General features: G+C 41.2%; 1 long non-coding RNA gene across 2 annotated transcripts; it reads right to left on the reverse strand.

Annotated features, from left to right (window-relative positions):
* Positions 1-7,540: 7,540 nt before the first annotated feature.
* Positions 7,541-60,501, reverse strand: LOC308428430. Of its 2 annotated transcripts, none has more exons than XR_013975285.1 (3): positions 60,426-60,501; positions 51,693-51,840; positions 7,541-7,704 (listed from the first exon to the last, which is right to left on the reverse strand). It is a non-coding gene; the product is annotated as an uncharacterized lncRNA (long non-coding RNA). The 2 variants fall into 2 exon arrangements; XR_013975286.1 differs by lacking the exon at positions 7,541-7,704 and adding an exon at positions 13,437-13,568.
* Positions 60,502-65,153: the final 4,652 nt, after the last annotated feature.

The raw sequence follows: 65,153 nt of genomic DNA on the forward strand, positions 1-65,153 counted from the left end.
AAATTTCACTTCTAACATAATCTGCATCATTGATAACACCATCAACTCATCCCTGCTCTACAACATGGGGCTGGTGCCCAGTAGCATCAAATGTGGTGGCCATTGTCTTCTTATCAGCTTGCAAGAAGAGAGGTGCTCACATTATTTGGCGTTACCACTTCTTCCTAACCAGTATCTCTTATGACCTCCTGCTCTGTGCAGAGTGACATACAGACAGCCTGACCTGACACATAAGTGGATCAGTCCCAGTATTCGACCCTTTATTTGAAAACAGTTTTTAAAGATAACCATTAACAATTCCTCTGCCATGTAAACACAACTACAGTACTTAGAAAAGAATCAGAATCTAAAACAAAGAAGCATCAGGAGGGTCCACTAGAGATAACATTTAATGTTGAAAGATGTGATACAAGAAGAACCGAGTGGCCTCCTCAGCTTCATCACTGGTGAGGTAATTCGGATGTGTGTACACATTGGCCTCACCTGAGCCTTTGCAATTAGGCACTCCTAAAGAGAAAGACTTCTTCTACCTTCTGAGTCCAAACACTGATACTCCATTTTTTACCTTAACTTGGCATAGGAGGTCTTTAGAAAGTATGGTTTAATTTCTACACTTCCAGGTGTGAAGTGCTGGGGGAAAAAAACTGAATCCTGGTGAAAAGGCCCTGCCACTCACAACTTATTTTGACCAGAAATTTTGAAGAGAGATCAGGTATTTGCGAGGGCCTGCTGGAGGAACTCCCTGCAGTCCCAACCCCAGCTCAGCTCAGACATGCCAGGCAAGGCTTCTTCTGTTCCTTCAGTCAGTGTCCTGAAGTGACCATGCCTTAGTGCTCTCAGGGTTACCTGGAAAACCGAAGACTCCTTGGCTACCCAGGAGGCCCACTTCAGCCCCAACAAAGTAGGCTGGCACTAACCGAGCAGATGTTTCCAAGCTCCTCTGCCTCCCAAGGACTTGTCTATTTCTTGGATCCAAGTATCTGTGCTGGGGATGACTGGGAGGGCTCTTCCTGCTTCTGGGGAAGTTTGGGATCATGCAGAAACTATGTGTACATGAACTGGTGTGGCTCTGGGCAATAGGAGAAGGAAGTGTCTTCTCATGTGTGTTGACACACACGGAGAATTATAGCCAAATGGAGAATTGCCCACACTAATGTTCTCCTAATGAAAATATGCTGCCACCAAACCAAGTTCAGAGACAAATAGAACAAAGAGAGCTGGATGTCCCCCAACCCTCAATTTCTGACTAGACAACCAGTCTAACTCCCATACCCAATTATAGATTTAAATAAGTGACCCTCACTTTCAGCTGGGCCTGACTGCCTGCTCCAAACTCATGAGTACCTTCCAGTACTGGATGAGCATCAGTTCTCTGCCTCATCTTTTGCCGACATGGTGAGAACAACAAATATGTGCATAATCCTCACTCCCCAACATTCTCTCTCTCTCTCTCTCTCTCTCTCTCTCTCTCTCACACACACACACACACACACACACACACACACACACACACACACACACACACACACACCAGGCATCACATATCATGTCAATTGGAGGCAGGGTATCAGGGGAGAGCAGTGAAAAGCTCAGGTGGTCCTTTTTCCAATTCATGAACTCCACCTCCATCAAAGCAAGTGGAGAAGCAACAGCCTCATTATATACGGCAGTGGGCCTCCCATTTCAGCAGCTTCGGAGTCACCTAGAAAGGAAATCTGAAGACAGCTCATCAACCTCTCCTAAGAGCTTTCAGAGGAATTGGTGGCTGATGCTGCTGAAAGCATGCTTGCTGAAGGACTGGCGAGGGCTTCAAGAACATGGTTCTGCAAGGTGATGTTTGGTGTCACCAGCAGCCAGTAGTAAGTGCTGAGTGATGTCACTGAGATAGAACATTAGTCCCATAGGTTCACGGTGAGGTCATGGGTCTATGGGCAATAGCCACCAAACTATGGGTCACCTAGCCAGTCAAAACATCATGTTGCATTCAATACCCCTATACCTTGCCTCATTTCTCTATTGTATTGTTCATTTATATCCAGTACGATATATCCCTGTTATGTCACAATTTAAAGACTATAATTAGTAAATGTCATATTCTAGGTAATTTTCATCATCATTCTCTTTTATTACCATAGCAATGCTGTGAAGCAACAGTGATATCTGACATCAAAATATGGCCTCTTCTGAGAAGGGGACTGCTCAGTACACTGTAGACAATAGGGATTCTCAGCCTTCAACATGGGACCCTTTAATATAGTCCCTCGTGTTGTGGTGGTCCCCAACCACAAAGTTATTTTCACTGCTATTTCATAACTGTAATGTTTCTAATGTTATGAATTGTGATGTAAATATTTGATATGCAGGATATCTTATATGCAACCCTTGTGAATGGGTTAGATACCCCCCCAAAAACAGGTTGTGACTCAGACTGAAAACCACTGCTATAAATGAATGATCAGAAACATACACCAAGGACCAAATCCTGCCTGCGACTGTCACCGACAGCTGCAAGGAGTCTCAGCTGAGGAACTGCCTCCATCAGACTGGCTGCTGGGCATGTCTGTGATGAATTTACTGACTACTAATTAATATAGGAGGGTCTAGCTCACTATGTGCAGTGACACTGAGTACTGTCATGCTTTCATATTCTTACTGGCCATGAGTATGGTTCAGAGAAAATCTACTTTTGAAATTAGAGTGCTGGAATTTGGGCTTTGTTTCTGCAATTTTTTTTAATTGCATTCTAGAGTTTGTTTCATTTTGTCTATTTTGGACAACATAACCTATTATCATATATATGATTTGAAGATAGTTTTTCCTCCCATTCCGTGGCTACATTTTTTCTCTCTTACTAGTGATCTTTGCTATGCAGAAGTTTTTTATTTAATAAAATATGCTTTCTTCCTTTTTTACTCCTGTTGCTTCTAGTTTGGAGGTCATATCCAAGAGGTCATTGCCAAATATGAAGTAATGAGGCTTCTCTTCTGTCTTCTTATCGTGTCCTTATCTTTTACACTTGGACTCTGATACATCTTTTTATACAAGAAAAGATACAGCCCCAGCTTTTATTTATTTCATATGGACATCCAGGTTGCCCAACTATATATTCTTCCTGGGAAATGCACATCATTTAAGTATAGCCAAACTGACATGGGCCTGTCTTCATGAACCTGTCTCCATGTTCTTCTGCTATCCCTTTGGTCTCTTACCTACCAGTCTTTGTGTCTGTTCCATCACTCCAAACTGTGTTGCCTTGAGATAGACAATGGAGCCAGGAATTTCCGGTGACACTTCTTTCTCTGGACCCTACCCCCACAGTAGTAGAATGACAGAGGTGCATGTGGTCAAATCCAGTTTGTATACAGGAGCTCATGACTTGAACTCATGCTTGCATAGCAAGTGACCTTATTTGCTGAACATCTTCCCATCCCCAAATAAAAAGATAAAAAATAAAGAGCAAATGTACTAGTATATGCAAATGACCATGGAATTCGACCTTAGCGTGACCCCTGAAAGTACACTGGAACTGGGATAATCCATGTGTTGATTTTCCCAGGTAGCCGAACATGACATATGTGGACTACATGTGTTTTGTAATGACTCCAGCCAATACTCCCTCAAAGAGTCTAGAATTCTAAGTTGAAATTTAAGGACAGAAAAGGAAGGTGACACCTAAGCCAATCTCCCCGGCATTCTCCCAGCATAGGCTTTACAGCTTCCCCACTAAACATTCATGCAGAACTAAACAGTCAATGAGGGATTTCTCACTTTGTGCTTTTCAGAAACAGCTCCAAATTCTGAGAATCACCCAGGCTTCCAGCCTTTCAAGCCAAATGAAATGACACCAACTGGCTTCATTTGAAACCATGGGACTCTTAAGCTGGCCAAGAGGTGGTCACTATACCTTGCAATGGAATGCCGTGGACTCACCCTGCGGTCCTGGGCAGAGATCCCAAAAGGTAATGAACTTGAATTAAACAAGCCTCCTCATTGGCTGATGCTGTTGATGTTGTAAAAGACTCTGCCCAATGGCTTTGGGCCTGAGTAAACGTTGGCTTGGCTGACCTGGTCCACTGAGATGAATTGAGCATGAGTAAGGTGTAAGGATGCCAGCCCTTCCATTAACTGGGAAGGCATGCAGGGGCAGCAGAGAGAGGCTGCATACCAAAGCCACAAACAAAGACTCCTATAAGCAGGCCAGTTTGGGGGAACAGCTGGGGAGAAATGGGAGAAGACAGACCTTGAGGACTGTGGGGTAACAGGCTTCTTCTGAACTACAGCCCAAAGAAGTATGTGATAGCTCACAGCAGATGAGAACCCAGCTTCCCTGCCTGTGAAGTGAGCTTAACATTCACTTGTGTTTCCTGGTAACAGAGAAATCACCGTAAGGACCAAGGAACAGGGCATGGGAGAAGAACTAAAAACACATCCTTAGCAGGGACACAGCAACATCACACAGCACTGGGTAGGGGGGTAGGGTGGTAAAGGGAGGGGGACACATCAAAGGGCTTCCATTTTGAGGACAATATTTTAGGGTGGAAGATCCCTTCATGATTCCTGTCCTGTACATTTCAATGACCCCTGTGTGTGTGGTAGATAGATAAATCAACACATTCACAGAGAATTGCAGCTCTGCTAGATGCCAATGCATGTCCCTCTTCCCTCCTTTTCCCATTTAATCCACTTGTAGGAGTCAGGTACTTTATTCCTTGGAAATTCCCATAGTCCTGGGTGTTTTCAGTTCTGAAAAATAGGTGACATTCTTTTGTTACAGTTCTTAGAAGGTATGACATTTTGGTCACGCATGTGCAGTGCCATACTATAGTCAAAATAGCACTTAATCCTTCCACTGTCCTGGGCTCAAAAGGCCTCCCACTAGGACCTACAATGTAGATATATAACATACTAATTCACCCTTGTTTGCTGCTTTGCTTCTATCTTCCTTCTGACAGTGGTGGGATTTCTGACTCCTGGGGCCTTGGCATGAAAAATCAGAAATCTGGACTAATATAATGGGACACTGGAGGGTTTATAGTCATGGAAGATACTTACAGCCATCTCCTTTTCTTGGTGCAAACCTGGGGTTCTAGTTGACTTGACAATTCTTCCTTCACCCCCAACAGTGGGTGGGTGAGGGAGTCCTGTACCATAGTCCTTTTGTAGGCAAGCATGTCCTTCCCCCCTTTATCCCGTGATTTTTCCCTTGCTCTCTGGCAGAGGTTAACCCATGCAGGGTCTTGCTGTTGGCCACCCAGTATCCCTAAAGTTGTGGATGCTCCTCATATGGCACTCTCTGATCAGAAAGCAGTCAGCTCACTAGAAAGTATCTCAGAGCACATATCTCCCAAACAGGCCCTGCCCTCTCCCTACTTCCAGGCTTTTGGGGTACAAGCTTGGAGCTCCATCCATTTACTGGGGATTAATGGGAAGCACCCCACAAATGGGACAGACAAGGGGGAAGGTGAGGACCACAGCATCCCCTACTTCAACCACTCAGCACCTTCAATTTTTAATTGTCTTCTATCCTCCAGTGAGGGCTAATGCTTACAAGCCCATTCTACCTATTGCTAATGCAGCACTGAAGGTCCAGCAGATGCTTCCAAATGTTACACAATATTAAAAAGCAATCTTCCTGCCTCTTATCTATTGTGCTTTCCCCCTTTTAAAAAAATCTGGTTTAAAATATGATCAGAGCTTTTTTTATATACAAAAAGGGCATTTGATATATCAGTTATTAATTATAAGCGATGGAACTATGAAAGATTCTTATATGTCTCTAGTTTTAAAAAAAATTAACTTATAAAGAAAATTGAAACATACCTTATTTTAAAAACTGTCTTTTCACAAAGTCAGATTCTAGTTTTGTTTTTTACTTTATTAATTTAAAACCCGTGGAAAAAAACATAAAAAGCATCATAATCAAAATTGAACAGACCTAAAACTATAAAATGTGGTGAATTTAATACTGTTGGAATTTGCATTTGAAATTGAAGTTGTGTCTTTCATTAAATTTATACATTTATCTACCCCTCAAAAAATCAATGACAGAATTAGAACTAGAAAAACATATATATACACACATGTATAACTCACATTCACACACTCACTACCTGCATTCAGTCTTACTGACATTTCCCTTTTTTCATGTCATATACATCAGACATTTACATTTGTTTAAATGTATACACATATTAATGGCAGGATCCCTCAAATGAGAGAGAACATGTGATTTATTTCTGAGATTCTGTGACCTCACTTAATATCATACATTCTGCAGGTATCCATTTTCCTGCACATTTTTATTTTGAGTTTTATAGAGCTGAGTAGTATTTTCACAGATCCACAAGTGTAGTCATTCTATTTCTGATAAAGGGCAAAAATATCCTATAAAGTAGAGAGAAAGAAAAAAAAAAAAAAAAAAAAACAGACCAAAGAGAAGAGAGATGGAACGAAAGAGAGCAGGAATGGAGAATAACAGTGAGAAAGGGTAACCCTCCACTCCTCTGGGATAAAAGCATGGCATAAAGGTGGTATAACCACAGCTCACAATTTCCTTTCTAAAGCAGGCTAAGTGTCCATCTTTGTAAGCCAGACTCGAGCAGCCCTGAGAAAGCAGGTTTGCAATACCCACCTTGTGAGGGGTAAGAAGGTAGCCAGAACACACTACCTTCAGCCACATTTGAAGAGAAATGAACCAGTTCATCTCTGCATGGAGCCCAGCCACAAGCCAAGCTCTCATGGGACAGGTGTGATGTGCAGTGTGCAACCAGCAGTGTGGACAAGACTTGGGGAAGCTAATGAAAACTAGCTACACAAACAAGGCTGCAGAGACCACCTACAAGCTCTTTAAATAACATTAGCTTAACAGCATCCATTTGAACTACGTGCTAATCTCAGAAAATCTTCTCATAAAAGCAACTTTTGGCAGCATCTCCTTGACGATCAGCATCTTACTGAAGCTGGGAGAAGTAAGAAAGCCATAGCTTTTTCTTGAATGCAAACACATTGACTTATCTCTCATTCTCTGAGACAGAGAGTGGGCATCAAGGGCAAACACCATGGGCTGGAGCTACAGTTCAGTGGCAGAGTGATTACTTAGCATGCCCGTGATCCTAGGTTCAATCCCTAGTACTGAGACAGACAGGCAGAAAAAAAAAAGACAAGAAAGAGACATTGAGGGTCAGAGATCTGAGGCAGAGTTGTGTGCAGAGTATGTTCTGGATGTGGCTCAGATCCCTCTCTATGCTTCGCCAGCATTCTCTGAATCCCAGAAGGCTAGACTATACAGAGGTCATCTCTTAGATTCTCTTGCTCTCTATATTTGAGTGGGGTTTAGTCCATGGAAAGTTCCAGAAGGACATGGTATCAAGAGAGAAAGAGTGTGCAAGGTGCTTATTCATGATTCATTCATTCATTCATGCCCTGTAGGGTTCCTGGCAGATAGTCCAGTCCTATAACCACAGCTCTGGTCAGGGTTGGTCTGGTAACCACATGCCTGGCTTTCACTTTCAGATCATACTGGCTGCAGTAGAGATGTCCAAGAAGACTAAGAAGAGATGTAGCAACCTTCACTGAAGGCTCTTGTGTGTCTGAGACGGTAATGAGATGGTAATGGGTTCTTCCAGATGTTTGCAGTGGCGATGTTGAGCAGTACACTAATTCCAGAAGCATTCCAGATATAAAATCGACACAGCATGCCACAGCCTGGAAATGAGAAGGAAGAGCAAGATTCATAAGCTTGAAGTCCAGGAACTATGGTGATAGATTGATAATAAAAAGTTTGCAGCAGGGGGCTGGTAAAATGCAGCAGCAGGTAAAAGGCCCTCTTATCAAGCTTGACAACTTGAGGTCAATCCTCTGAACCCACACGGTGGAAAGAGAAACAAACTCTCCAAAGTTGTCCTCCAACCTTCATAGGTGCGCCATGTCACATGTGCTTGTGAGAGTACACACACACACACACACACACACACACACACACACACACACACACGAGGTTTATAGCACAGAAAACTCCAGAATGAGATGGATTTGAGGCTGTATCTTACCAAACCTTCTAAAAAGCTACTCTCAGTTCTTCTCATGCTCCCCACAGAACTAAAATTCATTCTTCCAGGGAAGCAATACACCATTACTAAGATCAGACAGGAACACATCAATCACTGACCAGTAACTTCAATGAGCACACTTGTAAAAATCCTCAACAAAACAAAAGTTCACGTTCAACCCAGGATGAAAACATCATTGACCACATGAAGCTGCTTCCTTTCCAGGAACACTGGGACAGTTTAACCTCCATAGATCAATAAATGCCGCACAGTAAAGGAACAGAATGCAGGGTAAAACCCTGTGCTCATTTTAATAGACAAAGAAAATGCAACTTTGTTCCTGACAAAAGAAGATCCTATGTTAACAAATCAAATCTGTATATAACAAGTCAATGGTCAATATTGTATTAGATGGGGAAAGGTAAATGCATTCCCACTTAGGTCAACAATAAGACAAAGGTGTCTTTTCTCTCTGTCCTCATTCAATATAATACTGAAAGTTTTAATCTAAGAAACAAATAAAAACAATACAAACAAATTTTTTAAAATTAGCATAAAAACCTTCAAAGCCCCATCAGGACTATTAGAACAGATAAAGAATCCAGTAATGTGCAGGAAAAAGAATCACTAAATGACTTTAAATAAATTAACTGAAAAGCACTCATGAGAGTGATCCTACTCACAACAACTACAAAAATTAAGTAAATTTAAGCAAGGCATTGAAAAAGAACAAATATCCAAAACAGAGAGGAAACTCAAGAAATTAAAACAAACAACTAGTTCAATAAAAATGGGTGTTTCAAACACACACCTCTCCATAAAGGAGATACAAATGAGCAACAAGTATGTAAAAACACTCAATATAATTAGCAATCAATAAATGTAAATCAAACCTACAAGTCCACCTCAAGCCATTTAGAGTTGTTTATAAATTTATTAGTTAATAAATGCTAGTAAGGATGTAGAAGAACAGTCATATACTGTTGGTAGGAATATAAATTATGATATAGGAGAACAGTGTGGAGGTTCTTCAGAAAAATGTAAAAATAGAACTACCACAAGATGCACTTACACACTCCAAAGCATACAGCCAAAGAAATCTGCATACAAGCAAGTTACCCTGGACACCATTCAAGATAGTGATCTCAGCTTAGGGAAGATGGACATGGATTTGTGAACAAAGCAAATGTCCATATAAACCCAGTGGGCTATCAAGCAACCAAGAAAAATGACATCATGGCATTTGCAGCCAAATGGATAGAGATGGAAGGTACTGTGTTAAGCGCAATAAACCAGGCACAGAGAGGCAAGTAGTATAAGTTTTCCCCCACATAGGGAAACAAAGCAAAGATGGTCTGAAAGCAATTGGTGAATCCTAGGGATTTGGAGAGATGTGGAAGGAAAGATAGAAAGGGGACAGCTGGATAAGATCTTTGAATGGTGCATACAGATATGCTGAGATCACACTAAATCTCATAAAAAGTAAAGTAACTTGCATTCACACTCAAAAAGAACTATGGGTGATGAGCCTACAAAGCTAAAATGCTCAGACCCAATAATTACTAGTGGAAACTCCCTTAGTAAGTTGCTGTGTTGGAGTAAAGAGAAAATAGAGCCCAGGACCTAGAATAGAGAATAACCCATTATGAGGGAAATGTTTGCAGCAGAGACAACCCCTCTCTTCCCCTCTCCTCCCTCCTCCCTTCCCCTCCCCTCCTTTTCCTCCAAAGCAAGGTCATTTTCTAACTGCTCAATTTGCATCTGCACCAAAGCCTCATGCTGTTTTTCTTACAACACCTAATAAAGACAGATCTGTTGGACCAAGTAACTTAAGAGCATTCCCAAGCACCAAAGGAGGGAGAAGAATGAACGCTGGATTTATAATTACTGTACATTTTGAGAGAAAAAGAAAAACTCATACTCAAAGAACATTTTCATAAATCATGCCTATGATTTTAAAAATGTGGCTTGGAGAGACGTAGCCTTCACGCCGCATCTGCTTCACATACACAAATGTGTCAGGTTTACATAAACCACACTGATAGAGATGAAAAATAAGGGAAGAAGAAGATAAAAATAGTTCTTATGGTATCAGCAACACCTCTTTTATTATTATTATATATGACGATGGTGCAATCAGTCACACTCATAGATTGCATTGGCTAATGACCTCAAACACTATGGAGAGAATGAGCCAACATCCACAATCGATTCTTTCCACTTACATAAAAAAAACAATCAGTATTGTATGCATGACTATTTCAGAGGTAGTAAAATAAAGTCATCTCATCCCCCAAATGCATCCATGCCTTGCCCTTTGGCCTGATACTACCCCTGGGATACAGAGGCAAAAATACATCCTACAACCACCTTTCCTTTGCAAATGCCACCTTGTGTAGCTCAACTGTAAAGGTAACTATCCACTCATCCAGTAGCTTCCCAGTCCTGAGGAGTAACTGACGATTGGTCCCCTAATCAACTCTAGACAACATCTTTGTCTGTGGCACTTTATTTTTCTCTTCAACTAAGACAGTGGTTCTCACCCTGTGGGTGAGTCGAGACCCCTTTGGGAGTTGCCTATCAGACATTCTGCATATCAGGTATTCACATGATGATTCATAACAGTAGCAAACTTTCAGTTATCAAGTAGCAATGAAACAATTTTAGATTGGGGGTCAGCACAACATGAACTGTCTTAAGAGGTCACGCAGCATTAGGAAGGTTGAGAACCAGTGGCCCAGGGAAGCATTGAAGCTTTTTTACTCAGCAGTTGTAAAGACCACTGGTGTCCCCAGAGCTAAGTCTTTCTGAAATGCATGTGAGCCTGACCCCTAAGTAAGGCCCATTCACTGATTCACTGACAGAAGCATTCTTTTATCTCACCCACCTGTGTTATTTACAGGTCTCCTAATTCTTCAGCTTTATCTTTGGGGCTGTCACCAGCTTGGATCTTGAAGTCCATTGAGCCATTAGCACACACTTTCTTCTCCTGCCAGGGGCAAACCAGTCTGGTGATGAAGAATTACTTCATGATGCAAACATCTACCCCCAGATAGAACATCTTATTGATATTAATTTCCAAACTCCTTTCATCTTGATAGATTGTTTCTGAAGCCTTCGGAATTTTTGTGGGTTTTGTTCCTTAAGAGTGAGTTCCTATAAATCTGTTTAGATAGGTTCATTTTGCAGTAGTTCTGTTTAAAGTCCTGCATTTAATGTTTGAGTGTCTGTGTGTGTGTGTGTGTGTGTGTGTGTGTGTGTGTGTGTGTGTGTGTGTCCACTGTATTTTCATCACAGTCCCCTTTAGCTCCCCAGGTTATCTTCCCTCATTGCTGGTCCCATTTTCTCCAATGACATCATGCCTGTGACATGGTCCATTAAGATCTAGAACCATCCCAGTGGAAAGTGAAAAAAAGTCAGCTCCCTTAGTTACCCCACAGCCTCAGAAACCATGGCTTCTCCCCCACCTAAGAATGACTCAAAAGACAAACTCTCCCAGACTCAGCTACCCTGGCTCCTATCAGAGCATAAGCACCCTTCCTTCCTCGAATTTGTAAATCATGAATACTCTGCACAGGCCCGAGGACATGACATGTTCCTGGAGGCTGAGTAGCAATGTGCTTGTCTCCTTGAAGACTCCTCCCTCGTGATTGAATAAACACAGCTTCCTTCCTTTATCACCACCTAGCCATGGAAAACAGTGATAAACATGAAAGGGTTTTAAAGCCCCACTGTGTCTCCCATCACCCGGTGGCTGGCACCATGCAGATTCCCCTCCCAGGACAGTGGCTGGCACCATGTAGGTTTCCCTGCCCTCTTTCTTTTGTGCTCAAGCTGCTTCTACTAGGCTCTCTGACCACATCTAAAATTATGGCCCTATGTACTTTTGGGATTATCCATTCTCCTTTCTGGAATTTTCATACAATAAACTAGCACATGATGTCTTTCTTTGGTACCAGGTAGTACTTTGGCGCATTTAATTTGCAGGTACCTAATTTGAGTTCAGGTCCTCACGATGTGGTTCCAAAAGACCAATGTGAAGTCTCAGTCTGGGAGTCAAAGGCCACAGTAGCTTTGGTCTTTCTCCTTCCTTCATCTCTATCACTGATTTTATGTCCCCCCCCCCCCCCGGAAGAAGGAAGAAGTCTTTGTCTCAGATTAGAACCAAGTGCCGTTGATGTTCAAGCTTCCAGAATCTTATGCATTCTGTCCCCCAAGCCCCACAGAACCTGGATATTTCCTATTCAGTCTCTAGGCCTCAAGTGAACTTTTACTCCCTCTAAGGGAAGATGGGTCCTATTGCCATGTTTCTTCTTAATAGGCAGTGAACTTCCCATTAGTGTCCCATGTACTAACCATAACTACATATTCTTTGCCAGCTCAGGACCTCCACTTTCTATGTTTTTCTCCTGTCTACCATAGGGTGTCCCGCATGATGCATGTACATGATCAGCATTTAATAGAATTCCTGAGAGAATTAATGTGTTAATCCACAAGATAAAACAGGAGAAGGGAATTGAAATATTTCCAAAACCTTGCTTTTTCAAGACAGTGATAATCAGCGTGCACAGGGTAATGCTCCCTGACTTAAATGTCCCCTACTAGTCCTTCTCCCCTTCCCTCCAAACAGAACTTCAACCTTCCCATTTTAAAACCATTTTCCCCTACTCATGGGCCATGTGGATTAAGTAGCCTGGCTTCATACCTTACTTTGTGGGTCACTGGCTGAGAATAAGCCTTGACTATTTTACTGGATCTTTCGGGAAGGAAGAATCTTGCTTTCTGTAACTGAGCTGCTAGAATAAGGCTCGGGTTTTTGCTTGTTTGTTTGTTTGTTGGAGGAATCAGAGATATGAGTGTATGATGACATCATTAAGCACACAGCTCTGTAATCATCTGTAGTAATCACAGCTGTAAACTTTTCAAATACTTTGATCCCTTTTAACTGTACGACTTGGATTTGTTTCAGTTTGACCTTCTATCGAAATAGATTCTCACCATCTTTATTTTGCTCCTTGGACTATAGACAGAGACAAGATCAACCAAATAACTCTCTTGTCCCTCTCTAGGCACTGCCCCTCCCCTGTGAGACCAGATGAGAATGGATCACTTGGTGACTAGATCCATTAATACTCCATTTCCTGGGGGGGGGGGGACAAGCCACCTCAAGTGACTTTTCAGCTCACGACACAGATGGCACAGAAGCAGGAAAAAGCCTGGGCCTCTGCAAGAGAAACATTTATAAGCAAATCATAAAATCTACCTTGCCAAACATTTCTGTTGAGAGACAAATCCAGATAATCTCTTCCCTATGGGGCTTCTGAGACAGTCTTTGAGTTCAGAAATACAACACTTACAAAATGTTAGCTGCATTCCCGATCTTTTAAAGCCCTGCAAGGCAGCAGACTGGGCTCACTTCTCAGGCCAGGCCAGCATTAGCCACTGGGAAGAGCTGGGCTACCTCCAGGTGAACTCGCTGCCTCCATTAGAAATGTGGATGTTGTACTTGGATGAGAAGCCCTGGGAAGAGACATAAAACTCTGCTGAGAAACAACCACACCCTAATACCATGGACCCACAACGATCCACTTGGCAGAGGAGACACCTACATGAGGAATTAGAGAAGGGAAGTTTTCCAACAGTCTGCTAAACCTTAGGAAACCTAGAACTGTCCAAGAAAGTCTCATAAATACAGTGATACACTTTTGTACAGACACCGCACATGCGTGTTCGAGCACACAGATATTCAAGAGAATAGCAGAAAATAACAAAATGAAATGTTATGGTATATGTTTAAAAAAGATTGCTATAAAAGAATAAAGTTAAATCTCATTTAAATGCACCCAGAGTTACTTTTACTAAAATAGGAGAAGTTTATGTAAAATTTGGACTATGGAAAAAGTTCAGAAAAATGCAAAGATGATCATTACCTGTGGGTATTGTATCCAAAATGACAAAGATTGAGGACATAAAAACAGAAGTAGGGTTTGGGCTTTCACACACACACACACATATAGACACACACACACACACACAGACACACACACACACACACAATCTTCTTGTAATTCATTAATATTATATACTAGCTTTTGGCAGAGTTATTTACAAATGTAATGCTCTGCCCCTAGAGACCCCAATGTGTATAATGGTCTCATTTAGTAACATTTGAGATAACTCTGATCTTTGAAGTAGTAAAGAACAAAAAATACAAAGGCCTTAATGATGATACCCATAAGTCTCCACCTGCTATGACACCCACTGAGGTCTATGTACAATCAAACTGCTTTATCCACAAGATCTCACGGCACAGAAATGTTCCTCATAGACTATGAAGTTAATTCCAAGTCTGAGGCAGCATCACTGTGAATCTCACAGATGCCACCTGCTGCCCTATGACATTTGGGAAGTGGTGTAATTGCACTGGTCCTTGGCTTCACTGTTATCAAGGTACAGGCATGGTTGATAACAGTACTTGATTATGGGTGTTGTGATAGAATCACAGCTCGAGTCTAGACAGACCACACCAAGCCAATGAAGCTCCACTTGAGAGAGGTTTATTGTGGGGGAAGGGGACAAAAGGGGTAACGGAGACATATGGGGGGAGAGAGAGAGAAGGGGCAAAGGTCAGGAAGGGTCTGCCTTTTATTTAGGCTGTGCCGCAAGTAAAGATGAGAGGTAAACCAAATGGATACTGGGAACGTATGGCTACTGCCAGGGCAACAGATAAACGGGTCCCTGCCACCTATGGGTGATGTCACCATCATCGCTTGGTTCTGAAGCTATCTGCCACCGTAAAACCAGTTCCTGATACCAACAATGGGAGTAACTGACAATATCAAGTGAGACAAGTACTTGAATCATCAGAACTACCATTCATCTTCCAAATGTTGTCTTTGCTGCGGAGCACTTTCTAGGCACTAAAGCCTTTTGTGGCCACAGAAGGAACGAGGTTTGCCTCAATCTCCTGATATTTCCCTGGTTTAGGGGTGTTGTTGTTTCCAGGCAGATGAACTCGAGATATTTTCACTGAGCTGAAATGGAATAGCCCTGAACATTTAGTCTCTGAAAATTATAATCATGGGGTAAAAAGGGACACCAGAAGCTGCAAGCCAGTAGAGTTATTGTTAATGAGCTGTGAGCTCCACAAGACTAGGACCAGACCACTTTAGTTCACCACCATTCTTGTGGCTTTCAGCAAAAGGCCTGTCACAAATAGGACCCTGATCATCAATGTGCTTAAAACAACCAAACAAGCACACAAAACATAACAAAACAAACCAGCCAAGTTGTGACTGGCCAGGTGAATGCCAGTTGGCAAATCGCAGTCAAGGCAACATTACTAACATTCTTGGCAATGGGGCTACTGAGCATGGGCAAGATAAATGTCACTTCATTTCAGCATTGCTGCTTCACAATGATAGCAGATAAATGGCCTTTTTAAAAAATTCATGGAGCCTATTCTTAGAGCTCACCAAGTATGGGGCATTAAAGCGGCAAGGATGTTGGTAAAGTAACTCACTACCTGTCTCAAAGCTGACCTTGGCCAAGCACTGTGGTAACTCTGTGCCTTCACTAGTCACATCTCCATTGGCTAGTCCAAAAGTAAAGGAAAACCAGTTCCTGGCAGTCTTCTGCTCTCTAGCCCATGGTAGACATTCTGACCCGTTATTATGCCATGTCTTTCATTGGCTCAGTATGAGGCTGATTCTCCACACAATATTCCAGAGAGCTGCTGCCAATAACCGGATGTGGCCTCTGTGCTGTGGCTATTTTGTCATTTCTGGTCTAGCTCCTTTGTTGTTTTGTCCTGTTCTTACACCATTCTAAGAGGTATTTGCTATTTCCTCTCTATCATCTTCCCTTTCTTTGTGTGACATCCTGATTTTCATTGGAGAGCTCATTTCTCCTACTTCCCAGTGACCAGGATCTGGGAGTACAGTGTACAACATGCCCTGGGTAACGAGTTGGCCCAGGTGTGTTCTACAGCAAGCTGATCCTCTAGATCATGATTACCGGACTTCCGTCAGAGTGCCAGAAAGGCCTCACTTGGTCTAGACTTGTTACAGGCATAGAACTGAGGGGATCTGGAGGAGGACTGGATGGGAACAGTTAGATCGGAATATGCAGGAAAGAAGAGATTGAGTCTGTGAGGTCACTAAAGTTCTTTCCGCTAGTCAGACTCAAGCTAGGACTCAATGGTTACAATGGTCTTTTTATTTTCCTTTAGCTGGCCTGAGCTGGAGGTAATACTGCTTGAAACCAAGAGAGTAAGGCTTAATACAACGCCGATTCTAGTGCATTCTCTGGTTCTCTAAAGTCAGATATCCCAAGAAATGACTCTGGAGGCCCACCACTCGGCCAGTTTAGCCTTGGTGAAGAAAACATTGAGGGCCACCATCTCTTTTCAGTAGGAGAATAGCATCTGGTACAACAACACAAGTGTCTCAGAGGCTAAGCCACACCAACAGGGTCCCAAAGGGCCTAGAGACCCGCTGAATGACTGGTTCATGGAATTCCTTCCCATACTATTTGCAACCTGGATTTCTGTAGCACAGAAATACTCACCACCTTTCACAAATATTCCTCCGAATTCTGACAGCTCTGACCCTTCAAATCCTTTGGTAAATAGGATCCTTGGTGGGGAGGGCTAAGTCTGAAGTCCACAGTCTGAACCACTCTCATTAGCAATGAGAGCTCACCTATTAACTCTGTGCCCACCCATTCTTCCTGCATCAGGCATGTGACTTCAAATAGGTAGGTGTTTAAGACATGTAAGTAAAGGAAATGAATCCCCAAAAAGCTTCTATTATAGAGATAGAAGTATAGCAATAATTAAATTATGTGAAGCACTAGGAAGTGGCAAAGGCCAGCAGGACCATATAGATCAGGCTGAGAGCTCTTGAAGGCAGTTCAACCATTTTAAACTAGACCTTGACTGTGATCATTGATATTGAACTTCCACTTAAATGAAGACATAACCTTTTGTAAAATCAGGACATTCATGCAAAAAGTAAACACTTTATTAAGATCTTTTTTTTTTTAAATTATCAAACTTCCAAACATGGCTTCAACAGGGTGGCATTTGTTAATTATTCAGGACCATAGCCTTACACAAACGAGTCCAAGTGAGTTACTTTGTATCTTTCTTCTTTACATGTTTAGGGAGGGGATAGAAGAGAACTGTTTGGCCATGAGCAGCCAGGAGTACTGCTTATGGGAAGTGTGCCGACCTCACAGTTTGCTTGGGCCTCATCCTGCCAGGGCATCAATTCCATAAACATCTGGAAAATGAAGTTAGTACCGGAGGATTCTGATAAGCAAGCAGACGGCCACCCCTGACTGGGTCAGTTCAACTATTTTGCTTTTTGCTTTTCCAACAGCAGCTGAGGATGCTGCTTCCCAGGGCTGCTCTTTGAGTCCCAGGCTAAGGAGTGGCTGCTGGGAAGGGGTTCCTTGGACTGGGATATCCAAAGAGGTGGGAGTGGGATGGTGCATTGGGCGCATTTCTCATGTGTGCTGGGGCACATTTGTTCTTAATCTGTCCTCCCTCTGGCTTAACTGCTTGACAGAGATTTATATGCCAGCGTCATGATCACCCTGGATCCTTTGAGGAAAACATAAAACAAATCCCCAAGATTGGGGCAGGAGGGGGCAGCCATCAGTTACCCAGAGGGAGGAAAGGCAGGCAGCTGTACAGGACTCCTGTGGCTTAAGGTGCATCTTGGGGCTTCGGGCCAAATTCCAGGTGCTGCCAGAACCCCAGCCAGAGGAGGCTCTGAGCTCTTCCCACAGAGTCTAACCAAGGGACCACAACCTCCCCACCCTGATAAGACCCTCCTGCCTGCCCAGTCAGGGTCCCAGGAGTGGGCAGCAGAAGCAAGGACTTTTCAGCTCTTCAGATTTTCTCAGACCTCAAAGAATCAGAGTTGAGAATGTCACTGCCTCTTCTATGCTTTCTCCCGAGAAATGGGCAAACATATGGAAGCTTGCCTGCTGTATTAGTCAGGGTTCTCCGGAGTTATAGAACCTATGAACTGTCTGTATTAAGGGAAATTATTGAGTGGCTTACTGTCTGCAGTGCAACTAAGGGAAGTCTAAGAATCTAGAAGTTGCTCAATAACCTGAGGCTAGATATTTCAGCTGGTCTGCTGTCTAAGCTGGAATCCTGAAGAAGTAGGCTCCAACGGACATGCTAGCAAATAAATCTAAACAGATGAAGGATGACCCCTTCCTTTTTCCATTGTTCTTATATGGTAGGAATACAGCAGATGGTGTGGCCCAGGTTAAAGGTGTGTGCCACCACACCTGGATTTGGAACTTGATCTATCCCAGGCTGGCCTTGAACTCAGAGATCTGCTTGCCTCAGTCTCCTGGGATTGAAGGTGTGTACTACTTTGCTTATGCTTTTCATGACCAATATGCCTCAAGATCTGATTCACATATGTACCCTCCATTTCTGGATTAGAGCTCATTCCAGATGTAGTCAAGTTGACAACCAGGAATAGCGATCACACCTGGTAACAGAGAGGGCTAAACTGTCGATGAGATCCTTGGCACGTGCTAAGTCCTCACAACACTGGTCTCCAGCATTGAGACTAGAGACTTGGGTTTTTCCTATTCTTTGCTCTTAAATTCTCTTTGCTATTTTGAAATCACTGTAGACTTTCTTACTTTGTTAATGTAACAATAGGTACAGACATGCTTACTCAGGGTGCATGCTTTGCCTGGGATGTGGACTCTCATTAGCTCTAAAAATGGCTCCCAACAACAGTCTTGAGCCTATGAGATGAATTAGTGGGGCTACTTTTGTGAAGGCCAATGACCTTGGGTTCAATCCCCGGGACACACATGGTAGAAGGAAGAAACTGGCTGGACTCATGCAAGTTACCCTCTGACCTCCATGCATTCTCCCTGACCCAAGTGCTCCCACACCCATACATGCATACAAACAAATAAAAAAAAAATAAAACAAAAAAAGTATTTATTTCAAAGGACTAGTCCCCTAGGAATCTGAAAACAAAAAACTTCAGTTTTATTACTTTATTGTTATTCTACAACCGCAGTGGGGTGATGTGCCTTGCACATTCAGGGCTGTCTACACCAGGGTAGTTAACCTGTCTCTTTGTGGGGAGTGTAAACCATATACACTGGCACAAGCCCAAAGCCTGGGAGAAATCAGTCTGTGCAAACAAAGTCTTTAATGGAAATCATCCTTTTGTCCCTGCAGTCATGACCTGGTCATTTCAGCACTAAAGACACATAAAATTTGGAACGAAGTCCCACGAGAATGATTGGTCTGCACCAAGACATAAATCCTACAGGACCTTGTTCCATATCATGGGATACAACACACTGGTCCATGTGTCTACAGAAATTCAGCATCCGCCAAGTACAGTGCCAGATAGTGATGTTGTCTTAGTGAAAGCCATGTCCAAAATATGTTCTACCCAAAAGGAGGGCAGAAAAAGTACTAGCGAAGAACAAAAAGAAAGCAAAGTCACTTCAGACCTGGGAGAGGGGTCATGGTTTCCTAGAGACTTTGGCTTCGGAGTAAGCTAGACAAAATAGAAGGAGATATCCCATTGCATTAAGGAGTCGTGGCTCTATTTAGAGACATAGAGGACACATAAGACACCCTCACATTGAGTGAGTGGATACCATTGGAAGTGTGGGACAGCTCATCGGGAGGACTCGAGCCACACAGAACAGAACATGCACCTCCCTCCCTTAACAAGGGGTGACCCTGGAAGGACCTATTCTCTCTCTGAGCTTCAGCTTCTCCTTTGTAAAATGACAATACAGTCACACACCTCATTTGGGTATGTCGAAAACTAGATGACTTAGTTTGGTTTAAACATTTAGAACAAGTCACAGCATGTGGGCCATGCAAAAATCAGCTACAATGTCCCAATATGCTCTATGCTCCACTTCTGAGGTAGAGCCCTTCACTGAAGCATCTGGTACCTGGTCTAGAGGAGCGATGGTACTTTCTGCCCAGGGACTGCTGGCTGGCTTGACACTGGGGTTTCCTATTCCTTTTCATTAAATTCCCTTTGTTATTTTGAAATCACTGTAGACTTTACTCACATTTTTAAGACATGATAGTGGGTGTATCTCCCCCTCCCAGGGAATTGGGGGGGGGGGAAGGCAAGTGTGCTACAAAATTGTCCTAGAGTCACACGTTACCCAGCTGTCTGACACAGACAGTGACAACATCCATTGGGATGGAATCTCATTCAGACTTCCAGGTGTCCCTTGAGCACCTCCTCTGTGTGTTTCAGGGCTCTTTTCAGGCTGTTTATCAGACATGTTGCATTGGGAGTGAGTCCACGGTTACAGTCAAGAAAAGAGAACAGAAACCCTGATGCTGTGTTCACAGCCGTTTCCCTCACCTCTGCCCAGTTCCAACGTCCTGGAAGTGACAAATCAGTTCACTGTGACTGATACAAGTCAGTTCTTTTTAAAAGTTTGTTTGATGAATAATACAGGGGGTATGTTTAGGGGTATTGTGTATGTCACAGAGCATGTGGCAGGGGGGTGTCAGAGAACAACTTTGTAAAGTTGGTTCTCTCCCATGTTTTTAATTCTATGGATTAAACTCCAGTCACTGGGCTTGGGAGGCAGGATCCTTACCTGCTGAGTCAATTGCATTGAGTCTCATGCCCGCCTGCCTGCAGGGGCACACACACAAACACACACACATACACACAAACACACACACAAACACACATATACACATAATCATACACACATACACACCCCCCACACACATACGTATACACACACAATCACAAGCACACATACACACACAATCACACATACATACACATACACACCCACACACACAATCACACATGAACAATCACAAGCACATGTACACACACATACATACAATTACACACATACATACACAATCACAGATACAATCACACACACACATACACACATAATCACAAACACACACATACACACAATCACACACATACACACACAATCACACACATACACACACACAATCACACACATACACACACACACACACACACACACACACACACACTTGCCATACACAACCTGTGGCTATTTGATCATAGTGTGTTTTATAAGGAAGGGCCAAGCTGTTTTTCCAGACTGGCTCAGGACAACTCTGCATTCCAACCAGCAAAAGATACTTTTGTCAGCAGCCTCTCAGTCCTAGGTGGAGAAACTGACTTCTCCCATGTTACCCGTCCTGACAGACATACACATTTGATTTCCTGAATGGTCAGTGATGTTGGACCTATGTCCCATGCTTATAGGCCACATGTTGAGTAAAATGTCTGCCCATTTCAGTGGAACACCTTTGTGCCTGTATTCTCGGTGCATTGTTTGGATCTTTTAATGTTGAGACTTTGGGGTTGTTATATATTCTCAACCATACTCATATTAAACGTATGCTTCGAAAACATTTTCCCTCCATTGGCAGCTTGCCTTTCTCCCCTTTGAGCAAGGTCTTTCAGAGAGCACACATATTTAATTTTAATGTGGTCCCATTTATCATTTAGCCGTTTATGGGTTATCTTAGCTCAACCATAATAAAAAACCATAGATGTAGTATCTTAGGCAACAGGTATCCACAGAGTCAGTGTATAGCAAAAGCTGTCTCCTCAGGTTGCAGACCACTGACCCTTTGAATAGATTTTCTTAAGTTGAAGTGGGTGGAGGCGGGGGAGAACTCTTTGCTGTTCTTCCTGGGACGTGAAGCCCTTTATGAGGGCCTCATAGCATGACATTATCTAAATCTCACTAGCTCCCCAAGAGGCATAGCTTCAATATCATGGACGGGTCAGGGCTTCGAAGTGAAAACCCTGGTGGAGAGACACAGTTCAGCCCTCAGCATGTCTTACACTCCGGCATCAGCTTTAACTCTGCCTAGCCCTGTGTCCTTCCTGGACATTCCCTCCAAAGTTTTATGGTTTTATCTGTTACATTTAAATTCCTGTGCCACTCTGAGCTTTGTAGAATGAGGTCATTTCTTGCCTTGGTGTCCAGTTTTCCCATTGTTGAGGTGATTATCTTCCCACACTGAACTTCCTCTGAAAGTTTGACAGACAGCACTGGATGTATCTATGTGCATCTGGGTTGCCATCCTGATCTCCTAATCTTCTATAGGATCTAAGCTCCACATCACCCCCATGCATGCAAACACACTGAGAATCATAACCCTGCGGAGAACTTCTCTCACTTTATTCTTCCTTTGAAAGATTGTTTTGGCTATTCTTAGGTCTTTCCATATAAATACTGGAATAAGCCCATTTATGCCTACATAAAATCTTGGTGGAATTTTTTTTTTTTTTTTTTTTTTTTTTTTTTTAGAAACTAAATTAAAAGTATAGGTCATTTTGTGAAGAAATGACATCTTGGCATGGCATCATTCCTAGTTGGTTTTCTGTTCTTGTGATGGAACGCCCTAATCAAAAGCAATCTGGGGATGAAAGCTGCTTATATCAGTTTCTATTTCCAGGTCACACTCTATCCCTGAGGGATGTCAGTGAAGAAGGCAGGAAGTGGGGAGGGATGCTCTTTGCTGGCTTTCTCTCTGGCTTGCTCGGGCTTGTACTCATCTTCCTCACACCGTACAGGCCCACGTTTGAGGAAAGGTTAACCTCCATGGTGAGCTGGGCCCTTCCGTGTCAGTGAACAATCAAGACGATCCATCACAGACATGCTCATAGGCCCACATGATAAACACAATTACTCATCCAAGACATTTTTCCCCCGATGGTTCCAGGCTTCATCAAGTGGACAGTTAAAGTAAGAAGAGCCCTCTACCCCTTGTCAGCTTGACACAAGACCACATTACTCTGAACCATAACCTTTCATTTCCTTGTCCCTAAGAACTCATGTTACTGTTACGACATAAAGCATGGTGCAGCTTTTAAAGTCTTATGGTCTTTAAATTTTTGAACACTTTAAAATTCAAAGTTTTCTTTTAATATACAGAAATTCTTAACTTTGGGTTCCTATAAAATCAAAATTAAGTTCCATATATTCTTATTCCAAAATGGAAGAATCGGATTTTTTTTTAAAGTCAAACAGGCAAAAACCAAAACCCAGTAGCATAAATCCAAATCCTGTTGCTAAAAATACTGACATCTGAAACTCACTCATCTTTTTGCTTCAAAAGACATGGGCAGTTACACCTTTCCAGGGCTGGCATTCATCACACACACAGCTTGTTGCATAGGATCATGCTGGTTCTAGTTGACACCATGATGGTCCCACACTCCTTCAACCATCTCCAATACCCTGGGATCTCTACTGCAGCAAGGCTTTACCTCACCAATGGCTTCTCTTCAGGGAATCCAGCCCTGCATATGGTGCCAAATCTTAGCCTCACAGCATGACTTCCCCAGTCCTGTAGCTTTCATGCCTTCAAAACCATTATCCTATGGGTGACTCTTAACACACTGCCAGGCTCTACTGCCAGCTTGAGATGCAGTCATTGATCCCTTGGACCAGAGCTTCTGAGTACTGACCATGGGAAAACACATTTCTGTTTCCCTAGGGAAGCATAAAATATATCACTTCATTAGTGACATACTCAGGTATAACTACCATGTCATATGACAACCCTCAATTGAAGAATTGCCTAGATCAGATTGACTTGTGGGCATGTGTGTAGAGACCTATCATTATTGTTAACTTGATATAGGAAAGCCAAATCCACTATGGGTAGCACCATTCCCTGGGAATGTAGTTCTGTGCTGTAAAAGAAAGTTAGCTAAGCATGAGCCTGAACATGAGCCAGAAATCAGAATACCTCTATTGTTTTTGTTTCCAGTTCCTATTTAAGTGGCCTGACTTCTCTCAATGACATAGTGTGAGCTAGAAGTGTAAGATGAAAGAAACTCTCCCCTCCTGTAAGTTTCTGTTGGTCAGAGTATTTTATCACAACAGAAACCAGACCCAGTGCCTACCCCCAGGTCAGACTATTTTTCTAAGGTGCTACTGCAGACATAGTCTTTAGATGGGAAGCAAACATACAAAACAGTCAGTTAAAGCAGTGGTCGTCCATATGGCACTATTTTGTCCAGAGAAAGGAGACCAGGAATAGCTTTGAGCATCCTACCAGGCAAGAGTAGAGAATTATTCTGCCTCAAATGTCAACAGTGCTGAGGCTAATACATGCTGTGTTAGTGAGATCCCATTCATCTGTCCTGACATATACTCAGATTTGGGCCCCAGTTCTGTGCCTCCATTGGACAACAGTTGAGAATTCCATTTCCTTGACTTATTCTCTTCGGTCCCCAGGTCTGGCATTCTCCACTGGTTTTGAAATCTACCTTTGTAATTCTATATGATTCATCCCAAAACCATTTACTAATTACCAACTTTCTCGTAGTTAAGGTAAAATCAGTATGTCTCTAGAACTACTACATCTACAGGGTTATCCCAGGTTATATGTCTCGGGGCTTTCTGATATTCTGCCAGAAAAGGCCTTTGAATATCATCCAATAACAAGAGCACCCAGAGACATGTGCCTTCCTTTAGGTTTGAATCATTTTCTCCAATTATTGACCAACCACAACCATGTAGTATATTCTAAATAAGAAGGGGCCATCTCGCCATCAAGAAATGGAGCTCCTTCAGCAAGACTGGAGATCCCATTATAAAACTTTCACTACACAAAAAGTAAGTAAGTGCTCAATCCCTAAAAAAACCCCTAAGAACCAGGGTACATAGATTCCTTGATCAGGACCCAGATAAAGCTTCATTAGAAGCTATCAAGATCTAAATTATGATTTGGCTGAGTTAAGAAATTGAAAACCCCCACGGTTAGTAAGTTTAGGCACAGATGGATCTAGTTCCTCAGAAAGAAACTTTTGTATCTCAATTCATCTGCTCTCTCTCTCTCTCTCTCTCTCTCTCTCTCTCTCTCTCTCTCTCTCTCTCTGTGTGTGTGTGTATGTGTGTGTGTGTGTGTGTGTGTATGTGTGTGTGTGTGTGTGTGTGTGCTCCATTGTTCTCAGGGTAGTAAGAAAGCTTATGAGAGAGTACCTTTTTCCTATTTCTTCATAGGCCATGGCTCTGAGGAAAATATGATGTGACTCTCTCTTCTGATAACTCAAATAAAAGTCTCAGTGTGCTTCTCACCAGAGCACATGCCCATCCCTGAACCAATGTCAGAGCTCAGAAAAACATACCAGCCCATCTGCCTGGGCTGTACTAGAGATTGGGGATGGGGAAGGGGAAGGGACAGCTTCATGATGAACTACAGTGAGCAGCCAATAACAAAGCAATGGCTCTCCCCACTCAGAATTCTGGAGCCTAAAGATCAAACACATACGGATCTTCCCACTCAGAATTCTGGAGCCTAAAGATCAAACACATACGGATCTTCAACAGGAGGAACTAGCCCACACTTCAAGTGACCTCATGGAGGACATTTGTCCTCTCTAAAGAACCCCCACGTTCTCTCAATTGAAGACTCAATTTCTGTATGGATGTCCTCAACCATCACTATAGTTTGAGACCAAACTGTTCTATATATCACTGGACAAGAAGAAAAATGGAGATGGGCCAGTGGAACATGACCACCACTATATATCTTTACCAGAAGTTCAAACAAGCTCATGGCTGGGGAAATCTTCGTGGTCATTCAATTTCATTAAGGAAGAAATTGGTCATCTAAGGGGATTCTGATTAAAAACCCTGTAACACCAAAAGGATACAGTGCCAAGGGTAGTGGCCAGAGAAACCCTCTAGAGTCTAACAAAGATGGACAGGGGAAATGAGGAATCAAAGAGTATGTGTGGGCCAGAAAGGGTTGTCTTTTCCCACTGGAGAAAATCATGTGGCCTGTGGAATTGTTATCAATATTATGATAAAATTATATTCTTTACTGAAAGCATGAAGCCTGTAATTGGTGATTTTCTCCCCTGATGTGGTCAATTACAGATACATACACTGGTAGAGTTCTTGGCTAGAAACCCTTGGGTCTCTTCTGAGAGCAGAATAAATATGCACAGTGTGACTGCTGACCCACTGAGACTCCATGTCTATCCAATCTGTGCACACCTCAGAAAATCTATCATCTCTGAGTCTGAAACCGAGATCTGGTTTCCGCCGAGATGCTGACAGGGCATCCCATGCTTTCCTCGGAGGCACATCACTAAGTAGAGAAAAGCATTGTGATGTTACAATGTGAAGTCACATTTCAGCCAAAACTTTGGAACTGGGGGGTGGGGTGTTAATAAAATAGCCAAAGGAAACATTTAAAACCCAGTCCAAAGACAAGGAGATAGATGATGTGCACAAGAGGTTAAGAAACACAGAAATCCAAGGAAAGTGAACCAGAACTGAACAAGATTCCTGGAAGATGGGAAGACAAAGGAGCTATCAAAGAGGACATGTTACTGTATTTCAGGTACTATAGGTGTCTAGTGAAGAACTAAAGGATGGTCTAAAGGCAGATGGTGACCAAGCACTGAGAGCCCGCAGAATAACTGTCAACTTCCAGAGTGAGCATTTCCAGTGGGACAAAAGGGAATCAACAGATCTGTAAGAAATGGGTACAATAGTCAGTTTCCCACTACTATCACAAAATACCAGATGCAGACAACTGATGAAATAAAAAAAAATATTCAGCATGCAGTACAAGTAATTACACACGTTATTCAAAGCAAAGGAAGTTAGAAGTACCAAGTTTGCTCTTGAGAAAGGGTAACCTAGAGAAAACATGCAATGTAAAACATAAGCACAATCATCCATAAAACACGATGCTACCAAATATCTCTATCACTGTAATTTTAGAGGTTGAGTGTTGAGATGAAACACTATCCAAGAAAATAGAAAAACAGGTAGAAGAAGAGTGAAGGGGGTGACCAGTATGTTGGGCAACCAGGCCAGTAGAGATTGTACACAATCTTGATGAGCACTTTATCCGGTTGGTGGAGTAAAGCAATAGGGTAAGCACGTGTACATATCATTAAAATCTGAAACAAAGATCTCCAATCAGTGGTTTGTGGGAGAATGCAGAGCTGAGCGCATAAAGGCTACAACACGCCCCGATCTAAGTACACACGCTTGCCTCACGGGACTCCAGAAAGCAAGCTTCCCAGGGACCAGAGAGATATCTTGGAGATTAAGAGCACTGGCTGCTCTTCTAGAGGACCTGGTCCCATTCCCAGTACTCAGATGGAAGCTGACAACATCCAAGACTCCAGTTCCTGGGGTATCTGACGCCCTCCTCTAGCTTCCATAGGCACTGCATACATATGGTGCACAGACTCACATGCAGGCAAAACAACCGTACATATAAAATTTGAAAAACACTTCTTTTGAAAAGCTAGTTTCCAAAGCCTAAAGAGAGAACATCTTTCATGTCATGCATGACCAATGTCACCCCAATTAGAACATGATGGAATAGATTGAGAAATAATGAGAAAAACTATATTACACTTGAAAATTTTTAATGGCCAAAGAATAACTATGGAAATCAAAAATATAAGCCCGTGAAAGGCATATAAAGCATTATTGCAGGGGAGTTGCACTGCCAATGTTTAATTAGAAATAATAAAGTCCCAAGAAGCATGGTAGTTCATGACTGTAATCCCCACACTCAGAGAGTCCGGTCAGGAGGATCTTTTTTCACCCATGTGCCAGCCTGAGTAAATTAGGGCTTTCCAGATTCTAGGGAAACCCTGTCTGCTGAGAACAACATCTCAGGAAGACACCTGATGCCAGCCAATGTTGCCCTCCAACATATGCACACCCAAATATACATGTGCAGATGTTCAAGCAAGTACGCACACATATATTACACACGTTAAAGTTAAAATGATGCAGGTGGACATTAATGAAAATAGAAATCGAACATGTAAGAGTGACTATTGGTAAAGTTAACAGCTATTATTTGGAAAGCCAAAACAGAAAATTAATCATTATATCAGTAAAGAAGATATGAGAGAAACACTACTAGGGGTGAAAAAAAATCCTAAGAAATGTTTATGATTAACAGTTTATGGATCATTGCAAATAACTATTGCTAATAAGCATAAACTTCTAGAGATATGCAACCTAAAAATGTTGATTCAAGAAAGAAGAAAAGGCAGTCAAAATATTTTATTGGGGCTTAAAAACAAATCATATCAATGGCTTCAAATGTTAGCACCAAGAAACATTAGACTAGAGGGCTTCACAAGCATGTTCTACCAAACAGAAAAACACAGATAATTCTAAGTTGACATAAACGCTTCTAGAGAACTCTTTTTATTAGACCAACCTGACCTTAATTCCAAACAAGATAGACACAGTGTACCCGGCTCACTGTGCTCATCTGCATACTCGGAAAAAAACGTAAACAAAATATTGGCCAACCAAATTCAGAAACATGAAGGACAATAAAATGCTATTTTCAACCTGAGTGTGTCTAAAAATGTAACACCGATGGGACATAAAAAATCATAAATTAATGCAGTTCATCATGTTAACAACATAGAACAAAGGCCGAATGGTTATCCCACTAAATAAATCCCCCACCCCAAGCCCATCCATAAAATGAAATCTGCAAAATATAACACTGAATCAAAGCTATCGCAAACATAGCCCTTAGTGAGGAAACACAAGCTGGTCGGTTTTCTACTCTACCAAGGAAAACATCTCAAATAGACAGAGAACACAATCAGCCAAGTGAGAGACTGAAAATGTTGACAACTTAAAAATCAAGAGCTTTATCATGTTCATCTTATTTTTCAATAGGAAACCTCGAGGTTTGGGTATTGTTTGTTTGTTTACAATGATTAGAATCAGATTATCTCAGATAAAAATGATTTTCCAAATCAAAATTTAATAGAAAAAAATTCTAAATGGAAGCAGCATAGAGAAACCTAGACAGTTAAGGTTCCAGCTGAGCTACATAGCGAGACATTATCTTACAGAAGGGGAGGGATGGGGGGAAGGGAGGGGAGCTTAGGGGAGAGAGAGACCCTCCTCACAGTGAGACATCATCTTGTACTGGGAATCTAGTAAGAACATATTCTGACATTACTAAAGGCTGACTGCTGCCACACTGTTGACACAAACTTGACTGGCAGAGCGACTTTGGAAATGGACTCCACACAGTTCTATGGCAGTGGCCACATACAAGCCCCAGAATCTAAAAAGGCTAGTCATTGGTCAGATAATGCTTCCAGGAAGCTCTGAAATCTGAAAGGATAGATATAGCCATGGGAATGTATCAGATCCTGCTTGTTAAAATGTATCATGATGCTTTCCCATTAAAAACAATGTATGCCATGGCCAGGGTGTGGCAGGACCCACTTTTATAATCAGAACTCAGGATACAGAGGCAGGAGGATTTCTCTGAGTTTGAGGCCAGCCTACTCTGCATATTGAGTTCCAGGCCAGCCATGGATACATGGTGAGATACATACTCAAGTGTTCATGAAATATTAAACATGAGAAACTTCCAAATGATGCATGCATGGATATTTTACAGAAAAACCACAAGAGACAAAAAGAAAAATCACAGACACAGAAGTCATGTTTGTGACCAACCTGATGGCATTGTAACCAGAAGCTAATCCTTCAAAATGGGTCAGAAGAGAATCCAGTAATAAGCAAGAAATAAATGGTCACCCTATAATTCAAACGAAAACAGTGTTGTACAGATCTGCAATTTTGCCTTTACAAAGACCCCCAGCTGAAAGAGCTGAGGAAGAGAGGGATCCCGGGGCCAGGGCGGGGTTGGGGGGGTATGTAACCTCACAGGAAGAAAATGAGAAAAGCTAGGGAGGCCAGAGGCCAGAGGAGAAGGTCTAAGCAGGTAAGCAGCTCCCTGTGGCCAAATAATCATAATTATTATTCACCTGGCAGGACAAAGAGGCTGAGACAAGCATAGGTTTAGCGTAACATATAATTAGGGGGTTGATAGGAGGGAAACATACACACTTTGATTGTAAGTTAAGCAATCATGTTGAAAAACATACCTTTAATATACATAAAAGGAACACACAACTTTGCAACTAGTGAGAAGATCAAAGAAAAACTGTACAGAAAGAACTTTGAACAAGTCAATAGAAGGACATGAGAAAAAGATGGAAGGGATAAAAATTAAGATAATGAAAAATAACCCAAATATATAACTTTTACTGTATTTAGAATATAGAACATGATAGATCATTTCTCTTGTGCAAAAAGAGAAAAGAAGAAAAGAACATATTAGGAAAAAAATAAACTGTTTTATTCCACGGAGCTAATAAAGAGGACTTAGAAGCTTGAATACGTGAGTAAGAGAGGAAAGATATTTGTGAGCAGAGGGGCCAGCTCCTGTTTGGTACAGGCAGACAAAGAGGAGAGTCTTCCTCAGACCAAAGTCAAAAGGAACTAGCCAAGCCCAAATGAAAACACAGACTGGATCAAAACACAGGGACAAATCCCCTGACCCAACAATCTCCACCCCTTCCACATATTCAAATATTACCAAGAAAGTGTCAACTCAAGGTAGACAAGAAAACAGGATTAAAGAGTTTGTCTCCAGTTGAGTTCAAAGTTGGTTGAAATTACAGACCAGCCTCCTTCCTTATTCAAGCACTGATACCATATGACAGGAAGGAATGAGGGTAATAGAAATGAATAGCTTTTGCCTACCTCAGTGGCTTTTGTCCCCCAATCCCAAAACCCCTTATAAGAAAGCCATCAAACAATACTAAATGTAGTGTGTTCCACAAAATACCAGGCCAACAATTCTCAGAATTGTCAAGGTCATAAGAACAAGGGAATTCTAGGAAAACAAAGGGCCTGGCATGGTATCTGGGCTAAGATCCTAGAACAAAGGACATGATGGGAAATTAGTGGCATCATGCTAATGAGTTTAAAATCAAAGTGCTGTTGAGACGCCATGCCCCCCAAATTGAATTCCAATCTAAATTCTTGAAAGCTTTTTGGTAGGATGTGCTCAGCCGACTAAATCTTAAAGGATGAACAAATCAGAAAGCTCTATATTGCCTGGTTGCCAGAGCCTTCCTAGGAAGTCATGGTAGATAAGATAATGTATAATAGCAGAGACATACATATGTCAGAGACCATTACACATAGAGGGCAAGGTAGGGAAACAAGAACGGTGTTTTCAACAGATGATGCTGGAATAACTGGGTATTTTTAGTGTGGCAAATGAGCACCAACTTCTTTATCATACGATATAGAAATTTACTCCTAGATACATGAAAATGAAACTTATTACAAAAGTCTTATATGCAACATTTTTCATGTGCATTTGGTTGTGTGTGTGTGTGTATGTGTGTGTGTGTGTGTGTGTGTATGTCAAGCATGCACTATGAATATGTGCATGTTTGTGTGGGGGTATTCAAGCACTTGTGTGTGAAAGACAGAGCTGGACATTTGGTGCTTTTCTGGTTGGGTTGCCACCTTTTGTGTTGAAGGAAGATCTCTCCCTATACCTCTGATTCATCTGGGCTATCCTTGTTTCTAACTCCCAACCCCCAATGCTGAGGTCACATGCGCATAACACAATGCTTGGCTTTTTCCATCGGTTCTAAGTTTCTGTGCTCAGGTCCTCACACTTGTATGGTTGTACTTGACTGACTGACCATCTCTCCAGTCTTACCATCTTTTTAAAAATGAACCTTCCAGTCAGTCCATTCAGAAGAATAAAAACCTAGGATTGGAGAGATGGTGCCTCTGTTAAAGGGGAGGTTCACAAAAAAAAAAAAAAAAAAAAAAAAAAAAAATCTAAGAATCAAATCTAGAAACAATTCAAGGACCCACCAACCACAAAAGAAATTAGCAAATTGTGGCACATTTAGATAGTAAAACATAGCTTACCAAAATAGATGTCCTAAACAGTAAAAGGAGTCCAGTATCTGAATCTATATTACAGAAGACTAACATATACTTAATGAAGAATTACAAAAGGCAATCACCTTATGGTAGAAGAAATAGAAGAATTCTCTTGTCTACTACTAATGCCTAACACAATACTTGTCCTTTGTAATAAGACAAAAAATTAAAAGTATCTGTTCTTTATTCATACAAAAATCCTCCAATAAACCACTACTGTCTTCTGGAAGACATTCAACATTGTTCAGTCTTTATAGGAGAAGATGGAAAAATATACAATAGGGGACAAACGGTTTGAAGAATAATTTGGAAACATTTGCTAAAATTAAAGATAGATTTGCCTGTGACCCGCACTCCTACTTGTATGTCCTGGAGAAGTTCTAAGACATGCTCAAAATGGTCTTTTGCTTTACTACTGCCCATGCACAATGGTGAAGAAGAAAGAAAAGCTAACAGGAGATGAAATAAAACAAGCATGGAGGAACAGGCAAACAGGGGAAAAAAGAGAGAGGAAGGAAGGAGGGAAATTGTCTGTGTGGGGGCACTGGAATATTCCTGAATATATATGAAACCACACGCAACAGCATGGGTGCATTTAAGGAAGGTATCGGTGATAGAGAAAGCCCTATAAGCTAGAGACAGTAGAGTCATATATTTTTAAATAATTCTATTTACATATTCCATACTAAACACACAATAAATTTCTTAAACCACTAATATCTCTCATTTCAGTATGTTGCCATTCCCTTCAGCATTTGTAGGTGTCTGGCGTCATGATAGTCCAATAACTCACACAGTGATTCCTAAACTATTCATGTACTTGCTACTTTTGCTTTTATAATTTTGTGCCTCCCATTATGGAGTTTTACCAGTCAAATAATAATAATGATGCTAAAGTTATAGTCAGTCCATCTGTAAAAATTAAAAAGTGTTTAAAAAAATTCTATTTAAAGCATGACTAGACAGGGTTCTTTATAAGGAATTTCAATGTTTCATCAAAAAAAAAATTGGAGGATTACAAACCTCCACTGTGGGTTGTTTGCTTTTTAAGAAAACTGAGGGTTGGAGAGATGGCTCAGTGGTTAAGAGCACTGACTGCTCTTCCAGAGGACCTGAGTTCAATTCCCAGCAACCACATGGTGGCTCACAACCATCTGTAATGGGATCCAGTGCCCTCTTCTGAAGACAGAGCTACAGTGTACTTATATACATTAAATAAATAAATCTTTTTTTTAAACTGAATTACCTGATGAACTGAGATTGTAAAAGATCACAGGCGGACTGGAAGTGGGTAACACACAACAGAAAACTGTGTCCTATAAATATGAATCTATGGCAAAAATGCTAAGAAACATGGAAGGAATGCTTTTAGCATGTTCCAAAAGATGATGAAAATGATACGGCTCCAGGTTTCTAAAGGAGAATCCAACATTCCAGAAGAAGAAGAAAAAACAAACAAACAAAGAAAAATTTACCCAGGCCCATTTATTTTATTTTCTTCTTGTTGACAGGACAAATTCAAACCAGAAAAGACAGCTATTTTACTCTAAAAGACATGAAGAAGAAAGGGACAGCCCATGAAATTCATACTAACATTAATGCTTTATTAGCACTTAGAAATGTACATCAAACACAAATTTTGTGCCAGGACATGGAATATAAGGGTGAACCAGACCAGCAAAATCATTCTTTCTGGGGTTCATATTCTAAGCATGTAAGCATGAGCTAACAAGGAAATACTGCTAAGGGCTAAGGAGGGAAAAAAAGGATAATGGGGAATAGCCACCAGACTAGGAATATCTGCTGATCAAGTAGAGGTATGAATGAGGCCAGAAACCAGAACTAAGAGATATTCCTTTTAGATGGACAGCTGGAACAAAGACTACTATGAACATGATTAGTGTGTTTAGGTCCATAGGGAGACAATGTGCATAGAGGATGCTAAGTCTAGAGACCTCTGAGAAGGTGGAGACCAGATCATTCAAGCCTTAGTAGATCTAATGGTGGGAGACCATGGTTATCTCAAGAAGTCTGTGTGACCTTTCCTGGGAGGAAAATCCAGATATGGTACCAACAGCAGAGAGAAGAAGCTATCCCACCCAAGTCTAGCTTAGTGAACAAATGACTTTTGGGGGGATGATTATAGAAATACGGGTGAACAATTACTTTAATAAGCATAAATGACTAAAAAGTAGTTGCTTTGATTAACAACTCATCCAGTATGGATACTGACTCATGAAAATCATGTTCTTGTTCCTCACTGTCCAAACGGCAGGAACCTTGAGTAACTGGAGAGTCTCTTTTCCCGGGAAACTTTCACTTCTTATACAACCTGGGAAAGAGACCTTGATTATCTGTAATTTTCTGAATTTCCTGATCCTTGTAAGTTTCGTTTACTTCCTGGGTCTTGTATATTCCTTTGCTTCCTGAGTCTTACAATTCCCCAGGAGGGAATGTCTTAATTCTAAAGAGATAGCTCCACAAAATAGAGGAAACACATATCTTCTATGTTTGAAATTAACACTGAGCAGAAAATACATTGTAATGAGAAGGAATGACCAGTGGAGGAGAGTGGAAATGGTAAGATAACATTGGCAAGAGGTTGCTCAGGCTCAGACTACAAAAGTGACCCACTGAGAAGATATGAATCAGTCCACCAAATGCAGAGCCACCTAAACTGTAGATGAAAATGAATATCAGGGGGAGGATATAAGGAAAAGCTAAGGATACCATGTCAAGACACTGAGTCACCAGTGCTGACAATTACTGAACAGTCAGAGAGAAAGCAGTCATGGTGATGGGCCAGATAAATATAAATATTCTCTGATACATATGAAGTCTGAGAGCCATATTTATCCAAACAGTCATGAAAAATGAAATGAAGTTAAAGCCTGTAAGTGAGATCATAACTTATGATTTATGTTCAAGGGTCAATGGAAAATAACTGATATTCACTGACACAGTGAAGGATAGATTCACTGTGGTAATAGTGCAGATAGCCTAGGACCCATCCCACAGCCCTCCTGAGACTGAGGTGGGATTCATGACACAAGCGGGAAAATAATTCTCTAATTCCATCTTGACAGTTCAGACTTCCTTCCCACTTTATATAGAAACTCAGACTCTTTTCTTATTCTTTATTAAACATCCAAGTTTAAGATTCGGTGAGTCTCAGAGTTTGGGATAATTTATGCACATAGGCAAAGGATTTTTGAGCAAAGCCAAGGATAAATCAGAGGAAAGACGAGCAATAATTCTCCATTGTTTCCAAAACCAGAAATGGTAAAATGTTTATAACACAATGGCAAACTGGTTCTAAAGCAAGGTGATGTCAGGGTTGCTTGTGAACACTTCGAAGAGAACACAATAACCAAGCAAAGCCAACACATGATGGGTGTGGTGGCACCGGCTTGTAATCTCAGCCTGGGAACACTGAAGCAGGAAGACCACTAGTCTGAGGTCAGCCTAGGCAACTTAGTGAATTTTTTAAAATAAAATAACATCGAAGACATAGATGTTTATTTAAGGGGTATGAATACCTATTCTACACACCCTAGATTACTGAATAAAAAGCTCGAATGCCATAAATGGATTATCTTTTTCTCAGTTGTTGGTCAGTAGAATCCTATAGTCAAGACACCTAACTACAAAGATTACAGGTCATCGCTGATGTTATTGCTTAACATCCAGAACTTGATGGCAAGATTCTACTGCTGAAAACAACATAAACATGTGACATAGAAAATAGAAAAATCAAGCACTGACCTCAAAGTTTTATTCTTAATGGGTAGCTTTCAAGGAGCTGGAAGGTCCTTCGAGAGTAGAGAATTAATCAACAATCTTACAAAGCTGTAAACTCTCTGAGTTACAAAGGACTGGCCTTGTTAGATGTGTCCACTGGTGTAATAATGGCAAAAATGCTATGGTGAAGACCAATCACTTCATGGATTTATTTAAAGATAGAAGGAATGCCTGATGCTATTAGTTACACTTTAAAAATACAAAACAAGCAACAACATGGCTAGCTAGATCATAGGCCCTGGGAGAGCACCTAAAACTATTTCATTCTGTTAAAGGAACATAGAAATAAAGTGCCCTCAAGTTACTATCTATATATCCATTGATTAGTACATCTTTCAACCCTCACCAGAGGTATTTCCTTTCAAAGTAGACAGGATTAATCCAGAGATTCACATGTAGTAAATCCACATGTAGTAAATAAGACAACTGAGTTTTCACCTCTAAGTAGGACATTTATATCTAACCCGCTTCTCCCAAAGCCCATCAACCTCCATGGAAGAGAGGATAGAAATACTGTAAGAGCCAAGCAGGGTAGATGACTACAATGAAACAGTGTTGGCTAGACAGGGCCAATACACACATGAACCTGTACACAGTAAAGCCAATTAAAATTCCAGTATAAATAGGGGAGGGGCTTGTGAAGCCCCACCCCTATCTGATAACTATTGGCAACTGATGGCTGCTAAGAGAGGTGTCAGTTTTCTTAAGGATGCACTTGGGAGGCCACCCACACCCTAGTAGATGGTCCTCCACTCATTCACCCATTCACACATGGGCAAGTCTAAGAGGATTCACTATTGTTTTATTTTTTTTTTAAGGGCACATGAATTTTGGAGGGAAATGAAAATATATTATATGCATTATGGAATGTTCCAACAACAAAAAGATTATAAAACTATGGATTTATGGACAACAAATCATCACAACTTCATTTACTTTCTTCTTTCTAAAATGTCACAAGAAGTTTAAAAAAAATAATGAGACCTAATGATATCAATATTAACAAAAGAAAGAAACAAAACAAAAGAAACAAAAGAAAATTTAAAAAAAAAAAACAAAATCATTTCCAGTGTTTATTAAGGTCCATGTGTTGTTTGTTTGATTGTTTGTTTTTTAGGTTCCCTCTCAGGTTTAGTTTCCCTGTTCTTCTATGGAAACTAAGATGCTAGTGGTAAGATTCTATCTCCAGGTGACCTAAGTTGTTACCTAGAATTCATGAGCACGTTTTAACCCCTACAAATGTCCACCTGTAGCCCAGCGTGTGGCGTAGGTAGTCTTACAGCTTGCCTTGCTACCGTCATGTAATATCTCATCTTGCTGCAACGCTGGACCATCCACCTAACCAGGAACTGACCACACAAAGCATGGTGAGCAGCGATAAGCACAGGCGTGCTAAAGGCAGTGAACTAGGCATGAAAGTGCATGCTTCTGAATGTCTTCATCTGGCCCCAATTTTAGAGACATCCCAACTCATCACTGCAGCTAAACCTGTCCTCAGATGCTTCCCCCAATCACTGTAGAGGGTTAAGGAACTGGAGTTAGCTATTTAGCTCACAGTTGATTGACACCACCTTTTATCATCTTACCAAACTGTCACTTTCAAGAGCAAGAAGTCATGCACAAAGCTTCACGTGTTGATAAATGCCCTTTTCTTAGAGAAGACCATTAAGGACCTGATATGACTAGACACTAGCAGAGATGTTCAAACTTGAGACTTTCCATTTTGGAGGTACTTCCGAGGTGTTCTGCTAAAAGATTCTATGTGGTAGTCATCTCTAACTGCACAAAGGTGTCCTGATGAAAAGTCTATCTGGGTGCTGACTGCTTGAGATTCAGTTCATCCTGCATAGCTTACATCATCTAGCCACTGTAGCTGCCAAACATTTCTTCTTATTTATGTCTCTGTGGTCTTGTCTCCTGTACCCTAAGTGGAGGAGGGAGATTGCGTGAGTCTGTGAGCAAAGCTGAGAGTTCTTGTGACGAGCATGTGCCATACACTGTAGTCATGGAAGCTAAATATTAGTCTTGACAAACCACCTTTGTAGTTCAATTAAAAAAAAAGGGGGGGTACAGAGACTTTGGACCCTGACCTATTAACCCCCCCCCCCAAGTTTACCACCTGTCAAGGTGGAGCTGAGATGGGGTATCTGAAGTTCATTAGTCTAGAACCTGTGAATTCCAAAGGGAGAGTGGTCTCCAGCCCGCCTTCATTCACTCCACTTCATTCACTCCACAGGCTTCGCTGAGTGACAAGCTAGGTGCTGTTGATATGGACACCAGACTTGACAACATAGCCACAACTCCACTGCTCGTATGCCATGGTGGCCAAAGAAGTCTGGGAGTCTAGGAGACCAGTTAAGAAGCTTCTTCTTGTTCTCCTACCTTTTCTCTGTCTACTCTACAAACTGCACAGCCTGGTCCTCCAGCTCTGGAGAGCATTCTGGGTCAGTGTGTTAGCTGTTTGTGTTGAAAGGAAAATCTCTTCATGGTCAAAACACTGATCTTCTACTTCGTTTTACAACCTAGAAACCCAACAAAGCATACAGCCCCCCCCGTCCATATAAAAACCTGGAGATTTGAACTCTCCTCCTCCACCTGAGGGAAGGACTCAATGGGATGCTGAAAGCACTAAACTCAGTAAGTCCCATCTGAAGTAAACTCCTCCCTTGGGACACTTTTCTTCCATGTGTTTTAAAGTTAATCTTTACTGCTGAAAAACGGCACTGTATTACAGTACAAAATTTGTGCTGTGAATGATAACCCTTCAAGGTGAAACTTAAGTTTCAGCAGGTGATTTGCACAACCATACATGATGACCTTATTTGAAAAAGAAAGAAAACAAATCACACCATACTAGTTAAATCCTTAATGGAGGTTAGTACAACCTACTTTTCTGTGAACTCCTGGAGTTATAATTTTACCTAAGCTCATTGAACCTATGTAATAGATGAATCTATGTACATGTGTGTGATGGAAGCATGTGGGGGGGGCAATGGACACTCGTTTACACACATATGAAGCATAGATGAAGATGGTCTGTGGTCTGCTCTTCAGACTACCACCTTATACCCCAGACACAGGGACTTTCTCTGACCCTGGAGCTTGACATTTTCTTAGCTAAACCCCAGATGCTGTTTTGTTTCTGCTCCCTGCTCCCTGCCACTAGGGTTACAGGCATGCATGTCCATGCTGACACTTTTATATGAACACTTGGAATCCAAATCCATGCCTTCATGCTTATGCAGCAAGCATGCTTATCCCTTGATCCCTCTACCCACTCCTAAGCATTAGCTTTTTGTGGTTTAAAAAGAATTGATTACAGAGAATTGGGGGTAGCTCCATACTACAACCTTTCTGCCAATACCAAATTTCAGCCCCACAGCTCCTCCTGACACACCCACACATACATACACACATACACACATACACACTGGCCAGAAAAAACTTCTTTCTCAGTCTGTGTTAAACCTCTGATGAATTTCCAGTCCTCAGACCATCACTCATATGCAAAGTTGGGCATGAGCAGATATACCAGTAGTCTAGAGCCAAGTGAGAGTGACTGCACAGATTGCATTAGGTAATAGAAACCTCGTCCCTGGAACAGGGCACACATTCTTACTTAAGGCTTTGTCTCGGGGTCAGGATCTAGCCACATGAAGAGTCTTGTTCCACTTAAGGACAACAGTTGATCATCTAATCAACAAATCTATAGTACTAAGGTCACCACTAGTCAGAGCCACTTTGAACATGTACCTGCCAATGAGGAAGATACTCATTTTACTCAGAAAAGATCTCCTTAGCATTGCCCATGTCAGGGCTCTCTGATTTAAATGTTGACTCAGGAGTCCCAGGATAAAAATGAAGGTACCAACTCCCTAGGGTATTACCGACATATTAATATCCCTTGCCCCATCATTACTCTGAGAAGATTGCCTCACTTACCTGTGTCCTCATTTATTAAGAATACATGAACCAGGGCCAGAGAGATGGCTCAGTGGTTATGAGAACTCACTGCTTTTCCAGAGGATACAGGTTCAGTTTCTAGTATCCACATGGTAGCATGTAATGTTCTGTAACTCCAGTTTCAGGTGATCTAACATCACCTAGATGTACATATAGGCAACACACCAATGCACACAAAACAATAATAAATAATTTTTTAAGTTATAAAATAAAAGAATATGTTAAGTATGGTAGAGTCTGTGGTGGTCTAAAAATGGCTCCCACAGACCCATAGGGAATGGTACTATTAGAAGGTGTGGCCTTGAGTGAGTAGGTGTGGCCTTGTTAGAGTAAGTATGCCGCTGGGGTGAGCTTTGAGGTCTCAGATACGCAAGCCAGGCCCAAAGTGTCAGTCTCCTGCTGCCTGCTGATCCGGATGTAGAACTCTCAGCATCTCCTCAGCACCATGTCTGCCTGTGTGTCACTTTCCTGGCCAGATGATCATGGACCAAACCTCTGAACTGTAAGCCAGCCCCAATTTAATGTTTTCCTTTGTAAGAGTTGCCATAGTCAGTCATGGTTTCTCTTCACAGCAATAAAACTCTAAGAACACAGAAATCTAGACCCCCCCCCAAGCCAAATAAACATCTCCCCCCACCGTGTGTGTGTGTGTGTGTGTGTGTGTGTGTGTGTGTGTGTGTGTGTGTTTGTGTGTAGGAAGGGCTTTTGCCCATGTGTGTACTTTTCCCCATGTGTGTGAATGTGTAACCAAGAAGTCAGTGTTAGAATGTCTTCCTCTATGGCTCTGCATGTTGTTTTTGTTTTTGTATGAGGCAGGGTCTGTCACTGAACCTGGCACAGATCGATTAGATACACTGCCTGTTCATTGAACTCCAAGGATTCATGTGTCTGTCTGTGTTTCCCTGTGCAGGAGTAAGAGGGACACACCTGGATTTGGGTGGGGAAGATGTCTGAGCACAGATCCTTCTATTTACACAGCATGTACTCTGTCTACTGAGCTATCTCATCAGAATTTAAATGTGCAGAGCACTTTATAGCCAACCCATTGGGAGAGGCTATGCAGAGCACTATCTCAAAACCAAAGAAAGCTCAAGAAGGAACAAATGTATAATTGCTAGCCATCCTAACCACACCCCAGCGTGGATCATAGCTGTATCCTTCTCTTCTCTGTTGATATGATAAAGCATTCTGACCAAATATCAACGTTGGGAGGCAAGGTCTTATTTATCTTAGAATTTCAGGTCATCATTCATCATCCAGGGAAGTCAAGGCAGGAACTCGAGCAGGAACTAAAGTAAAATCTGTGGAGAAGTACAGCTGGCTAGCTCACTCTTCGCTCGCTCACCAGCTAGCCTTCTTAGAGCTCAGGCCCGCCTGTCTAGCTTGGCCCTCCCACACCCATGAGCAGTCAGGACAGTCTCTCACAGACATAGCTACAGGCTACCCTTATCTGAACAATGCCTCAACAGAAACTCCCTTGGAAGCTTGGTCCAGCTGACAACTGGAGCTTACCAGAACAGTGGCCATAAATCTTTGTGTAGTATTCTCACACCAGACATGACATAAGGAAAAGACCATCTTTCTACCCTCCCTAGAGGTTTTCTGTAAAAAAAAAAAAAAAAAAAAAAAAAAAAAAGCACCCGTTAGCTGAAAAGGTCCATTGAGAAATGTCAATTCAAGCATAGAAAAGATAGTATCAGGCACCACCTTCAGGGATTCAAGCACATGGGGAGGAAGAGAGGAGAAAACAGGAGGGTGAGTGAGATTCGCTACCCTTTCCTAGGAAGAAAACCAGGCTAGACTAGATTGTGTTAAAATTGCCTTGTTTGATTCCTGAGAAGCTACAAAAGGCCCAGAGGTCTAGAGCCCTGACACACTCTCCAGAGCACACACTAGGCAGTTACCCATGGTGATGTTAACTAATGTAAGTAGCCTTTTAGTGAATGAAATACCCATCACTTTCAGAGTCCTACACAGGACAAGTGTTGAAGACTGGACCAGAAGCCTCCTTTAAAAATTCAACCCAGGAGGCTGGAGAGATAGCTCAGTGGTTAAAAGCATTGACTGCTCTTCCAGAGGACCTGGGTTCAATTCCCAGTAACCACACGGTGGCTCACAACCATCTGTAACTCTAGTCCAAGAAACTCCAGTTCCAAATGATCTGACAGTCTCACACAGATATACATGCTGTCAAAATACAAATACACATGAAATGAAAATTAAAAAATTAAAAGAAGAAAATTTGACTCAACAAAGAGATGTCTTTTATGATCAGCTTGAATGTTCCATATAAAATCATGGCCTAGAATCCTGGGAGCCAAAACCATCACCTGAAGGATGAGACAGGATTGGGATTGGTGGCTGATAAGCATCATTAAGTCCAGCTTGAACCCCCTTATACTAGTCAGGGTCAACAGCCACTCTGGCCCTGCAGCTCTGAACCTGTAGTTTGAATGCAGAATTCCACATCTCTAGAGGGCACCCGAAGAGGTATAAAATACATGCAAACACACAGCTGCAGAGAAAATTGCTTGGCAGAACATATATTTTAATTTTTATTTTCAGCATTCCAAAGCAAAAACTAATTGTCGTGGGGTAATGATGAGAAACACCAGTGTGCTGTGAGCATGCCTGCTGGCTCTCAGAGGCTTATACCATAAGGAGGATTCTAGGGGCCACAGGCATGTACTGAAAAGACTAGGCTCTAAATTCAAGGCAAATATTTTGTCCACAGTTCTGTCAGCAATGATCATAAACCTTACTTTTTCCTTTTCCTTTTAGCTATAGACATGTGTCCTAAATGCTAGGATAACTGTGCTTTACTTGCATAGAAATGTGTCACATGCTCAACAATGAAATGATTGCTCTGTGTCTCATTCCTGATCTGGCTTCTAAGCACCCAACTGTCTGCCTGTAGAGTGGAGTTCTTCAAGTCTGGGAATGGTCAACTCAACTGCACACAGCCACCCAGTTGGGCATTTGAAAGAAGCAATGGAGTACTGCCTCCCAGCCCCCACCCCCACGACCTTCATCAGAACCACACTCCCCAGGCTTTCTCCCTGCCATGTTTTCTCAGGTATGTGTTCAGAAATACCCACCTCATGCTGATAGAGAACACAAGAAGTGGCCATATAATAAGGCTGGAAGGATATATCCCGTGAAAGATATGATCCTTTATCCTTTGCAGTGTTATTCCCTCCAACTGTGTTTCACACCCCTTCAGGGACAAGCCCTTCACTGGAATCTTGGAATGATGCTGCAAGATCTTTTATCTCAAAAAGCTTGTCACTGTAGTTAATACAGACATGTGGCTATAATAACACAGCTAAATATAAAGGGACCCATGAAGCTCAACTACTGTAGTGCATGCCTGTAATCCCAGGGCTCCAGAGGCTAAGGCAGAACCTGTCTCCAAAAGTAACACATTGTGCATATGTTTGTATATAAATGTATATGTACATGCTCAGTATGTATATAGAAATGCATAAAACCATATTTAGTACATAAATGAGTTGTTTAAGCATGTATGTCTAGGTATGCACAGATATAAATTTGTGTGTGTGTGTGTGTGTGTGTGTGTGTGTGTGTGTGTAAATACATACAGCATATATATGGCAGCTTGTAAGATCAAGGGAAACCCTGACAAGCAGAGACTGAGAAGGGCTGGCTCTGGGAAAGTATAAAGTCCTTGGCAGCAGAAACTACCTAAGATGTCAGCCATGTTTAGACTTTGGTCCTCTTGGCTTCAGTGTTCAAACAGCAGGTAGAAAATGTACTTAATGGTCTTCTTTGAAGCTCCTGAGCACTCCCTGTACTGTTGAGGGACAGCTGTCGCTTCATGGCTACATGGGGTAAGGGAAGGTTACCTCTCTAGAAGGAAGGTGAGCATTAGGAAGTTTTCAAAAGAGCCATAGATGTAAAGAAGTGAGCCAACATTCACCAGAATGAAGACACCAAATGCAGACCTGCTAAATAGTGCATTATTTACCTGCATAAAAGTGACTGCAACTGGATAACCAGGATTAATAATAATTAGGTAGACTGTGCTTCGTCCCATTTAGAGGTGGAGTGTTGGGATTCACACTGACGCATCTGAATTTAAATCCCACACTTCCAACTACTAAACATAGCACCAAAAACCTATTATATACATACATACATACATACATACATACATATATACATACATATACACACACAGACACACACACACACACACACACACACACACACACACACACATATATATATATATATATATATATATACCCACACATCCTTCAGGATAGAAAGTCAATGAGAACAAGCACGCTCAGTTCGCCACACTGTCACCTATCATTCATCAGTAAACGGCTCCCTCATCAGGGTTGGGATATCCCAGCTCCTACAGCAAGGGTTAAATGAAGCCACATTAAGAGAAACTATTGGAATGGTACAAGGAAAAAAAAGATGCCTGTGAAATAAAATTTCATCTCCATCCCATTACCAGAAAGAGAAATGGGGCTAGTGTTGGCCCTGACCTGGGTAAATTCAGGAAAATGAGCTGTCTATTTCTAACCCGCTTATATTTAATTATTAGAAACACTTCAGGTCAAAGTTATGTGAGTCTCACAAAGCATCATGGGTCTACTTTATAACACTTTTAAAAAGAAAAGAAGAGGAAACTAGAGCTGGAGAAAAGTTAAGAGCACTGACTGCTCTTCCAGAGGTCCTGAGTTCAATTCCCAACAACCACATGGTGGCTCACAACCATCTGTAATGAGATCCCATGCCCTTTTCTGGTGTGTCTGAAAACACATTCAATGAATTGACATACATACATAAATCAAAAAGAAAGAATGAATGAATGAAAGGAAGGAAGGAAGGAAGGAAGGAAGGAAGGAAGGAAGGAAGGAAAAAGGAAGGGAGGGAGGAAGGAAAGGAAGGAAGAAAGAAAGAAAAAAGAAAGAAGTAAGGAAGGAAAGAAAGAAGAAAAAGACTTAATTTGCCTCAAATGGTTTGCCCATAACCTCAAAATTGTAAAATCACTTCCAAATTCAGAACCACAGGTCCCTATGTCCATTTTAGAGTCTGTAAATACAGCTTTCCAAGCACCTTAAGCACACTTGGGCTGTCAAGCCTTAAATGGAGGTTCTTCTAATGGGACAATGGAATCTAAAGGGGGCTCTGAACATAGATCATGGGAACACTGGCCTCTGGATGTATGGCCTCCCCACACTTACTGCCCCTCTCTGAGCTTTGGTATTTTTCTTTAACCAGACATATGTTTTTATGTTCTTCCTGCAGCAGGGTGACCAAGGAACAAACAGATATTATCTGATGTCTTGACCAGAAACAAAGCCAAGTTTCCTTCATTAACATTGCTATGATTGTACAGGAAGTAGAAATAAGTAACTTTGTAAAGGCTTGACTAAATATAAAGGATAATTTTCATTATAGTCATTATACAATAAGGAGAAAGACTACATTTAAAATGGCAGACAGCTTCAACAACACTCAAAAAGATGAATTTTCTCAGTTTGTATGAGGACCAGCTTGCCATAAAGATTTGCTGAAAAGTCTTAGTTTACACATGTCAGCAAAATCCACACTAGGGTGGAGTCCATGGGCCCATCACTGTGGCAATAGGTTGACCTGAGAACATGCGTTTGTGTGTTCAAGAATCTGAAACAGTCATAGCATAAATCGTGAATAAATTATCCAAATAAATCTGACTCCTGCCCTTACAGCTAAGCAATAAAGACAGGCATGAAGCATGGCTCACATAAACCTCCCCTGAATTTGATCATGATGTCATTTTTATTTCGGGATCAAGCAGGGAAGGTTAATGGTAGAGCAACTGCAAGAGGAAAGAGGCTAATTCAGGTAAAGTGTTAACTTGCTCAACTCTCAGACTGCAGCAAAAATATGACGGTTCATTTCACATCTTTGTGTGGAGTAATATGCAGACCTGTAGTGGCTACAAAATCATCCCAAAAAAAAAACTTGGAAATAATTCACCCTTTATATTAAAAATGCACAGTGACGCATATCATCCATCAACTCAGGTGACATGTATTCCTCCTGGGAGATCCAAATTGTGAGGATTACATTTGCTCCTCTGTGTGTTCCATGGGACAATGCCAGATGCAAGTTCAAGCAACAGAAATGTCATAGGGTTTTCCACATATTTTTGTGAGCTAAAAGAAGCTCCCAACCAAGACTGTGCACTCTGGTGGGGAGAAGGTCGCCAAGGACAACCTTAATGCTGGAGGGGATTACTAGTGGGAAGATTTTTTTTCCTTGTCAAATGTTCTCAAGTTTTTGGTCATCTAGAACTGAGACCAGCAGATGAGGGGTGGCACAGGCTGTGGCGTGTTATAATACAGAACCTCTAGGGGAGATTCCTCCTTCTAGAAGCCTCAGTGAAGTGAGAAACAAAATCACCCTGGTCACTAATGTTCTAAACTAGGTTTTGCAAATATTACTATCAGAGGGTCAGTGGTAAATAGTTTGGACCTTATGGGCCTAAAGGCAGGTGAAGCACACCACAGTGACCCCTCAGTCCATTATTCCCAATATAACACTCAGACAGAAAGCAGTATAAAAAGCAGCAGAAAGGATTTGGCCTACAGGTATAGTTGAAATTTCATTGATAAGAAGGTTTTGGATGCTAGACTACCCAAAGATGGAATCTATCCAAGGACTCTGTATCTTTCTCTGCTCTGTTCTCAATAGAAGGAAATGGAAACAGTGTAGATGTCAATCAACAGAAGAACAGATAATGAGAATGTGGTGTGGGGGAGAATACATGCAGCAGACACACATATGTGGAATTTTACTCATCTATAGAGAAAAGAGGAATGTGCAGGAAAATTCAAGGATCTGGAACTCATTAAGTAAGGTAACCCAACTCAGAAAGACAAACACATGTTTACTCAGACATCTGGATCTTAGCTGTTAACGTGTGTGTGCATGTGTGTATGTGTATACATGTATGTATATGTATGGATGAATAGATGGATGGACATACATATGTACATAGGTGTGTGTATATGTGTATGCCTGGGTATGGGCTTTAAAACTATGAAGGAGATCATGAAAGGTGAAAGTAAAGTATTGAGGGTGGCAGAAAGCGTCATAAGATGCCTGGAACATGAAACCAGAAAAATGGGCTTCTAGGAGTGTGAGTGTACAACTGGAGACAGGAGAAGGAGAATGGAGAGTTTAAAATTTTGATGCAAAAGAACATAATAAAATCTCATACTTTGTTAAACATACAAGAAAAGAAAAAAGGAAAAGAAAGAAAATGGGAGAAAAGAGAAGGAGGGGATTGAAGGGAGGAGGGAAAAATAGACCTAGTCTTCTAAAGCAACTTTTTGTATAAGATTTTGGAATGGTGCCTGATGCAGTCTGCTTTTTTTCTCTTCTCCCTTCTCTTCCTTTGGTCTTTTATTCAATCTACTCTAGGTTCATTGTCTTAGACAAGATAAGTCAACAAAATAAGAATAATCTCTTCCTGGCTTTAGACATTCAAAGCCCTATCATGTCTTTTGTTTTCCTAGGAATAAGAAAAAGTTCCATGTAAGGACAGACATGGGAAAGGCAGTAATATGTCCATCTTTGAGTCCTCAACAAGTGACTAGTAAGGTAAGGGATGACCTGAATGCAAACACACATTGGTGTGTCATAGAAAGAGAACCAAGCCAGAGCGTTCTGACATTATCCTGGGCCAGGTATCATCAGGAAAAGAAGAAACCTTGGGTCTATAGAGCCAGAGTGTTGGATATGAAAAGAGATGAATTCTGAATCCCAGATTCCAGGCAGAAGCTTAAAGCATCAGAGAAGAGTCCACTCCCTTGTGGGCAGAGCAGCCTAGAGCTATGGCCAACTCGGGTCCTTACTCTAAATGAACACAAAAATAGAACAGGTTGAACCCACATACTTGGAGCATGAGTGGATGTGAAGCGACTTTGTAGATGTTGACAGGGGATGACTAGCTCTATGAACCAGGACCAATGATTAGAGGAGATGAGGGACACATATAAGGGTGCAAACAAGTCAACAGAAAAATGGCCATTGAGAGACAGGGTTTGACTGGCAGCTCATACCCTGAAAGAGGGACTAAGGAAGAAAGTCATAAGATGACCTATGCCTGCCCTTATGCATGTTGAGACTGAGATGTCACAAAAAGAGATTTCAAAGGCTATGACACTGGCCCCATGCAGAGATGACTGGATCCAGAAGCCAAGTATGAGTGATGGCTACGGACAACTGTTCCCCTACTGGAGAGGCAGGGTGCTAACAACTAAAATGGGTGGACAAAACCAAAACATTCTTCTAGCTAGTTAGGGAACTTTGACCTTCTTTCCCAGATGTGGTAAAACAAAGACTTTTCCAAGGTGGAGAAGCATGTTTCTTCTGTGTTGACTAGACTCTGTGAATCAGGAGCTCCTCACCAAGCTTGGGGCTAACGAGCGTTCCTTGATTGCACTGGATTCTTTAGGAAAAGATGCCCATTTGGATGGATGATGCCCCAGGAGGTAAGGGAAGCATAAACGTGCTCATCCTCCTGTGGAGCTTAACATTTGATGATCAAACATTTGATCTCTGAGATCCCCTTGAATTGAGAACACCATTTCAAATGAATGATACCATCAGTGGAATGGAAGCCTTAATTGGGAAATAGGCATATTTCCTATGTATATACAGCTTTATGTATAGACTTGATCCAGGTGAATACAGGCATTCTAGATAAAAAACACCATGAGCAGGAGACCAAGCTGAACTAGAACTCTCTTCTTGATTTCAAAGACTCAAGAAGAATTGTAGAATGAGCTCTCCATAAGGTTTCTACAAGGGGATGAGGTGCTGCTGGCCTCCTCCCAGGGACTTTCTCTGTGTAGAAGATACCAAGCTCTGGAGAACAATAGGGATTTCAAAAAAAGATAGCAACTAGAAAATGTACGAGGCATACAGCAGGCACATAATAATTGCCTTGTTTCCTCCCTTACACAATAGGAGCTGTTTGCAAACAAGGAGGCACTCTGCAATAAGTCTTTGCTTGTGTTGTTAATTACTTTCCAGGTTTTCAAGGTACAATCAGTTTAAAATGTGGTTTGCTTTTCTAAGTTGAACTTGGACCATCATAGGAAGTATATGAAGAGCTTTCTAGAAATGCAGGTTACAAGACACAGACATCATTGGACAGAATGTGGTATCCCTTTGGGAAACTATATGTTACTACGATTCCCACATCCACTAAAACTCCAGACTCCAGTTCAACGGAAACTTAAGATGTGTCTCAATCTTCACCTTCTCCGTGACCCCTTTCCCAGCCACAATCGTTAACACACAGCCATCCTTCATCCACACATGCTCTCTCTTTCTCCTACCTGTTATTTGTGCATAACAGTCTTCAGGTGACCCACCATGTGTTCTGTTTTCTCATCCAACCTATCCTGAATGTCAGTGTTACAAGAAGAAATCACTTTGCTTTATTCACTGTCATTTCACAGAGTCTAGTCCAGTGCCTGGCACAAAATAAACACCAGATAAATACTTTACAATAATCTTTGCTGCATCTTGAGCTCTCATTTAATTCAGAGGACCCCAAAGGGAAAGTGTGGAATCCCTGTGATCTTTTGAGGGAAGAATAAAGTAAATGCTTCCCTCAAATAGCCTCTAAACAGGGTCCTTTTCTCTACTAAATAAACTACATAATCAGTGTTTATCTGCATCCAGAGACATGGCCTATCTTGAGCAATAGATGGCTGAAGCCTCCTGTCTTAGACTATCTGTGACTATGTTCCTCTTCCTACTTCTTTGGTCTGCCTGCTCCCTAGCTGATGCCCTCAATGGCCAAGCCCCACTGGGCACCACCCTCCTTGCCTTCAACAACAAAAAGAGAGGGTGTGGTTCCAAGCATCTGGAGATGAGGGGGAGGCTGTGATTTCACAGAAGAGACACATCATTATTTTCTTGTGCCAGGATCATGTTTCATTTAGCTGACTTGGCTCCATAGCTACACAGCATCCCTCAGGCAAATAATACAATTAAACAAATGGAGAGGAGATTTAGTAACAATAAATTCCACGGAGCCACTCATTGCTTTGCATGCTGTTTTAAAAGTTGCTCAGCTTTTAGAAGGATCAATCACCCTGAATCTCATGGGCTCAAACATAGTAAAAATGGATGGAGACTTGAAAACACACACACACACACACACACACACACACACACACACACACCACTCATGTTTTAAGAGGAGACATTTTTTTTTACAATCCAATAAATAAAAAACAATTATAAAAATAGACAGGATATGCATGGAAACATTCAGGCCAAAATGGAAAATAAATTAAAGAAATCAAGTTTGAGACAGTAAGCCCACAGATTCTCAGGAAAAGAATTGTATGCTAGACAAGTCTTGAATAGGAAACAAAGAGTTGTTATCTCAGTTGTACCAATCGTGCCATGCATCCTCATAGGTTTAGACATTGTCTTTTGTAAGCTTTTCGTGCATGAACCATTTTTAAAGCTCATCATCACCATTATGACCAACTCTGAGCACCAGGTGTATTGCTATTTGCTTCCTAGTTTCTCTCAAGTCCACTGACTTCATTTAAACACAGCCTATATGAAAGGAAATGGGTATTTATTACAATGTTTATTATATTTACCGAAACCTGTACATCTTCCATAATAAATACAATTATTGAAAAAGAAAAGTATCTTATGAATATTAAATGGAAGGGTAGGATCACTGTTCTTAAAATAGAATGCACAGAAAAAAATTAAATATAAGAGACTCCTGCTTTTGGTCATAGTGAACAAGTTTGCTTCAGACTAAATCCTTTGCCAAGAACAACTTTAGACATGGGATTAAACATATGAAATATAAGAAGAGAAAAACAAAGAGCCTCTGTTTGGAGACATTCAAGAGATATTAAGGCAGCTAGGACTGAAAGAACCAAGAAAAGAGTCAAAAACACAGAGATAGATCTAGCAAACAGAGCTGCAAATTGGTAGACATCACAGGACTCAAGGTCTCAAAAGTTAACCATTAGGAAAGAATAATTGAGATTTGCAGGCCAGGAGGGAGTCTGGTAAGGGTCCAAGTATTACCATGTAAAGAAAAGGCATGAGAAACCAGTGTTAAGTTGAAACAACTCAACAAAGACCAAAACCAAATTTCTAAACCACCTCAAAGCCAAATGAAGTATGGTCACATACCAGTGCTGAAGATACTGGACAGAGGTCAAGGTTGATGCAATTTCTCCAGAACATGACACGAGCCTGAGATCCATATTGCATTTATACTTACAGCGTTTTCAGCTTTGATCAAAAAATACCAGACAGTCCAGGAGACCTAACCAAACAACCAGCAACTAGGAGTAAAATTATGCAGACCCGTATGTGACCCAGTTATCATATACAAATTTCAAACATCCACAATTAATAAGTTCAAGAAATCAGACACGAAAAGGTTATGAGAACTAGAATATTCTGACAAAATAAAAGAAAGAAAGGGAGAGAAAGAGGGAGAGAGGGATTGCAGGAGGGAGAGAGCGAGGGAGGGAGGGAGGAAGGAAGGAAGGAAGGAAGGAAGGAAGGAAGGAAGGAAGGAAGGAAGGAAGTTGAATGTTAGTAACTGAAAATAAGAACTCAGTAAAGGGAGTGTAAGGCCAAATGTAAATCTCACGAAGTAAACATGTAGGAGACTAAGTGTGGAGACAGAGGAAACACAAATTGAAATTACACAATCAAAGTTAGAGCATGTGTGTATTTGGAGATCTTGAAGAAGAAATGGGGAGAAATGGAGCAAATCCAATACTTGGGTAAATATTAGATAAATAAAGACATCAAGTTAAAGATTCAAAAATATTTACAACCCCAAATAGGATGAAAAAAACCACAAGACATATGATAGTCAAACTGAGGGGTGTGGGGGGGGGGAGGAGGGAGAGAGGGAGAGGGAGAGGGAGAGAGGGAGGGAGAGAGAGAGAGAGAGAGATTTAAAAAACCTTACAAGCAGCCAAAGAAAAGAAACAGTACCTTTAAGGGATCAGGAGTGATAGTGAAGCTGGCTTTCAAACAAAAAGGATGGAGGCTGAGAACAACAGGATCCCATCTTCAACATGTGCAGAGCCGATCATTGCCAACTGAGAACTCCTTGCTCAGTGAGAACGGTCTTCAAAAACGTCTGCAAAGAAGAAAAAAAAACATTTTCAAACAAACAAAACCTGAGAGAATTAATATCCAACAGGCATTTGCTGAAAGAAATGGCAGAGGGAAGCCTCGGGAGACACAGGAAAATAGACCAAGAGGAGCATCAAAGTGAAAAGGGGAAAAGACAGCCCATGTTGTGTAAAATTAAACCAATATTGGCTTGACAGGTCTTCGGCCATGAAAAATACAGGTTTTAAATGGCAGCATTAAATAGGTAAAATGTTGATACCAGAACAGAGAGGAGCACAGGGGACATAAAGCCATCCAAGAGCCAGCATTAGTCAGGTAAGAGGACTCCTTAGGGTCCCACTCTGATAACCTAAGGGTAGATGTTTTCAGTTCTAGGAAAGCCACTAATAAAAGAAATAGGAAGAATATCATCTAAAGGGCCAGTAAGAGAGGGAAATAAGAATGAAAAATTTATTTAAAAGACACAGAAGAAGAAAATTCAACAGAATACTGTGAAACTGTAAGAAAATTATCAGGTGGTCATTTTAATGTACTAAATACTCTCCTCTAAGTACACAGTGTGCAAACTTTTTATTTTAAGTACATGATGCTTAAATGTGGCTTATCTTTAAAAAAAACAGTTGAAAATGGAATGATGAATAAAAAACATGGAAACATTGGCAAAGAAAGGAAGGAAGGAAGGAAGGGAGGGAGGAAGGAAGGAAGGAAAGAAGGAAAGAAGAAAAAGGGGAGGAAGGGAGGAAGGAAGAAAAGAAAAGGAAAGGAAAGAAGAAAAGATAACTAGCTAGTAGCACACCAAGTACATATTTATAAAGGAAGCATGCTTAAAAGCAGAGAATCTTTTTAACAATATGGAAACATCCCTGGGAAGATGTAAGGACTCTAAAAGTGTATACCGGATGACGTGCTGTTCTTAGTTGCCAATTTAACTACATGGGGGATTAGCCAAAGTAGAGAAATGGAAGGAGTTTTGTTTAACTTGCAGCAGCAAGAGCCACTTCTAGTCCAGATCTTTGAAACAGGAAGATACAAGCTTTAATCAAGATCTGGGCCACAACTTCTGCTGGAAGACAGGGAAGAAGAAAATTTTTGCACTTTGCCTTTTTAACATTGCCTTACTAGCAAGTCCATTTCTCCTCTGGCATTAGAGCCTATTTACTGGGATTCTGACATATTCTGAAGACCATCTGAAGACCATCCAGCATTGTGAAGTGAACAACAACTAGATTTGGGGGACTTTCCACTCACAGACAACCACTGTTGGCCAGACCAAAGCTTGTAAGTCATTCTAATAAATCCTATATATATGTATGGATTCATTTTGTAAGTTATGTATATATATATATATATATATATATATATATATATATATACACACATATATGTATATGTACATATACATACATATATGTGTACACACACACACACACACACATATATAGTCAGGGTTTCTATTATTCCTACACAAAAAACATCATGGCCAAGAATCAAGTTGGGGAGGAAAGGGTTTATTCAGCTCAAACTTCCACATTGCTGTTCATCACCAAAGGAAGTCAGGACTGGAACTCAAGCAGGTCAGGAAATAGTTAATGCAGAGGTTATGGAGGGATGTCACTTACTGGCTTGCTTCCCCTGGCTTGTTCAGCCTGCTATCTTATAGAACCCAGGGCTACCAGCCCAGGGATGGCACCACCCACAATGGGCTGGGCCTTCTCCCCTTGATCACTAGTAGAGAAAATGCCTTACAGCTGGATCTCATGGAGGCATTTCCCCAACTGAGGCTCCTTTCTCTGTGATAACTCCAGCTTGAGTCAAGTTGACACAAAACCAGCCCGTACATATGGGTAGACAGCTGTGGATCATATCATGACTTCAGGCAATATTACAGCATCTGTTGATGTTCATGTAAGATAATATTACCTAGTGATAGCTGAGTTTGTGTAAAAAGAATACTCTGTGGTGTCTGTGCTATGATAAAATAACTAAAGATGGTTTAATCACCAATGGAGTTTGGAGAATTTTTTCAAACACTTCCTCAAGGTGTAACAATATGTGCTTACATACACACTTGACTGGACAACTATAAGAATATTTTTTTCTACTACACATTGAACATTTACTAAAACTGACACTTTGCTTTGGCCAAATCTAAACAAGCATCAGCAAACTGAAACCATGGGATGCTTACTAGTTTGCTTCTGTGCAGGTAACACATTTTCATAAACCTAGAAACTAAAACAGCCCAAATGAATTATCTTACTAATATCCAGGCTGGAAGTTCAGGATGGGAAAAATATCAAAATTTAAAAATAAACCCATTTATGATAACACAAACACAAATTGAAACAATGAATACAAAATTTGCACATTGCAAATGGTCAAACATTCTTATAAGGAATGGAAGAGTGTCTAAGTAGACAAAAAGGCATGTCACAAGGCTTGAAAGACTAGATGTTATTAAAATTAGCATGTTCCTCAAATTCATCTTTAGTTTCAATATAATCCCTATCCAACTGCCACATTTCATAAACAAAAAAGCAGATCTGAGAATTTACATGGAAATGGAGGAAGATCTCAAATAGCCAAAAACAAACCCTGCAGAAAAAATGAACAAAATTGAAATACTCACATGTTCTAACTTCTAAATACATATAGTTATGCAAATCAAAGCAGTATGATACTTCCATTAATAACAGGCATAAAGACCAGTAGAACACCTAAATCCTTCTTTGATAAATAGACTGTCAATACAAGCCATCTTAGTTACTTTTCTATGGCCATGACAAAGTACCATCATCAATGCAACTTAGCATTTAATCTGGTGGCTCATATTCCCAGAGGGTTAGAATCTGTGACTGTCATGGCAGGGAACACGGCAGCAGGCAGGCAAGCATGGCACTGGAGAAGTAGCTGAGAGCTTACATCTGATCAGCATGCATGAGGACAAGCTAACTGGGAATGGCATGAAATTTTGAAACCTCAAAGCCCATCCCAATGACACAACTCTTCCACGATCCTTCCCAAAACATTCCACCAACTTGGAGCCAAGCATTCAACTATGTGAGTCTATGGGGACATTCTCATGCAAACCACACACTACCCAATGGTGAAAAGAACAGTCTTCCAAATGTGTTGTAAATATCAAGTTATGAAAGGATGAATTGGGATTACATCCTTCATCACACAAAAATTAATTCAAAATTAGTCTCAAAAGGACTTTTATTAAAAAGCTAGATATAGGGCTGGAGAGATGGCTCAGAGGTTAAGAGCACTGTCTGCTCCTCCAGAGGTCCTGAGTTCAATTCCCAGCAACCACATGGTGACTCACAACCATCTGTAATGGGATCAGATGCCCTCTTCTGATATGTCTGAAGACAGCTACAGTATACTTACATATAATAAATAAATAAATAAATAAATAAATAAATAAATAAATAAATAAATAAATAAATGTTTAAAAAAAGCTAGATCTAGAGAATTCTTCTGGGTTTTTCTCTTTTTGTTAGTTTTGTTGTTGTTTTGTTTGGTGATTTGCTTGTTTTTACAGTTTTGCTTTTTGTTTTGTTTTGTTTTGTTTTGTTTTGGCTGGTTGGTTTTTGAGACAAAGTCAGAGTACAAGCTGACCTCAAGCACAATACTTTGCTCAGGCTGATCTTAAACTCCTATTCCTCTTGCCTTTGCTTCCCAAGATTTAAGTTACAGGCAAGCACTCCCACACCCATATTAGATCAATTGAGCTCTAAAGAACATATAGATGTAATTCTTCATGGCCATACAGTAGGCTACAGAGGAAATAAACAAAAGACCATAGGACAAAAATCAGAAAAATAGTTATTTTTTTTTTAAAAATCATTTGTAAAGTAGAGGGCCTTACTAAGAAAATTTACAAGTTGGAGAAAATATTTGCAAGCCACACATACAATAATTGCTGAGCATCAAGAATACAGAGAGGATCTTGCAACTAAAATCTGGAAGAAAAACCTAGTTTTTTCTTCCCCTCCCTCCCTCTCTTCCTCCTCTTCCTTCTTCTTTCTCTCCCTCCCCCTCCCCCCTGGAGTCCCCTATAAGCCCAGGTTAGTTGGTTCTACAGGTTTTCTTGTGGTGTTCTTGACTCCTCTGCCTCCTATAATCTTCCCTCCCCATCTTTTACAGGATTTTTCAAACTCTGACTAATGTTCGGTTATGGATCTCTGCATCTGTTTCCATTCGCTGCTTGGTGAAGCCTCTCAGATGACAATTGGACTAGGCACTGATCTATAAATATATCAGAATATCATTAGGAGTCATAGGAATCATTTCATTGACCTTTTTTTGACAGTTGTGTTTGATTCTATCCTAGGTCTCTGGTCTATCTAGCCTCTGGATACTGACCCTCTAGGAAGTCAGGGGTGGGCTCCTTCAGGCATGGGTCTTAAGCTGGACCAGTCCTTAGTTGGCCAATCCCACAATTTCTGCACCACCTTTACACCAGCATCTTGTAGGCAGGACAAATTATAGGCCTACGGTTTTGTGCCTGGGATGGTATTCCAATCCCTCCACTGAAAGTCTTGCGCGGTTATAGGAGATGGCGGGTTCAGGTTCCATATTCCCCATTGCTAGGAGTCTTCTTAGCTAGGGTTACCCTCAAGTTCCCGAGAGTTTCCATTGCACTAGGTTTCTGCCCTGTCCAAGATCTCATCCCCTACTTCTAATCCCAGTTGTTCCAATGTTTCAAAAACGAATAAAGATTTTGAATCAATATTTATTCAAATGAAATGAACAAATGGCAAAAACATACATGAAAAACTACCCCAAAGCATTATCATGAAAATCATGTAGTATTAGCAAATCGTAAAAGATGAATGATAGGCTAATGTAACAAATTTGAAAGTCCAAAAGCTAGGTCTTCAGGTACTACTATGTCCAATTAGTAGGCTGATTTTCAGAGTGGTTGTACCAGCCTACTACCCCACCAACAGTGGAGGAGTGTTCATCTTTCTCTAAATCCTTGCCAGCAGCTACTGTTATCTGAGTTTTTGATCTTAGCCATTCTGACTGATGTGAGGTGGAATCTCAGGGTTGTTTTGATTTGCATTTCCCTGATAACTAGGGATATTGAACATTTCTTTATGTGTTTCTCACCATTCGGTATTCCTCAGTTGAGAATTCTTTGTTTAGCTCTGTACACCATTTTTAAAATGGGATTGTTTGATTCTCTAGGGTCTATCTTCTTGAGTTCTTTGTATATATGGAATATTAGACCTCTATTATTGGTAAAGAATTTCCCAGTCTGTTGGCTACCATTTTCTTTTCTTGACAGTGTCTTTAGCCTTAAAGAAACTTTAAAATTTCATGAGGTTCCATTTATCGATTCGTGATCTTAGAGCATAGGCCATTGGTGTTCTGTTCAAGAAAATTTCCCCTGTGTCTATGTGTTCTAAGCTTTCCCCACTTTCTCTTCTAATAGTGGTACATTTACACAATGGAGTACTACTCAGCTATTAGAAAAAATTACTTTACGAAATTCCTAGGCAAATGGATGGAACTAGAGAATATCATCCTGAGTGAGGTAACCCAGTCACAAAAGAACATATAGTGATATGCAGTCACTGATAATTGGATAGCTCTGAATACCCAAGAAACAACTCACAGACTTTATGAAGTTCAAAAAGAAGAAAGGCCAAAATGTGGAAGCCTCATTAGTTCTTAGAAAAAAAATCATGTATTCATCATATATTATTATGTAACAAATTTTGTGAGATATAATAATATTTTATAAAATAAATAAATTTTTAAAAGATGTCTACAAGTGAAAAAATATAGTGAATTGATCATTTATTTTTATATAAAAATAGTAAAATGGCTTTATATAATTAATATAAATCAACTTACATATAACATAATTCTAAAAACAATTAAAATTCTATTTTCTAAATTTAAAATGTAAGCAAACATATAAATAAATTATAATTTTAATATTAATAAAACATTCTAGATCATAAAAAAGAAAGTCCAAAAGCAAGCCTAGAAACATTAATTACTCCCTATAAAAAATATTTATCAATTGGGTGACAATATCCTCTGGTATATATAATATATTAAGAACATATAAGCCAATTTAACAAACACCTATTTCAGATATATTTAATGGCTAAAATATCAACCACATATTTTGTGAATTGATGAATAAGCAGGAAAAAGTGATACTACAGTCCATTAGTGAAAGGAAGTACAGCTCAAATTCAATAAAACCTTTTTTTAATTAAAAATCTACCAAGCCAGTTGTGATAGTTGCATGTAATGTGAGTAGAGAGACAGAGGCAAGAGGATCACAAGTTCAATGCCAGCCTTGGCCACACCATCCTGAGTCCTATCAAGCTGGAAACTCTACAAGCTAAAGTTACCACTCTGAACCACTTTTGGCACAAATGCTATGGGATTGAGTCCACTTTCTAATTGGACTTAAGACCAGCTTCACAAGACAGAATTTAAGCCTGGGAGCACTAACAGGTCAAAGGCTGTGCCTAGGTAAATCATAGACCCTAAGGAAAAACCTATTGTTCAATTATCATTATTATCCTGAAATAAATACAGTGTTAAACAGTGTCCATTTAAATAAACTCCCAATAACTTATGACCATAGATTAACACATGTCTTAACCCTCTTCAGAGAAGCTACTTTTTGCACTAGGTGATAATTAACATGGAGACTCACAACTGATAAACATGCAAAGACTAAGAGACTGGCAGAGTACTCAGTTACACACGCACATGCACCTGCACACACATATACACATGCACACACACATACACACAAGCATGCACATAGAGACTCCCAAGAGTCAAGAATTGTCATAGAAGAAAACAGAATGATTCTAAGGGCCAGAGGCAGTGGATGACTCAACAAAGCAGTGTTTTCCAGACACAACAGTCCAGTTGCATATTTGAATTCACAGCAGCTATGCCAACATGCACAAGACTTTCACCAAACCAAGCCAGGCAAAGTCCCACTATGGAGGGGGGAAGTGGTGGCAAAGTCTCACCCCTGTCTGAGAAGCTATTGGTAACTGAAGACTGTTGGAAGAGAGAAAGCCAGCTTTTCTAGAGGACATAGATATCCAAGATCCAGAGATGAGTTAATACCCATACACCTACCAGAAACACTACATAGACTCAGTGGTTTGGTTTGGTTTGGGTTGGGTTGTGTTGGGTGGGGTTGGGTTGAGTTGGGTAGGGTTGGGTATGGTTGGGTTGGATTGGGTAGAGTTGGGTAGGGCTGGGTTGGGTGGGGTTGTGTTGAGTTGGGTTGGATTGGGTAGGGTTGGGTTAGGTAGGGTTGGATTGGGTAGAGTTAGGTTGGGTGGGGTTGTGTTGGGTGGGGTAGGGTTGGGTTGGATTGGATTGGGTTGGGTTTGGTTTAGTTTGGTTTGTTTTAATGAAGTTGGGAAGGAATGATGCAGTAGGGGTAGGGATTGGGACAGAATCAGAGAGGAAGGAATAGGAGAGAAAGCTTGATTAAAACACATTGTAGACAAAGCACCAAATTCTCTAACAACAAAGCAACTACCAATTTTTAAAGTAAAACCTCAGTGAGATGTAACCCAATATCTACAAGAAACATGAACTGTATACCTGCTAAAAATATACACAGATCTATCTGTATCATTATAGCACTAGCTACATCTAACCACGAAACAAATACTGGCAACAGTGTTAACCTATGTCAGGTAAGTGTATTTAAAAAAAAAAACATATATACAGTACAATAAGGTCTAGGGAAGGAAAATAATTAATTAGTATGACAATTAATTCCCAAACTATACAGTACCTCACAAAAAGTGAAATGTCAAAGAATTTGCACCAACTGATTACAAATACACAAACTGTGTTAGAAGTCATAAAGACTATACTGACTTGGGAAGACAGGACTGAGAGAGTACATAGGTACAGCAGGGAGGGCTGTACACTGATTAAAGATATTGAGTGGTTTGTAGGAAGGCATCAGCTGTTGGCTCATGAGCTCTAAGCTTCTCCTTTGATGATGCTCTCCCAGTTTGTTCTTCACCAGCTACAGGTTTATTGATACTAATCGTCAACCATGTTAAATACATCTCTGCCTTAGGATCTTTACATTTGCTGTTCTTTCTGCCTGAGACTCCCCCTCCCCCCATTAGCTATCCATGGCTGATTCTTTCTCTTCCTCCAGATCTCCACTCAAAATTCATCTCAATAATAAATCATTCCATAATAGTCTTTAAAGAAGATTGCTACCCCTACACATACACAACCCAAAATCTGTGACTATGCCTGTTTGTTGTACTAATCACAGTATATTACCCTTCGTTATGTCCTCTCCCCGTTTTGGGAACACTAGGCCACTTATTTAGAGCGGTGAGGAAGATAAACTACTGGACATGAAACTCGAGAGACAGTTTAGCCAAGAACTTGAAAATGTACTACCTCCTTCTAGCTTTGGAGTGGGAACCGAGCCTGTGGTTACAATTCCCTTAGTAACAAAGCCCCGTTCATGCTCGCTGGCCAGACAAGCCAGAACGATAGGCAAGCTGCTAAGACATGATTTCTGTTTATCTGTCAGACCACACCACTCACCCCGATTCCTCCCTTCTAGTTTTGCAGGCACCTCTGATTTAGTGGGGGTGGACTCTTTGCTCGTCCTCTCTCTTCTCTCTCCTCTCTCTCCTCCCCCCTCTCTGAGCGGAGGGGTACAACTGTCCATTCAGCAAATATTTATCCACTGCTATTTATGTACCAGACAACACACCATGTGCCAGGAACAGAAAAAGTCGGTCTTTGCCCAAGTGCAGTTCAGTCTGGAACATCAGGAAGGGAAGAGCCAGCCAGCTCAGCATCCTGGTCAAGCCTCAGTCATAGCCCTGATGTACAGCATCCTGCCGGATCCTGACAGGTGTCAGGTTGCTGCCAGGAATGCACAGGCAGCATGCTGTGCAGGTTGGCAATCGTACGCTCTTTCTTCCTAATCGACAGAGACTTGACACTGTAGCTCTCCTGTTCCTTTTACCCCCACTACATGGCTTAAATGAAAGGAAACAAGGTCCAGGGAGAAATGAGGCAAGAGCTTGGAACACCCAACAGTGGTTATGCCAGGCACCAGCGCCTCTAGGTGTAGATCAGAAAAAGGATGGGTATGTCTACTAAGAACTTCTTTGCCTTAGCTTATGTCTGGTTTAAATCAGAGGGGCTCTGAAGATGACACTTATGACCAGGCTCCGGTGAGTTTACACTCTGGTTAAGTTAGCTGAGTAGACATTACTACTGTAGAAATTACTACTGTAATTTAAGTCCAGCTTGTACTAAGTTGGCACTAAAGCCAAACATGTTACAGAGCTCCCATAGGTGATCTAAGTTGGAATTTGAATTCAGACCCAGATTTGTCTGAGTCAAAAAATAAAACCCCAAATCCTTTTAACAACACCCAACTTTTCTAGTGAGGTTCAAAGACTTCAGATTCATGCTCTTAGGAGGAGAAATTTAAGGCATCAATGAACCTGAGTGATACTGGCGAACTGAGTAAACCAACTAAAATAAAGTGGCGTAGAGTAACCCAGGACCCAACTGTAACTCACAGTGAGTGACATGTTTGGTAAATCATTGCATTCTTCATAACTCTCTAACTGTATCCTCTTCCTCTCTGTCACTCTGTGTCTCTGTTTCTGTCTCTGTCTCTCTATCTCTTTCTCTCTCTGTCCCTCTCCGTGTCTCTGTCTCTCTCTGTCTCTCTCTGCCTTTCTCTCTCTCTCTCTCTCTCTCTCTCTCTCTCTCTCTCTCTCTCTCTCTCATATACACATTGTTTCTTACCTTAAACCAACTATCATTTATGAGTCTGGATGTTGCCTGAGAAGTTCAGAAGATGCTCTCAAGCCTGGGTTTAGCAGATGACATCTGTCTAAGTTTGTCAACATGCCTGCAGTCCATTAGCAGGTCATCTAGGTACTGGCTGGTCCAAGATGACCTTAGTCATATGTCTGAGTTAGGCTAGGTTTGAACCCTGAGAACTATCAGAAAGTCAACCTATGCCTATTTATCTAGTGGCAACAATGTCATAAAAGAAAGGAGTACAGGATTCTAATATGCTATATGTGTCTGTGAAAGTGTCATGAAATCCACTCTTCTATACTATTAAAATATTCTAAGAACATGGGCTGAGAAGAGATAAAGAAAATAGGTGAGAGCTCCACAGTCTGGCTAAAAATTAGCATTCCATTGGTTTTATTCCTGTAGCAGATTCAAGTGACAGGCCAGCTCAGATTCAAGGAGCACACAGACAGAGACAGCCTCTAGTGGGTGAAGCCAAGAAATCACAGCACACTAGGCACATCTCCTTTCTCCTAACAGAACCCACACACAACCCTCCCCATGTGCTTCCCATATACACAACTCTCTATACCCAAGATCACGTGGCAACCTATTGGTTGTCGAAAGTCCCCCTTTTAATTTGGACTTCTAGAGACAGTTCAATGAGGTTGGTTTCTGATCTCTTTAAATATGGACAGATCTTTACTATCCTTCCCTAGTAGGGGTCCTACTGTTGCCCTTTCATTGGGAATTAGTCACATCATATGATGTGAGACTCAACCATTGTAGATAATGAAGGCGGGGCTCTCTGAAACAGGCAACATCACAAGGCATCCCCAAGTCAAAACTGTTCTATTGGAAAAACTCTACAGAAGTTCATGCAAGCTAAACCTATGGCTTGTGCCTTACCCAGGCAAGGTCTACCCTGTATCTCCTTTCTGCTAGGAGCCCATGTGCACACTTCTGCAAGCTCCCAATGTCCTCCTCACCCCACCCCAATGTGGCGTGTGTTCCTAATTTGTACTTGCTGTGCCTGCTGGCTGGAGCCAACATTCTACCCTCTCTTTTCCATCCACCGAGAGCCATTGTCCCCTAGCAACTTGCATTCTCAGATTCTCACACATGCAATCACTCAACAAATATTTGCTGGCCCATTGAGCCCAAGGGATCCATCAGAACTAGAGCTACACCCAGACACTATGCAAGGATCTGTCACTCTCACACAAACTCCCCAGCTCCCAAGTCCCTGGGTCTGCTTGTTCTCGCAGGCACATGTGTAAGTGACTGTGCATTCAGCATACACCATGTATGTGCATAGAAATATTTGCATACCTCCCACCCACTCGTCCTTTTGCAGCACTGACTACTCTGAGTTCTGATGGTTTGCTCATGGATTTTTCTTTTCCCTCAAACTCAAAGTTCTTCACACCTTCTTATTCTATTCTTATGATTATATCACTCAGAACTCTCCTTACATTGAAATTCAAATAAACATTTGCCGAAATGACAAATGAGCAAGCTCTGGATGAAAAAGCACTCCTGCGTTGTATTTAGCTCATCCATTTCCTTCGTCCTGCAAGTGAGGAAAGTTAACTGCCAGGAAGATAACAAACTACTTCTCATGACTTCTACATTTACAACAAGGTAGTGGCCCAATCTCAGGGTCAACGTGAGGGTGTGTTCCACATTCTAAAAGCAGTTTCTAAGTTTAAGAAACTTTAATTGGTATTTTAGAGAAACTTGACATTTGGAGACCTGCAAGGTGGTCAATTTTCCTCTGACATCCATAGTCACACAACCATTTTCCTATTCTCTCTCTCTCTCTCTCTCTCTCTCTCTCTCTCTCTCTCTCTCTCTCTCTCTCTCTCTCTCTCTCTCTCTCTCTTTCTCTCTCTCACACACACACACCACAAATATAAAATACAAAAATAAATATAATAAAAATAAAGCAGCAGAAACCTTTTAAATTAACAAAATGCATTACAACAAAAGGGACCAAGAAACTGGACTATTAAACCAAACAGACCTGAAGTAAAATCCCAGCACTGTTTGTCCTCGGACAAGTCATTTCTCCTTACCTCCAAGTTTCCTCTTTTGTACCTGGAGCTACCCTGGAGATGTATTGGCAAGCTATAGAAAGAAGACAGCAAGCCTGACACAGGACTTAACACTCTGTGGCACAAGCCACGGACGTGTCAAGCTTTTCCTTTTCTGTTTGTTGAAATTAGAGCCAGTGGGTGCACTGGTAGATGATTGGTGTTTCAAATCTAACCATAATTATATTCAGGGGCTCCCCACAGCTGTTATTAGTGACAGAGAGCTAGAGGTGAAACCTAGCATCTTCTGGTTAGGGCTTTGGAGTGCAGTCTTACTTTTTATCACAGGATTTACCTGTAAGAATAAAGGCATTAGTGGGTCCTAAGCATAAGAAAAGGAACAGATTCCTAAGTATGACGGTAAGCCCCACGTCTTTGAGTGACGCAGATGCTATTACACACAAAGCCTGCTTCTAATGGCCAGAAGATGTTCCTATCCTGAGGCTGGGGCGAGTGTACTCAAAAGTCTGGTTTGTTCCAGCATAAAAATTGAAATGTAAAGGTTAGGAGACTATGGTTAAGAATGATTTTAAACAAGATTTTATGGCAACTGTAAGAACCCCTTTTATCTTTTATATCTTCATCTTTATTGTCTGGACTTTTATGAGCTGTGTGCTTGAATTTGACCCAAATCCTGGGTGCCACACTCCAGATCATGTGGAACATGTGTTCCACTGACTTGGGGCATACGATCCCGTGTACCAAACTCTTCTTCTCACCACAAAGACAACACGCTCACCCTGGCTGAAAATAAAGAAAGAAAAAATGCCACATCTAGGTCCCGTTCTGAGGAAAGGTGATCTTACCACATTTTATGGGGACAAAGGGCAGGCCTCAACCAGACTCACCAGGAGAACGTTTGACACCATTCTTACTGCCCAAGCTTCCTTTGTTTTCTAGAATAATCTTCAATGCTGGCAAGCACGCAGCCTTGACCTTACCAATATTTCTGAGTGATAAGGTGGTATTTTTTTTTCTTGGTTCCCATTACCTCTAATAACCCCTTGTCTGCAGACAGCAGCTCCTCATGCCTGGTGTAGACCATCATGGGCCCTGGTGTAGATCATGAGTTAGGCTTCTTATTAGGTATCCTCTTATCTGTATGATATGATTTCACAGCATCTCAAAATTTACACATGCACCCTTTCAACCTGTTCTCAAGCTTGAAATAAATTCTTCTTTCGTATTATCAAAGTGCTTGTGTATGGTGGTCGTGGGGTAAAACCTGGAATTTCACATAAACTAGGCAACTGCTCCACTGCTAAGCTACATCCTGAGCCCCAAAGAATCTTCTAATAAAAACATTTTTAAATTAGATGGAAGTCAAAGAAGGCACTGAAGCAAGAACAGGGGTCGAAAGGATTCTCCTCTTTTTATGTGCAATTGAGTGAAATTTGCCAGGCAAAAG

This window comes from Micromys minutus (genome assembly GCF_963924665.1).
Source record: "Micromys minutus genome assembly, chromosome: 12".
Classification (NCBI taxonomy): Eukaryota; Metazoa; Chordata; class Mammalia; order Rodentia; family Muridae; genus Micromys; species Micromys minutus.